A 72089-nucleotide genomic window follows, 5' to 3' on the forward strand; every position below is an offset into this window, starting at 1 on the left:
TTCTCTTAGTACCATAAAAATGACCACACTTAGCACTGTGAATTGATTGAACTCTACCCTGTAATTTGGTAAAAGGCTCAAAGGTCTCCAATGTCTTTCACTGCTCTTCTTATGAAAAGCAGTTGGCTCAAATAGCTTGTGTTAGAGAGTATTAAAGAAATGCAGTGGTTTAGCTAAAAGCTAGAGCATATATTTAAGGCAGCATATTTCTTTAGAATTATGATATCAAATAATGACTCACTTATACTGGAAGTTTAGGAATGTGAAATGGTTAGTCAGCCTCAACTGCTTGTGTGCCATTTAATTTTATTTCTCAATGAAAAATTATCATTGTTATCAATTGCAAAGTTATTCTCAGGCTCCAAAATAGGCAGAGAAAAAAATGTTTAGTGTCTGGGTCACATATGAATTAGCTAGGAAATTACAGAAGCAAAATAGATGAGTTGTTATCAGATTTGATATTTTCATCACTTGAAATGTGTCTAAACTCATTACTTTCTTACTGCACTTTTCACTGAAGGAATTGACATGTAAATTCTACACCACAGTGATCTGAATATTAGAGAGTTGCAATCTACCCTTCCCTATTGGCTAAAGGGGAAAAGAACCCTGCCAGGAAACAAGGAGGGGGTAATATTTTGTTTTGAGTTTTTTGTTTGTTTCTACACCTGGGTACCCAATTACTCTCAGATGTCGGGCAGTTTTCCCTAATTTCTTTAAAAATTTGATCTTTCTGGCCCTGTTATTTCATTGCAATCCCTCACCCCCCACCCACCTAACATACACTGATTCAATTCAACCCCTCCTCTAAGTCCCAGATCCTATTGTAAATTCTTTTTGATGCTATCTCAGCTAGTCCAGGCAGCATCATTAAAACTTCTACAAATAAAACTTTTTTCCAAACCACTAAGCCACTAAGCATTCTATGGAATTCATCAGGTTTTCCCCAGTGAATACAATAGTCTGTTTTCAGTATTTAGTCTCATCAGTATCTCTGCATAATTTAACACAGTTCACCAGACCTTTCTGCCCATGTCTGCTATGATTCTGGCCTCTCTTGGTGGCCCCTTAACCTGTCTTAATTGTTCTTCACAGGCCCCCTGCTGTCTTCTCTTCCTTTACACACACCATTTGTTCATTCATTCATTAAACATTTATGGGGGCACTTATCCAGTGCTAGGCTAAGTGCTGAAGCTATACAAATACAAAGATGAATAAGGTGAGTTCCCCTCCATTAAGATGTTTACAGCTTCATAGAGAAGAAGAGTAAGAAACCAGCAATTGTAGTTTGAGGATTTCTTTTGTAGACATGTGTAAAGTCCACTGTTCATGAGAGTATAAAGGAAGAACTTCTAAAATCCAGGTAGGAGAAGGAATTAAGGAAGGCTTCCTGGGGGAGATGACCCTTGAGCTGAGTCTTGATGAAGAGGTAAATCTTACTCAGGTGAAGGAGAGGATGAGTTTTTCAAGCAGAAGGAAGAACATGTTTAGAGAAAAAAGAAGCTTGTGGATTGGGAGACAATATGGTATAGTGGGGGAAGACTATAGTCCTTGGATTTGGATATGGGATTGCATCCTGCCATGTGACCATAGACAAATTGCTTAATCTCTGAGAGCCTAGTTCTGTCATCTACACAATGGGAATAATATCTACCTTGTGGTGTTTTGGGGAGTAGTTTAATAATAAATAACATATGGCAGCTGCATCATACCTGGATAATAGATACCTAGTAAACTGTAACTATGATCATTATGGTGATCGATGGTGTGATGGTTAATTTTATGTGTCAGCCTGGCTGCACCACAATGCCCAGATATTTGATCAATATTATTCTAAGTGTTTTCCGTGAAGGTATTTTTGGATGAGATTGACATTTAAATTGGTGGAGTAAAGAAGAATACCCTTTATAATGTGGGTGGGCCTCATCCAATCAGTTGAAGATTGTAAGAGAACAGAGTGACTTCTTCTGAGCAAGAAGGAATTCTGCCAGCAGATTACCTTTGCACTTGAACTATAGCTCTTCCTTGAGTATCTAACCTGCTGGCCTACCCCATCAAATTTTGGACTCATCAAGTCTCTACAATTGTGTGAACCAATTCCTTAAAGTAAATCTCTTCCCCACCTTTCTCTACACACACACACACACACACACACACACACACACACACACACACACAGTTGGTTCTGTTTCTCTGGGGAACCTTAATACAGATGGCTTACCTGAACCCATATCAAACCGCTTACTCAAAATCTCCACTTAGATATCTAACAGGCATTATTAGTCGAAAGTGTCCAAAGCTGAACTTCAGATTTATCCTCTCCACCAAACCCTAGTCATCCTGCAATCTTTCCCATTCCAGTAAATAGTAACTCCATTCTTTTTTTTAAACTCCATTCTTATAGTTGTTTGGGCCTTGAACCTTGATGTCATTCTAAACTCTTCATTGTCTCACACTCTACATCTGATTTATTGGCAAGTCCTGTTAGTTCTATATTCAAAACGCATCTGAATTCAACCACTTTTCACCACCTCCACCACTATCTCCATGGTTCAAACCACCTGGACTATTGGAATACCCCCTAAAATGGTCTTTGTGCACCTCCTTTCCAGGATCCAGAGACATCCTGCCATTCTCTGCTCAAAATCCTCTAGGATCCCTGAGATTAAAAAGACTGAAGTCCTTCCCTGACCCACAAGGCCATACACAGTCTGGTGTCCTTCCCTCTGGCTTCATGTTCCTCTTGCTCATTGTTCTCCTCCTTGTTGTTCCTTGAACTCACCACATTGCAGACGTCTGAGGGCCCTTCCATTTGCTATTCCCTCTGCCTGGAAAGCCTTCTCCCTTTTAGATTTCCACAAGGCTGTCCCCTTCTCTCCTTCAGCTTAAGGCAGTGAAGCCTCTGAAAATTCCTTTCTAGAATTGTAACTCCCTTCTGTCATACCCTCTCCACTCACGATTCCTTTCCTCCCTCTTTTCTTTATTTTTCTCACTACCTGACCTGCTAGGTTTCATTTATTACCGACTTTACCTCCCCCCCCCCCCGCCTCTCCCCACTAGAATTAGGCTGCATGAGAGCAGGGGTTTTAGTGTCTTTCATTCAAAGCTGCATCCTCAGTGGCTAGGACAAAACCTAGCACATAATAGGAGCTCAATATGTATCTGTTCAATGATCAAATGACCAAAACGATGATGATGAGGAAGAGGATAGGGAATACCTAAAATAGAGGATAGAAAGCTCATCAGTGTCCTGATGTATTATTTGTGATATGAAAGCATGTCCATTTCTCAGATCTCCCAGTCTCAGAAAATCCAATACCTCAATGTTGGGCTATACTCCCCTTCTATTTCTATCATGAATATTTACTTAAAAGTATTGATCACTGGGTCTTAATTTGAGATTTGGATTCAGTAGGTTTGGGATGGGCATGTAAATCTCCAGTTTAAAAAATGACATTGATGCAGATGGTCCTTGGACCATACCTTGGGGAACATTGACTAGGACTGACCCCCAAATTATATAAGCCACATCTGGCTTACAGATGTATTTTATTTGTTCCAGAAATTGTTGGCTTGTGAAGTGCTTAGGAAAAAGCACATTGCTTAACAGCACTTAAAAATTAAAATATTGCCTATATCATCCCTATTTCAAGATTTCTATTTTAAGTTGAAGACCTGGCAATATTGGACCTATGTTTGTAAATGGAAACAATAGGCTAAAGCTGGGTGGTAGCTGCATATTTCTTTTAAAAAAGAGTTGTGAACCCCAGGTTACCACAGATGCCACCCCTCCTCAAAATGCCTTAAACACCATGTTCTTCTGATTTAGTCACAAAGCCTCAGAAGACATTTGAGTCTGGGATCCTTCACCTAACCAAACCAAGCCCAGAATGGGAGTGGTCTTAGGTTGGCACAATTCTATATATATCCTGAAACTCAAAAAGGCTGTTAGCCACTGCCTGAAGCCAGGAACCCCAGAACAGGAAACACAAAATCCGTTTCTGTGAGGGGCATGAAGAAAATTGCCTTTTTATTATTTTTCTCACTATTCTGTTATAGGGGAAAAATAGTTTCTATATCATTTAGTACACTAGCCAGTAGTTTTATTGGTAAAGAGCAATTAGTTTTACATAAACATGTTAAAGATGTACATTGAGTTTTTCATTACTTATCCATAAAAAAGTGAGTGATCAGTTATTGGCTCCTCAGAAGGACCCTGCTCAGCTAACCAGAAGAAAGCCAGATACACTTCGAGAATCATGCTCCAGAAGGAATATTCTGATTGAATCAGGACCTGCTTTGAAGTACCAGAGTTCTCTCTCTCTCATGGTTAGGTTGTCAGGACAGGTTTGGTTGTGATCTGGGATGTGCCACTCAAATATAATCCAACCCAGTCCTAAGTAAACTTGTCCCAGTTTCCTTAAGAATGGATTAAAAGAAAACAGGTGACCACCCTTTAGAGAGCCCAATATAAACACACATAAACCCCCAGTCTGGGAGTCCTAGCCTCTAAAGGAGTAGCAGTCCTATGGCAGTAGGAGCCACACCTGTGACACTGAAGGACCATTATTGGTAGAACTGGTGGCTTAACAACCAGGCTGACAGGCACTTTGGTGAAATGTGACTTTAAGGTTGATAGTAAACAAAGGTAATGAGTTTTCAAGGGGCACATTGAGGCATTTGGGACCATGCTAAAGGAAGGAAGGATACCCCAGCTTCTAGCGACTATAATTGGTGGAGACTTAGTCAAAGATATTTCCCATTGTCATTGTTGTCTCTCCCCTTGACCACCTCCCCCCAGCTTCCAAGGCCTAGAAACATGTGGCTATATAGACAGTAGAGTCAGTCTTAAATATGGATTCAAGTGTCACTCTTTCCCTATTCAGGAATACTGAAGATATTTGTTTCTTCATTTTCACCGAAGTTTTAAAGTTATAAGTCTACACTAAACCCACTGTATTAAAATTGTTAGTCACTTTTTTCATCATCCAAGTATCTGTTGTAGGATTTCCCTAGGACTACTTAGTGCATTAGATGAGTGTCTAGGCTGATGTGATCCTTGGCCATAGTTGGCAGCCCCACCAGAGTCAACAAATTTTCAGAGGAGTGCCATTTTTACCTTATCATTGGTCACAAAAGGAATTCAACAAATGGGTGTAGATCAATGAGAGGAAAGACACTCAACTCCTGGAAAACAATCTGAAAATGAATGTTTCATTTTCTGTTTCCATACAGAAGAGCAGCATAACAGGCTTTGAAGGTTTGAAGGACTCAGGATAAGATTCAACTTATGACACTTCTAAGAAGTATAGCCTTTAGCACTTTATTTGCTCTCCTGAGTTTTGGTTTTGTCATCTGTAAAATAAGGATAATAATGCACACTCCATATGGTTTGGGCTGAAATAAAAAATAATAACATGTGTAAAGAATCTAGTCTATTGCTTGCTTCACCAATGCTCCATAGAAGATCACTAATTTGGTTGTTGTGGTTGTTCCTACACAAAGAGTGTCACAGGGAATCCGAGAACCATAGAATTGAAAGCAATGCAAAATTTTCTAATCCTACTCTTTTTAAGAGGCACAAAGCCTTTCAGATAAGGAGTTATCCAGCCTTTGCTTCACATTGTCATTTTCATTAATTAACATAAATAACAGTATCATCTAACATTGTTTGAGTACTGATTTTGTGTTGTGTTATTTAATGCTGCCTCTGAACATATGACATGAATACTATTATTATTATATCCATGCTGTATAATTGAGGACTTGGAGGTTTAGGAAAGTTGCATCACTTTCCCAAGGTCACACTGCTGGCCTTGATCCCTGATGCTCTCACTACCATTTATGCTGTCTCCCATGTTCAGACCCTCAAGGTCAGTCTTGCTGCCCATATAAGCCCTTCTCTTCTTGTCTTTCTAAATAAAAACCAGGCAAATGGAACACACGTAACTTCCAGGCATATAAAGGTCCTGCTGGTACTAGAGCCACAAAAAAAGTAAACGGACCTGATTCATCAGCCTTCTGCTACTGTGATCTCTTTTCATCCTACTTTTGTTCCACCAAATTCAGAAGCTAAAATGATTTTAAATGCTGTTGACTTTTTCTGTGATGATGTGCACTAGTGCACTCTCTCTGAAATCTCTTAGAGTTTCTGGTCTGATTCCACCTCATAAATTTATATGTTGAGGGACTACCTGACTATATTCAATTGGGTTATTCCAATGCAAGTCTAGTGGTAGTACCTATTATTATAAGTATAGCTGTGAAATGGTGACTAGGGAATTTGAGGGACAAGGTGAAACTGGCAGAGCCCTTGGGGGTGGAGTCTAGTGATAGAGATGCTAGGGTGCAGTTCAGTCTTCAAGGAGGTAGCGTGGTGTTCATTTGCACAGTCTGAGTATGGGCAGTGAACAGCAGGCAGCTCTTTGGTAGAGACCTTTTGTGTCTTTAGGTTCAGGGGTTCAGATCATCAACAAAGGTAGTGGTCTGGCTCTTTGTTGTAAAGAGTGTCTGGTTTATACCAGCAATATGTACTTTATCAATATTTGTGGGATCAATAAATAAGAGTAGCTGAAGAAAGGAGGGAAATGTGAAGACATTTACCAGCAGGAAATGGTCTTACCAGCAGTGGCAGCAAAAAGGAATAATTTTGGGGTGATAAACAGAGAATGAGGTGACTTTTCAGGTCAGGTGGTCAGTCATAAATGACAAATTTACTACAAAAATATGACACAAAACTCCACAGTGAGTTGTGGGTGGATAGATGGATGGATCCATCTATAAAAAAAATCTATCGTGTTTATAACTGTGGGGTGGGGATTACTGACAGTTTATTTCCTTTTTGTTTATCACTGTTTTCTTATTTCATTTTCTTATTCATGTTTGTTAGAGTTTACCTAAACATTTTGCTTGGGTCTATTGCATCTTACAACTAACTCTGACGAAGTCCTTGTCCTTTTTTTTTTTAATGGGGAACTGACTGAAATCTGTAGGTGAATGGACCTTAGTTAGACTTTTTCCTAAGTTACCTAAGTTTGCTTACCTCCATCTGCTTATCCACATCAGCCAGCAGTTGACAAATGTGCCATTTTTTTCATAAATTTTTCTGTAAGTTCTTCACAGCCCTTGTTTCAGGTGCTTTTCTAAGCTTTCCCAGATATCAGTTAGGAAAAGGAGCTTCACAGTATGTGATGGACAATGCCCTATTTTCTTATATGCAACCCCATGGATAATAAAATCCTATTAAATTTTGGTAGCTATAACAGATGCTTACAAAATATTATATGAAAAGCTGTTTCCCAGCCTAGTCACTGAAATTATTGGAGAATACTGTTGCCAATGAAATGTATCTAGCAAGAACCTTGACTTGGGTATTTTCTTCCTTCTTTGTCTTGCTTTCCGCTTTTAGCCTTAGAAACTGTGTCACCTGGGACTTGATGCCAATTTCTTGGTGCTCAGCAGGATAAAGAAGACTGGGGAGAATGTTGTTTGACATTCAAGAATGTTTAAAGTTTATTATTTCTGAGTGTGCTGTTGTGTACAAAGCAATTATGCTATACCATGCTGACTCCCTTTTTGCTTGCATTATATCTCATCTCTGACTTGTCTGGTATTTATCTACATTAAAGTTCTCTCTCTTTCTCTCACTCTCATTCTTGTGTCTTTCATAAAAAATTATCTGAAAAAAAGAAACAGAGGTGAAGAATAAGATGGAGAGGAACGTGTCTGGAGATTTTTCTGTAGGATTATTATACTTTGTAGAATAGATATAGAAGAAGGTTCCCTTATTTTGTGTTGAATGTAAAATTCAGGCTTGTGTGTAAACTTTGGAATGTAATTTCCATTTTTAAAGAATAAAGTACTGGTGTGGTAATCAGCCATAATTTATAATGGACTCTCCGTACTCTAGGTCAGAGGTGACCAAACACAAAAGAATGATGTAATAGGTTTGGCTGTTTGCTTCCTCTTGATGTTTTCTTTCTAAGATAAAAGATAGGGATCTTTCCTTTTCCAAGGTACTCCTGTCTTTTGGAAGGAATTGGTATCAGACATTTATACCTTAGCATGAACAGAAGTCTCTGTGAATCTCATTCACATTTGTGATTCTCATCTCTCATTTTGTATATAAAGATGGTACTCTGAGAAAGCATTTAGAAAAAGATAAGAGGTACAAGTCAAGTCTGATGAAAATTGGTTAACTCCTCCAAAACCTTATATCTTTTAAAGTAGCAGACATCAAAGGTACCAAGGGAGCAATGAGCAGGTTCTATTCAGGTGCAGATAAGAGAGCAGCAATGCTATGATATATTCTCACGTGTTTTTATATAAAATAAGAATTACATATTAAGAGAATGATACCTGTTTCTTTTCTTATTTTTATTATTTTAAAATATGTTTTAAACATTTTTTTAACAAGTGCAGGGGACAGGCAGAGGGAGAGAGAAAGAGAAAATCTTTAGCAGACTCCAAGCCCAGTGTGGAGCCTTACAAGGGGCTCAGTCAGGGCTTGATCTTATGACCATGAGATAATACCTTGAGACAAAATCAAGATTCAGACACTTAACCGACTAAGCCACTTAGGTGCCCCTTAAAACATTTTTTTTTATTTTATTAAGTTTTCTATTTTAATTTCAGTATAGTTAACAGCGTTATATTAGTTTCAGGTGTACAATACAGTGATTCTTTTTTTCTTTGCTCATTTTTTTTTGTTTCTTAAATTCAACTTATGAGTGAAATCATATGCTATTTGTCCTTCTCTGATTGCCTTATTTCACTTAGGATTATACTCTCTAGCTCCAAACACGTCATTGCTAATGGCAAGAAGATTTCATTCTTTTTTTTTTTTTTTTTTTTTTTTATGTTTAGATTGTATTTTATTTTATTTTTTTTTATTTATTTATTTTTTTTATTTTTTAATATATGAAATTTACTGTCAAATTGGTTTCCATACAACACCCAGTGCTCATCCCAAAAGGTGCCCTCCTCAATACCCATCACCCACCCTGCCCTCCCTCCCACCCTGCCCTCCCTCCCACCCCCCATCAACCCTCAGTTTGTTCTCAGTTTTTAACAGTCTCTAATGCTTTGGCTCTCTCCCACTCTAACCTCTTTTTTTTTTTTTTTCCTTCCCCTCCCCCATGGGTTTCTGTTATGTTTCTCAGGATCCACATAAGAGTGAAACCATATGGTATCTGTCTTTCTCTGTATGGCTTATTTCACTTAGCATCACACTCTCCATTTCCATCCATGTTGCTACAAAAGGCCATATTTCATTTTTTCTCATTGCCACGTAGTATTCCATTGTGTATATAAACCACAATTTCTTTATCCATTCATCAGTTGATGGACATTTAGGCTCTTTCCATAATTTGGCTATTGTTGAGAGTGCCGCTATAAACATTGGGGTACAGGTGCCCCTATGCATCAGTACTCCTGTATCCCTTGGATAAATTCCTAGCAGTGCTATTGCTGGGTCATAGGGTAGGTCTATTTTTAATTTTCTGAGGAACCTCCATACTGTTTTCCAGAGCGGCTGCACCAATTTGCATTCCCACCAACAGTGCAAGAGGGTTCCTGTTTCTCCACATCCTCTCCAGCATCTATAGTCTCCTGATTTCTTCATTTTGGCCACTCTGACTGGCGTGAGGTGGTATCTGAGTGTGGTTTTGATTTGTATTTCCCTGATAAGGAGCGACGTTGAACATCTTTTCATGTGCCTGTTGGCCATCCAGATGTCTTCTTTAGAGAAGTGTCTATTCATGTTTTCTGCCCATTTCTTCACTGGGTTATTTGTTTTTCTGGTGTGGAGTTTGATGAGCTCTTTATAGATTTTGGATACTAGCCCTTTGTCCGATGTGTCATTTGCAAATATCTTTTCCCATTCCGTTGGTTGCCTTTTAGTTTTGTTGGTTGTTTCCTTTGCTGTGCAGAAGCTTTTTATCTTCATAAGGTCCCAGTAATTCACTTTTGCTTTTAATTCCCTTGCCTTTGGGGATGTGCCGAGTAAGAGATTGCTACGGCTGAGGTCAGAGAGGTCTTTTCCTGCTTTCTCCTCTAAGTTTTTGATGGTTTCCTGTCTCACATTCAGGTCCTTTATCCATTTTGAGTTTATTTTTGTGAATGGTGTGAGAAAGTGGTCTAGTTTCAGCCTTCTGCATGTTGCTGTCCAGTTCTCCCAGCACCATTTGTTAAAGAGACTGTCTTTTTTCCATTGGATGTTCTTTCCTGCTTTGTCAAAGATGAGTTGGCCATACGTTTGTGGGTCTAGTTCTGGGGTTTCTATTCTATTCCATTGGTCTATGTGTCTGTTTTTATGCCAATACCATGCTGTCTTGATGATGACAGCTTTGTAGTAGAGGCTAAAGTCTGGGATTGTGATGCCTCCTGCTTTGGTCTTCTTCTTCAAAATTACTTTGGCTATTCGGGGCCTTTTGTGGTTCCATATGAATTTTAGGATTGCTTGTTCTAGTTTCGAGAAGAATGCTGGTGCAATTTTGATTGGGATTGCATTGAATGTGTAGATAGCTTTGGGTAGTATTGACATTTTGACAATATTTATTCTTCCAATCCATGAGCAGGGAATGTCTTTCCATTTCTTTATATCTTCTTCAATTACCTGCATAAGCTTTCTATAGTTTTCAGCATACAGATCTTTTACATCTTTGGTTAGATTTATTCCTAGGTATTTTATGCTTCTTGGTGCAATTGTGAATGGGATCAGTTTCTTCATTTGTCTTTCTGTTGCTTCATTGTTAGTGTATAAGAATGCAACTGATTTCTGCACGTTGATTTTGTATCCTGCAACGAAGATTTCATTCTTTACTTAGGTTGCTTCCATATCTTAACTATTGTAAATAATGCTGCTATAAACATATAGGGGTGTATGTATCCCCTTGAGTTAATGTTTTTGTATTTGGGTGTAAATACCCAGTAGTGCAATTACTGGATCATAAGCGAGTTCCACTTTTAACTTTTTGAGGAAACTTCATACTGTTTTCCACAGTGGCTGCACTAGTTTGCATTCCAACCAATAGTGCATGAAGGTTCATTTTTCTCCACATCCTTGTCAACACCTGTTGTTTCTTGTGTTTTTTATCTTAACCATTCTGATAGGTGTGAGGTGAGAGCTCATTGTAGTTTTGATTTGCATTTCTCTGATGATGAGTGATGTTGAGCATCTTTCAATGTGTCTGTTGGCCACCTGGATGTCTTCTTTGGATAAATATCTGTTCATTTCTTCTGCCTATTTTTTAATTGGATTATTTGGTGTGTGTGTGTGTGTGTGTGTGTGTGTGTGTGTGTTGAGTTGTACAAGTTCTTTATACATTTTAGATACTAACCCTTTATCAGATATGTCATTTGCAAATATTTACTTTTATTCTGTAGGTTTTCTTTTAGTTTTGTTAATTGTTTCCTTTGCTGTGCAGAATGTTTTTATTTTGATGTAGTCCCAATAATTTATCTTTGCTTTTATTTCACTTGCCTCAGGAGACATATCTAGAAAACTGTTCCCATGGCCAACATCAGAGACATCCTCTTCTAGAATTTTTGTGGTTTTTAGGTCTCACATTTAGGTCTTCAATCCATTCTGAGTTTATTTTTGTGTATGGTATAAGAAAGTGGTCCAATCTTCTTCTCTTGCATGTAGCTGATCAGTTTTCCCAACACTATTTGTTGAAGAGACTGTCTTTTTCCCACTGACTATTCTTTCCTGCTTTGTTGAAGATTAATTAACCATACAGTTGTGGGTTCATTTTTGGGTTTTCTATTCTGTTCCATTGATCTATGTGTCTATTTTTGTGCTATACCATACTGTTGTGATTACTACAGCTTTGTAATATAACTTGAAGACTGGAATTGGGATACTTTCAGGTTTGCTTTTATTTTTCAAAGTTGCTTTGGTGCTTTAGGATAGGATATATATTTATTAACTTATATTTCCTGATCACAAGCCAAGTGCAAGAACAAGAATTAAAGGAAATTAAAGGTAAACGTTATCTATAAACTAGAGTTTTTGTTTTTGTTGTTTTATTTTTACTACTTCAAAGTGATAAGCTAAATATTTTTTATATGAAGAAGGCTATTACTATAAATCTCTGTATCTGTGTATTTGTTTTGTCTAATAATAATAATAATAATAATAATAAATATTTCTCTTTTCCCCTTACCTGCTGAAGACTTTTTTAAAAAGAAGTTTATTTATTTATTTTGAGATAGAAAGAGAGAGTGCATGAGCAGGAGAGGGGCAGGGAGAAAGAGGGAAAGAGAGAATCCCAAACAGCAGGCTCTGTGTTGTCAGTGCAGAGCCTGACTCAGGGCTTAATTTTATAAACCATGAGATCATGATCTGATCTGAAATCAAGAGTCAGAACCTTAACCGACTGAGCTACCCAGGTGCCCCTCACCTACTGAAGACTTTTTGATATTTGTCCATTTCAACTTGCTGTCTCTCTCCCTCTCCCTTCCTCCCCCCACTTCTTTCTTCCTTTCTCTCTCCCTCTCCCTCACCCCCTCTTCTCCCTATCTCTCTCATCAGACCTCTAATGAAAATTCTTTTTGAAAGCTAAGTTTCTGGGTCTTTGTAATGCAGAAGGGAGCTATCAGAAATGGCCAGTTTAATTCTCAGGAGCAATAATTTCAAGAAAATTGATAAAGGATGAAGAAAGGAGAAGTGAGGAAAACTGGGTGGGTGCAAGGGAGAATAAGGAGGGTTTGAGAAAAAGACTTGGAAGCATGGAATTGGGAAAGAATTTCAAGAAATAAATTAGAGTTATATATTGGTGTTCTTTAAGAGAATGGAATAAAAATTTTTATTATTTTCAATTGCTGGTGTTTTCATTTGAATACAAAATAGTGATAAGAGAGAACCATGATAAATTTTCCTAAATATAATTCACAAATGAATGCATATATATTCTGTACTTCAGATTGTATGAAGTTATTGTAACCATCTAATCTGTGATTATTGATTTTAACAGGCACCATTATTTCACACACATACCTACCTTTAAGAAAGAGAAAAACACTTCCAATTATTATTTTAACAAGTCATCAATTATAAGATGCATTTGTTTCAGAGATGTTAGAAAAGTGAAAGAGAATGTCAATCAATACAAGAACATGCAAAATAAAATACACCAAAATATCAATAAATTCTTATCACTAGATTTTGGAATTGGAAGCTATTTTTTGTACTTTTATGTATTTTCAAAGTGTTTTACTCTGATCATGAGTTTCTTTTCAATCAGAACAAAAAATATGGTTCAGATGTAGTTTTGCCAGAAATTCATAGGGAATGAAGCGCTTCACTTCTGGAAACTTCTAATCTCACTGACAAAATCTTACAACTGTTACCACCATCAGATAATTCTATTCCGAGGTCCAACAAAAAAGTCTTTGAAATTATCACAGTTTGTCCTCTAGATTTCCCAGGATCTACTGAGTGTCCCTGCCAATAAAATATATAACTCTGCTTAGCATAAATTATTTGTGCATCTGTAAATGTAGACATATGCAAGTTGACTCATGTAATAGTGGGTTAATATCTAAATGGTGCACTGCACGATTTCATTTAAATGGTCAATAAAATGTTAAAGATGATAAATGTTCCTCAGTCCTCTCTGCCTCTTATGCTTTCTTTAGTTCATCTGGATTCAAGCTTTGAAGACTGCCATGTAACCTGAGGGTTTAACTCCAACTTCCAACCACACTAATATACTCTCTGGAATACTGAGGTCAGGGGGCTGAAGGGTACATGTACCACCTACTACCCTCCCTTAGTGAACAGTCCAATGTAGTAGAGAAACTCAATCAGGAAAAATCTTTTATGTTCCTTATGGCAGGATTTTGAGTTTGAATCAAGCTCTGTTTGTCTGGAATATAGATGAATTTAAATCAGAAGGGTAGCTTGGGAAGAAGGAGGATGGTGATTTCATTTCTGGAAAACTTTTCCCCAAAACATTATCTTCTAATGATTTTTTAAGATTCTCATCAAAAAGCTCTAGAAAAAGATATGTGACATATGCAATAAAATAAATTAATGGTCAGACAGTGAGACATGCAATCAGAGTGGTAGCTGTTTTACACATTTTTCTCCCAACCCAAAGTGCTCTCACTCCTGGCACCGTCAGAACCTCACTTTGCTTAGAGTCTGGGCATGTTTGGAGGGCCTGGAAGGCCGATCCCCAGGGCATCCAAAAGGAGAGACTCATCCAACTGGAAGAGGGAGTCAGGTTTCCAAGTTCAAGCCAAGAAAAATAGGTTGGAGTCAGAGGGCAGAGGTAATTTTGAGTATAGTGTAGTGTCTGACTCTCAATATGTCCTCTTGATTATGTCTTGCAAAGTCATGGATGGTTTCTGGAAACAGATTACTTCTGTAGAAGAAGTTTAAAGAAAAAAAATAACCCAATTCTAATGAAACCTAAGCAAAACCAGGAGAGTAAAAGGCTATACTATCTAGCAGTATGTGCAGTGGGGGATAAAAGGAATCTTCTTGAGGAGGCCTTTGGAACCTGGATACACAGGCTTATATCTGGACTGGAGATAAAAAGTCTGGGAGTTGAGCATGGGGCAGTTTCCACACAAGAAGCTCTGTCAGAGGAAGGAGAGTTTACCTCAATGGCAGGATCAGGAGCAGAAAGAGGACAGAACGTAAATGGTTGCCTCCAGCTTAGGCTAATAAACATATGATGCTTTCTGTAAGGAAGTTTGAAGAGGCAGTTGGAAGTGGTTGGGACAGGCTAGCATTGCATAAACACCAGTGGGACAGAACCAGAGAAGTAGTGTTTTGTTACTGTTTTAATGATGCCATTATAACTAACAGAATTTGGGTTGCACACTTAAACTTGGTGCAAAGTGACTATAGTATCTGTCCAGTGATCTTATCCCTGAGGTGGTGTTTTGTGTCAGAGATGAGACTCATTGGTGAGCATTGTTCCTCTTCGATAAGGCATAGAGGCTTTAGGACTTCAGAATTCTTAATTTGACAACCTCCACATAGTTAAGAGTATCCCAGATTTCCATGAGTTCTCTGGCTTTCAGAAAGATTCCTTACCTTAACAAGTATTCTAAGTTCCTATCTGCTGAGCCTTGGGAAATCTTTTTTTTTTTCTTTTTTCTAATGGAATCCATACTTTCCACTTATTTCCTGGCAGTTTCCAAGGAACATTTAAATACTCTAAAACCAGGCTCTGGTTTTTTGTCACCTGAGAAGAGAACTACAATGCAGGGGGAAAAAAGGATAGAGCAGGATATAGACCTCACTCTTTCTTGAGCCATTGTATATGCCCATTCACACCCTTCTTTACTTGACATTGGCCCAATACCAGGTTCCAGAGCTAAGCACAAACCCTGTCAGAAACAATGCTTTTGATCAGAAATTCCCAACGTTCTGGCTCAACAGCTCATAGCCCCAGGGAGAAGAATGCCATTTTCTTCTCCAGGTTAAGGCCTACCCCAGTTTCTTTTAGATGATTTGATAGAGAAGACATACACTTTCTGTATTGTTTTAAAAATTTTTCTTTTTTATTGGGGTGCCTGAGTGGCTCAGCCTGTTAAGCGTCCGACTTCGGCTCAGGTCATGATCTCACGGTTCTCAGAGTGCTGCTTGCACTCTGTCTCTCACATTGTCTCAAAATAAATAAACATTAAAAAATTTTTTTAAAAAAGTAAATTTTCTTTTTCATTTTAATGTTTTTAATGTTTACTTATTTATTTTTGAGAGAGAGAGGCAGAGCATGAGCAGGGGAGGGGCAGAAAGAAAGAGAGGGAAACACAATTTGAAACAGGCCCCATGCTCTGAGCTGTCAGGACGGAGCCCTACGTGGGCTCTAACTAGGGAAATGATGAGATCACGACCTGAGTCGAAGTCGGATGTTTAATTGACTGAGCTCCCCACCGGGCACCCTGACATAAATTTTCTTTAGGAGAATATCCCACTCTATTTATAGGATGTGATCTGGCCCTGAAGTCATGGGCTAAAACAAGTAAAATAATTGACAGCAAGAGTTATTATAGTCTTATTAAAGTATGCCACTTTTGGGGGTTTCAGAAGGCTAGTAGAAAGTGGGTGCTGGCAAGTCCCATACAGTCTGTTTTATGATCCAGCCACCAGCAGGAGGTAAAGATGTGCCAGATTTGCTGCCTCACCTTTCCTGCCATCAACCAGTCTCAGCTTCTAATTTCTTGTGGGTTGTCCTTAGAACACACACTTTCTCTCTCTCTTACATACACACATTCCCTCAAGAACAATACACTATTCTTTTTATGGATATGGATGTGTAGATAAAAACAAAAAAAAAGGTTTTAATCTGTGAAGGTGCAATTATATATCTAGTTTATATTACTTACTAATTGCTAGTCAGAAGCAGTGTTCTCCAAGAGAAATGGGTGGGTACTTGTGTTAAATCTAGATAACTAAAATCACCTGCCCAAAATGGCTATTCCCAAAGGCAAATTCTGATTTTTACTACAGAATAAATAATCTAAACTCAAAATAGCAGATTTTAACTTTGATGATTTAAATTTTTCATCCTCCACTGGCACTTTCCTTATAAAATAAATTAAAGAACACAATCAAATAAGACCTTGAGCGACTGCAGTTTCAAACAATTTTAAGGCATATTTGAATGGTTCTGGTTATGGATACTTTATTAAGATAAACATATAGATAAAAGTGGTGTTCTTCTGGCCTGCTTCATTTCCAGAATATTATGAGTTAGGATCTATGAGGAGGAAGAGAATAAGCACTTGGATATTATTTTGGAAAACTTTCTTACGAGCCAACTGAAATTTGTGAACTAATAAATATTTCTATGGCCACCATTTTTACATTAAAAAGAGCTTCCTTCTTGTCTTTTAAATGTTTATTTGGAAAAAAATATTTTACACCCTCTTGAGTCTTTTTAATATTCCAATTCTTAGGCTAACCTTTTGAATCACTGCTTTCTGGCTTATCTTTGGGATCATGTTTTTCTGTTTGATTGTCCATAGTTATAATATAATAAAAGGTTGTATAGTTAAATCTGTGAAAATGCTCCTAGGTGGAGTTCTTCAGTGCTTATCAGGACAGGAAGGGTACTTCTGAGGTTATGTTATGTGGAACCTTCATGACCTTGGAGATAAAAATCTCTGCATTCTATTTTTATTCATTCTCCTAAAGTTCACTATATCTCCACTTTTCCCCCTCCAAGGCTCTTTTGTTTCTTTGGTTTTTGCTTACCACCTAGACAGTGATATATCTCCTAGACATTATCTTCTAGACAATGCATAGCTGCCTGAGTGTATTTTATTAAATGAAAATATAATGTTTTGCCCAGTTCCCCTTTCTTGCAATAGTTTTCTCTCCTTTCTCCTTTATCTAGTAAAGACCTAAGGAGATAAGGGAGCCAGCCATATGGATGGATATCTGGTGAGAAAACTTCCCCAAAGAGGAAACAGCAAGCTCAAATCCTGGAAGAGGGGTATAGTGTGGCTGGGATGGATTAAGTAAGAACAAAAGAGTAGAAAAGATGAACTCAGAGATCAATTAGACCTTTGTAAGCCAAGAAGGTCTTTGGCTTTTCCTCTGAGTGAGGTGGAAAGCCACTAGAGGGTGAACACCCACAGTAACAGACATGTTGAGAGTACACTACAGCTGACAAAGATGGAAAGGTACAAGGGTGGAAGCCAATGGAAATAATCCAGGAAAGGGATAATGGTGGCTTGAACCAAATAGTACTAGTTAAAGAGATTTAAAGAATTGTTTGGATTATATATATATATGTGTGTGTGTGTGTGTGTGTGTGTGTGTGTATGTGTATATATAACATATATATAACATATATATGTAATATACATGTACATATGTAATATATGCATGTACACATGTAATATATATACATATACACATACCTATGTAATGTATACATGTACACATATAATATATATGTACATGTATATGTAATATATATGTAATATATATAATCCAAACAATTCTTTTATATATTACATATACATTGCATATATATACTATATATACATATATATACACACACACATATATATATATACACACATATACATATACATACATATATACACACATACTGGATAGAGCCCACAGGATTTGATAACCAATTAGATGTGTGGTGATGAAGAGAAGAAGAGATATAAAGGATGAATCCAAGATTTTGGGATGTGAAACTGGGCAAAACTCCTTTCTCTATATTCAGAGATAGAAATGGCTGAGGGTAAAACAAATTTGTGATAAGAGCAAGATGAGGAGCTCAGTTTCCATGGATTTATTCACATTGTGATCCCTAAGAGGTATCCAGGTATAGATGTCAAGCAAGCAGATGAATTTATGGGTCTGAAATCCAGGGGAGTATTCCAGATTGCATATACAAATAACAAAATCCTCATCATACAGATAGTATTAAAAGATGGCAGAATGAATAAAATTATCAAAAGAGTAAAAGTACAGATAAAAAAGGAGAGGAGGTCCAGGAATAGTAGCCTAATTTCTCCAAGAGTTTTATTTTGGATTATGTCTCATTATTGAAAATGTCTTACTGGCATAGCAATCTGTCCTTTCTTTAAGGAAAATGCCCAGAGAATAAACATTCCATCGATGATTTTTCTTTCTACTATAGACCATACACACGCATTGGCAGTGATTCAAGAACAGGTGTGTGTCTGCCTGTGAGTCTGTATGTTTGTACATATTTTTCTTCTGATTTTGAAATATGTTGAATGCACCAGAGTGATTGGAAAGGCAATCTATTGGAGGAGGAAACGATATCAAGATTTATTAGAAGAAATAAAATAAGTTAATTGATAAATCTAGAGGCAACAGTACACAGTTCCTGAGTCATTTTGGAGAAACTGATTACATAAGGAGAAGGGAGATGGATTCTGCTGAACTTGCTGCTGCAAGAGTGAGGTGAGTGAAAACCCTGTTGCAGCCTGACCAGATGGAGAAAACACTTGGCTGACTGTACAAGCACCACTCCTAGTTGCCTTGGTTACAGGCTACTCATAATATGCAAATGAAGTCAATTATAATTACCAGTGGAGCAACAGGTGACCTAACTAGCACTAACTTGGAGGAAGGTCATATGGCAGGGAAAGAATGAGGACAAGAAAAGGAACTCATTGTCAATGACAAAGGCAACATTGGGGCTACCTGTTCAGGAAACTCTCAGTGCAGCAGAACTTTTTATATCTTCCACTAGCTTTGGTCAGCCTCAATGTAGGTAACTTGCAGAATTACCACACTGGTCCTGTCTAATGCCATTGCTGACCAGAAGGACACCCTAGGAAGAACAAGATGGGTAGATAAACAAATAATTTGTATAAATCTTGTCCCAAAAGGGAAGAGGACATTCTGAAATGCACCCAAACATTTTAGCATTAATTTCTTTGTAAATCTCTGTGGGTGCATACCTCCAGATATTAGCTATACATTATTATAAATTAAAGTGAAATGGAAAATACAACATTTGATAGAATCTATGCATGTGGTTTTGATTGCTCAATCTGAAAAGTAAGAAATTAAGAAATGAGACTATTACTGCCATTAAAAGGGATTTGGTAGGTTGATCTGAAACAACTCAGAATTTATTTGAAAGCCTGTGCTTAAAATTAACTCTCTTCCTTTCTGGCAGGCCTCACTGGGTTAATAAGGCCCCAGGAAGAAGTCTATACACTTGCTGTGAGGGTCATGGCACAGTTTTCCAATTTGGAGTGATCAGAAGCCATAATAACAGTATTAAAGTTGAGGCTCTTTCTTGAAGCATTCAGAGCCAATTTGATTTTCATTGTGCTTTCTGGCACAAAGTTACTTTGGAAGTTATAATTTGGACATTCAATATTGGATTTATAGAAATCTTTTCTAAAATGCTTTGAGGGTTGGATTGAAGAAATAAAGGAAGAAAGAAACAAGGCATATATTTCTCTTTCTAATGTTGATCTTCTGCCACCTGGATAGAGCATTTGTGAGAGGGAAATGATGCATAGTGTAGATTTGGGACAGCAAAACTGAGAAGTTGATTATTTTGTATTCTGTATGGTTTCACCAGGGGAGGAAGAAGTTGAACTACTTAAGGAGTATCAGGAGAGACTGCCAGTTCTGAAACATTCATCTGCAAGTGACAATCACATTGGTCCCATCCTTTGAGCAAGGGCAGAAGCTCCAGACATAAGCACAAGCAGATGGTATTCCAACTTTTATTCTTGTCAAAATAATACTCTCAACACTTCAAAGCTTTCACAGCTTTTCAAATAATTGAACATCTTCAGGTCCTCACCCAAACATCAATTCTTCCTGTTAATGTTTATGCTGATAGGAAGAAGTACCTCACGACTAAATAAAGCCCACAGATAAATTACCAAAGTACATTAGGGGTGCTCTATTTAAGGGAATTCTTTAAATAGCTGGTGTCTCTTTGCCATGATACAACATATATTTTCTCCCTGTGTAATCTGAACAAGAATACTAATACCTGCTTTCCTAGAAATGGCATTAATAACAGCTTAAGAAAGAAATCCTTAGGTGTGGAAGCTAACTGCTCTGAGAAGACTCATTCTTACTCAAAGCAAACAAAAGTATTGGGAAATCAAAGGCAGAATCCTGTTTTCTTTAAATCAGATGGAAGGAAGCAGAGAGGATTTATTTAAAGCTTCATTTGGTTGCATATATACTTTGAAAGAAAGAATGTTGAAAGATGCCATTTCTTTGTCAGGTGACTTTTCAAATAGAGATGGTACACGATTGTTCAACCCACACATTCTTTTTCTGTAGCAAGCATTGATTGACGTCATTATTATTCTCTTTATAAAGGGTCTGTGTCGGGGCGCCTGGGTGGCTCAGTCGGTTAAGCGTCCGACTTCAGCTCAGGTCACGATCTCACCGTCTGTGAGTTCGAGCCCCGTGTCGGGCTCTGGGCTGATGGCTCAGAGCCTGGAGCCTCCTTCTGATTCTGTGTCTCCCTCTCTCTCTGCCCCTCCCCCGTTCATGCTCTGTCTCTCTCTGTCTCAAAAATAAACATTAAAAAAAATTTATTAAAGGGTCTGTGTCATCCCCTTTATAACATGGTTGACCCCAGCCTTTGCTTCTTGAATGTGAGGCATCAGCTTTCATGCTGATTGGTGTCTTCTACATTTTGTTGCCTGAGAGAACTTAGCACTGTTAGCTTTCAAGGAGATAAACATTTACAAACCTTTCCTGCTTAGAAATTACTGTAGTTAACTATTGAGAAATTATTGTGAATACTTTATTACTTAGATCTTATTGCTTAGCTCTATATGTAGATCTTGTTATGTAGTATATTAATAAACATATATTACTATATCATGAACTTGATTTTTTTAGATATTTAGAATGTGACTAAAATAGAGTTCCTTTGTGATTTTACATATTTCATTTTATGTTTTTAAGAACCTTATTCTGAGAAAGTGTTCATAAGTCTCACCACAGTGCCAAAAAAGCGAAGGAATAATGCTGATGTTAAGAACTCTGATAGTCTTTTTTTGTAGTTTTTGCTTATCTGAACGTTTTCCTCTTGCTTTTAGTTTTAGAGGATTTTTCCCTGGATATTACATTCTAGATTTCCTATTATTTTCTTTTAGTATATTGAATGTATCTATCCACTGTCTTTTGGCTGTATTATTGCTACTGAGAAGTCATTGCTAATTTGATTGTCACTACTTTGAAGATATTCTCCTTTTTTCTAGATGCTTTTAAGATACCATTTTTCATTTTCAGTGTAATGGCTTTCGATGTGCTTTTCTTCTTTTTAAAATTTGTTTGACGTTTTGAAGCTATGGCTTGATGTCTTTTAATAGTCCTGGAAAGGGGCGCCTGGGTGGCTCAGTTGGTTGAGCGACTGACTTCGGCTCAGGTCATGATCACATAGCTCATGAGTTTGAGCCCCGCATCGGGCTCTGTGCTGACAGCTTGGAGCCTGGAGACTGCTTTGGATTCTGTGTCTCCCTCTTTCTCTGTCCCTAACCTACTCACATTCTGTCTCTGTCTGTCTCAAAAAAAAATAAACATTAAAAAAATTTTTAATGGTTCTGGAAAAAATGTTTGAAAATTTTCAAATTCAAAAATTTCTTCAAATTTTGCCTGTGCATTATACTATTTCTTTCAGCGTAAATCTGTATGCTCTATGTCTTTCACACTTTCTCTGTATTTTATATCTTTTTGTCTACTGTGAGTTACTCCATTATTTTCTTCTGGTCTGTCTACCAGTTGTCTGATTATCTCTTCACATGTGACTAATCTGCTATCACATTGAATTCTTCATTTGAGTTATTGTATTTTATAGTTCTAGTGGTTCTGTTTGATTTGTTTTCAGATCTGTTATGTCCCTACGCCAGAGTCGTTGGGTTACAGCTTTCTCATCCTTCCACTTTCATTTTCCAAACCTGTTTCTTTCCCCTACATTATTGATCAGAGTCACATGTAGATTAAAAGGCACAATTAAATTTTATTTTGTTAGAAAAAATAGATAATTAAAAAATATATGTTTCAAAGAATTTAGGCATTACATTAAGTAGAACCTGGGTTAGATCAACTTCTTTCTGAGCCTCAATTACATCATCTGTAAAATGAGAGGATTGGGAAAAATAAGTGGTTCTCAGAAATTCTGGGTTTTATAGGCCAATAATATATCCAAAAATAATTTAGTATGCATTAAAGGGTAGTCAAATTGTTATGTTTCTAAATAAGAATATTAGTAAAACAGCCATCACCATTATTTCAGAAAAGAAAGGGCATATAACAGAAATAAATTTTAAAATAATGGCTAATCTGGGCCTCAGTTTGTTGAGCAACCGACTCTTGATTTTGGCTCGGGTCATGATTTTGAGCCCCTCATCTCTGCACTGACAGCTCAGAGCTGCTTGGGATTCTTTCTCTCCCTCTCTCTTTCTGCCCCTTCCCAGCTCACACAAGCGTGTATATGTTCTCCTCTTTCTCTCTCAAAATAAATAAACTTAAAAATAAAAGACATTTAAAAACACTAAAATAATGACCAATCCTCCCAAAAGAAAATCAGCTTGCACCTGCTATGTTGTCCTTAGTTTTCTTTTTTCTCTCTCTCTTTTTTTTTTCAGATTACTCCTGGAAAGAACAAGTCCTCAGACCCACGTTTTGGAACCAGAGGAATTAAGGATATGAAATTCCTTCCAGAATTTATATTCTCTGATTTCTAGTATAGAGTACTAATTATGTAGAATGGTTAGTAAACACAACAAGAGATCCAGAAGGGAGATAAGATGGCTTAACTTTGTTGAGAAAAGATGCAAAGTGAAGTCAGACCATCAACTGGAGCTGGTCTACTTCAGCATAAGAATAACCTGGGGAATTTAAAAACAAATCCTTCAAGTCTCAGGCCAGTGCCATTATGATTTGGCCTGGGGTGGAGCTCTGTTATGGATAGATTTTTACATGTGTTTCAAATGAACAGCCAGGGTTAAGAACCACTGTGCAAAGAAACTTCATGAGCTTTGAAATCATAAGGTTTGAAATTTAGGCCTAACCTCATTACTTACTATGCAAACTTAGCAAGTTTTTTAAGCTTTCTGGCCCTTAGTTTCCTCATCTGCAAAGTAGGGATTATAAAACCTATTTCACTGGATCAGATAAGATCAAATGAGATAATATAACCCCTTTGTGAACTATAAAATACTGTGCAATAAGTGATGTGATACTGTTCTTAACATTAATTGTCCCAGTGAAGGCAGAGAGGCCATGGGGGGGCCTCGTGTGTGGAATAGAAAAAAAAAGCCTGACTATAATGGGAAATAGTAAAAATAAAGATTGATTGAGCTTTGAGTATTTGGCAGAGAAGTTTTAACTTAAAATTTTTGTATTAACTTGCCAGAGTGCTGAAAATATTCCTGTGCAATAGCTATGATTGAGTAGGTTTTTTTTTTTTTTAATTTGGTGCTAGGTGCTTTACCTGTGTTCTTTAGAATCCTCAAAATAACCCTATAAAATAGATCTTATTATCATCATTTTAAAAATCAGGACGTACCCCAGGAAGCAAAATTAACCTATCCTCCCAGCATATATAGAGAACAGAACCAGGATCTGAACTCAGGTCTGTCTGGCTCTGACTCTGGTGTTCTTTGTGTATGTCAGGACACCAGAGTGGCAACCCAATTTTGGTTTGGTCAACAGTCACTTTAACACCTTATTTTGTAAGTGAAATTGTCAGCTCTTAGAAGAGGGAAATGTATTTTAAGCCAAATAACACAGGCTAGGTGGAAATGAGGCCTGCAGGCAGACACAGCCCGGGGTTTGGGGAGGTCAAAGTTCATAGGATGGAGATAATCTAGGAGGGTTCTCCTTCCCTCCCCCCATCAGGTAATCAATCTTCTCATTTTCCCCATTGGTTCTCATGAGTTTCACTAGCAAATAAAACAAAACAAAACGTAGTTTGGCAGCAGTTCAAAATGTTCCCCTTCCAGATTTTCTTGCAGTTTCCCAGGGGATTCACCAAGCTTGAAATACCTTCAGGACCCAATCAAATGAATGACCTGTCATAGAGTTTTAGAAACTATGGTCAGCAGTTGGGAAGATATTTTAGGACAAAACACTTTCTGAGATCCCCTGGAATGATACCCTCAAATGTAATGAAAAACTGCAGTCTATTTCTATTAATAGTGTTTGAGAGAAGGAAAAAAAAGAAAAATGAGAAACACTTCAGGATTGAATAGTCAAGATTCAATGAAAGCAACATTGTCAGCATCACAATTTAAGATTCAGTAGCCACAGGAGTTTGAATCCAGTGCCATGATCTAGACACAACTCTGATTTCTAAAATAAACTACTAATTATGACTCAGTGTTTGATGCTCTAGAGTAAAACTCTGCCACTCTCCACAGGCTGCTTTCTCCTACTCTGCTTCCAACTGCTTCTTGACTCTTTTTCTGTACTTTCCTCTACCTCTGCCTCTTCTCTCTGAGATTTCCTAACTTATTTGCTCTCTGCTTATTCTCACTGCAAATCCAAATGCTCCAAAAGATGATTAGACTGATGTGAACTGTTACCATCTGGTATGAAATGCCTCTGCTGGACAGAGGTCTCAAGGCAGATCCCCTCAAAGGCCACAGACCATAGATAACTTTCTCTGGCTCGCATGTCAAGCCAGGTTAACTGGAATGCATGGTACAAAGTGAGTGACTTTTGGGTGAAGAACCACTAAAAAGTGATTTTAAGAATGACAGGCACTTGGGGTGCCTGGGTGGCTCAGTTGGTTAAGCAATTAAGCGTCTGACTTCAGCTCAGGTCAGGATTTCATGGTTGGTGAGTTTGAGTCCCGCATCTGACTGTCTGCTGTCAGCACAGAGCCTGCTTCGGAGCCTGCTTCAGATCCTCTTCCCTCTCTCTCTCTGTTCTCTCTCTCTCAAAAATCAATAAGCATTAAAAAAATATTGATAGGCACTTGCTGTGAACTGTTAAATACACATTCCATGTAGACACAAACTTGCTCCACCTACTTCACATCTGATTCTGGTCAGATGTACTACTGAGCACAGCAGGGATCAGGGTGAGGCAAGAGAGGCCTGGATGCAGAATTTCAGGAGGCACTCATTCTCAAGGTTGTGCAAGGGCAGAGCTGGCACGTGAGGGTGAATACCCCCTTAAATTTTGTACCTGAGCACTTCATTTGCCTCACACTAGTTCTGGCCACACTGCTGAGAGGCAGTTTCCTTTGTTTTGACTCCCTTTTACATTCTACTACTTGAATTTTCATGGTGTGTCTACCAGTAACACTATTATTTCCAGTATAAAAATTTGTAAGAGTTCATATATCCTGTCCATAGGGTTGCATGTTCTATGGAGAGGAGGTAGCATTTAGTAAGTGTTCCTAAAGGAATCCTTAAAAAAAAAATTCAACTACTGGTTTCATTTTACCTTGGTAAAGGTTAAGGGTTAATTAATGATAATAGACAGTTTGAGAATTTCAACATCAATTTTGTTTCCTCTTCTGTTGAGAGGGAGGTAACAAACAAGCTGCATAGTTATTTTCGGAGCTGAGCTCCAGTGAACTGCACAAACTTGAACTCTGTTTCAGAGGTGAAGAATGAAGTATCTTGTGGGCGGAGGTCAACTCTTCTTCACAGAACAGAAAAACAAAGATAGTTTTTTCCCCCCACAATGGATTGCTTAAAATATTTGAATCATGTGGTCTGCTGGTAGAATTATTTTCCTAAAAGCTATAAGCTGTTGGAAGTAACTGATGTGTCCCTACAGAGATAAACCATTACATGATAGCTTAAGGGGCACATCTAAACCATAGTGGACTTGAAAGTAAACCAAATGGCAACTATAGGGCAAGCACTAAAGGTAAATGGCAATTTGCTTCCCTAGTCAATTAAATGTGGATCATAAAAGCTTTCTTTGGTAAAATAAAATAAGATCTGTAGTGAATGTACCAACCAGATCACCCTTTAGTTATTTGTTTCTCTAGCTGGCAAGGGTGTTAGGGGTTGGAGGTTCAGGACTATGTCCGTATTTTGTGAATTGCCCTCAGGCTGCTTAATGATACTTTGGCCAAGGTTACTTGCTCCTCCAAAGGAGCAGCCTACGTTCGGTAACTGGCTGATACAGAAATCAAAAGCCTGAACCTCTTGCCTCTATTACAATCATCTCTACAGGATCATCCCACCTGCAGAGCATCCTGTAAGCTCACTGAAGGTATGGCAATTGCATCACAGTTTGACTCTCCTTCTGCCCAGTGCTTCTTACCTTATGCCCACACAGGTGTTTTTCCTGAAAGCATTCCTCAAAAAATCTCTCACATGAAAATCTCAGAATTTCAGTGTCTGTTTCCTGGGAATCCTGATCTATGACAACTGGAATCAGAAGTCATCCTAAGAAAGAAGACTCTAAAATGAGATTTTGGAGCTGGAGAACACCCCAGGTGAAAAGCATTGAGAACTATTATTTTATACACCTCCCACTGATACATAGGAACTATATCTACTCTCCTTGAATTTGAATGAACTTGTGACTGCTTCACCAGATTATGGTGGAAGTGATCCTATGTCACTATAAGAATATGTCAAAGAAGTCCATGTGGTCTTTCTAGTCTTGTTTACTTTTTTTTTAAACAATAAATTTTTATTGTATTTTACTTTATTACCATTTTAATCATTTAAAAAGTTTGTTTTAACGTTTGTTTATTTTTGAGACAGAGAGACAGAGCATGAACAGGAGAGGGTCAGAGAGGGGGAGACACAGAATCCGAAGCAGGCTCCAGCCTCCAAGCTGTCAGCACAGAGCCTGATGTGGGGCTCGAACACAAAAGATGAGATTATGACCTGAGCCAAAGTGGGACGCTTAACCAACTGAGCCACCCAGGCGCACCTACCATTTTAATCATTTAAAGTGTACACTTCAGTGACTGCCTTGTTTATTCTTGAAACTGTGCCACCATGTCAAAAAGTCAACTACCTTGAGGTTGGCATGCTATGAGGAAGCCTGTCATATGGAGAGGTGCCATATGAACCCAGAGTTTGAGTTATTCTAGTTCAAGTGCTTAATATATGATAGAAAAAGCCTCCAGAGCAGGATATCTCAACCTCAGTACTATTCTCATTTGACGCCATGTAATTCTCCATTATGGGAGGACTATCATGTACACTGTAGAATGTTTAGCGATATCTCTGGCCTCTACCACCTAGATACCAGTAGTATTGACTCTCTTCCCCCCAGTTGTGACAAACATATCTCTAACATTTCTATGTTCCCTGGGGACAAAAATCACCCCCAGTTAGGAAGAACTCCTTCAAATAAACTCAGCTCTTGACCCTTTGAGTAATTCCAAGATATCTGAAGCTTCCCAGTTTATATACCAAACAGCATGAAGCAGAGAAAAACAATTCCTACCTACTGTGCCATGTCCAAATTCCTGCCCTATAGAATCTGTAAATATACTAAAATTATTGTTGTTTTACAGCAGTGATTTTGGGAGTGATTTTTTAATTCAGTATTAGATAACCAAAACAAGGGAATAGTAGTAATTATAATGACCATGGAATTGGATGACTTTAGCTTGACACAATCAATACATTAGAGAAGATAATGAACACTGAGAATGTTTAATTACCAATTAAAAAGTGAGTGTGAAAGCAAGAGGTTATCCTTTGAAGCATGTGAAGAAACTCTCATCTCCAGAAAGCTGAGGATCAGGTTAAGTACGAAAGTAGTAGAACTATAGAAGAGGCTGAGTTCTCAAATTTGGCAAGTTTTCAATGCCAGAGACAGGGGTATATTTGGAGAAGTAGGACCCTGAGACATGGCAAGGGGAAATTTGGGTTGATAATCCCAAAAGTCTTGAATCTCCAGATTCTTCTTAACTCTCTGGGCCTGAAAAAAGTGTCCCAAGCCTCTCTGTTTAGTTCAGCTCTCTCCATTTGCTTGAAGATGATGTATAATCCTTTGCCTTGACTTCACTTCCCTCTTTGGCCAACTGTGGAAGTTCTGGGACTGATAAGAGAGGAGATGGGCTGAAGTGGAAGGAGATGCAGGTCCCAGCCAACAAACACCAGTAGTCCCTGGGAGAACATCCCTGGAACTGGATCCTGAGGCTGCTGGATCAAGCAGGAAAGAACATAAAGGCAGATAAAGGAGTACTTTTATGTAATAGGATTTAACACCCTGGAAAGTACCTTAGGAGAGGGTGCTAATGCTAATTTTAAGGATGGCTCTTTGGAGGAAGACAACACTAGTTAAAAATGCCATATGTATCATGGCAAAAGGAGAAGGCATCAGTAAGTTAAGTGAATTACACCTGCTGGAGTAAGACATGACATGTAATTTAGGACAAGGCACCAGCCCACTATGTTCTGTGGGAGAGCCCAGAAAACTCTCTGTCAGAGACATCAGGAATATACCAATGAAAAGGGGATGGTGATCACAAAAAAGCTTAATTATGACCTTTCTCTGTAGGTCATGGCTGAAAGTATAAGACACTATGTAGAACTAGCCCCCTCTGATAGCAATGGAGTTGGTAGGAGACTGGTTTCTGGACACCGATTAGTACACCATTAGCTTCCATTCAGTGTCAGTGATAAAGAATTTCTGTAAGGTTTAAATTAGAATAAAATATGTCAAATTGTTTCATAAACTGTAAAATGCTATTCATAAATATCCAGAATTTTTATCTATTAAGTTATAAGACTGAGTCATGTTAACTCTGTATTTCAGTAAAACAGCACAGTGCCTGGAGCCTAGGAGAGGCTCAATAAAGATTTGTTCATTAGATGATTATGAAAATTGCCCATTAATATGCCAAAAAGTCTCAGATATGTTGATGCCATAAAAAGGTAAAATACTTCTATTTTATTACTAAGATTACCTGGCAACAGTCAATCCACATGCTGATCACTGTGAAGTTCACTCAATTTTATCAAAAATAAACATGCAATTTTTAATCTTTACCTTTGAAGACAGATTCTGTATTTGGAGACTATAGTTGGTGAGATTAGACTCACAGTAGAAATAATAAGAGAATAAGACAAGTGAGTATATTAAGTGTTCTGTAGTTCAGAAACAATGGGGGATCAATACAGGTTGAAATGGCCATGAAGGCTTCCAGGTGGACGTGGGATTTGGGTTGGATTTAAATAAGAAGAGGGGACACTGGGCAGAATGGGTGGAGGTGGGGTGGTGGTGAGGAAGAGGTTGAGGGTGAGAGGTCAACTAGAATGAAGGTCTAGAGGCAATGTTGAGACTAAAGCACTTATGGCCAGAGAGAAAACATATTCTACCAGAAATTCTGGTAGAGTATATGTTGAAGAGTAGTGGAGGATGTGCTAAGGTAAGAAATGAGGAGTCATTGAAAATTTTTAAGCACTGGAGGTAGTCTTGTGCTGTTTCTAACTCAGTCATTTAACCCTGTCCTTACACAATTTTTTTTCAGGCACCTCCAGTCACCAAGACAAATCATTCAGTGCATTTAAGATTTCTCTATATTTTTTCTTTATGTGTATGGTTTTAATGTTTATTTATTTTTGAGACAGAGAGAGACAGAGCATGAACGGGTGAGGGTCAGAGAGAGGGAGACACAGAATCGGAAACAGGCTCCAGGCTCCGAGCTGTCAGCACAGAGCCCGACGCGGGGCTCGAACTCACGGACCGCGAGATCATGACCTGAGCCCAAGTCGGCCGCCCAACCGACTGAGCCACCCAGGCGCCCCTTTATGTGTATGGTTTTTATGATAATGCTCAGTCTATATCATTTGGGGATAAAATTAATGTATTTTCTCTATATTTATTCGGTAACTTGTAGCTCATGTATAAAAATGTGAAGGACGTGGCTCTTAGCATCCATCTTTGACCTGCTTCACCAGATCCTTCTCACTGGCTGGGTACATTCCTATTTATAATGATCATTACTCTATAATTGCAGTGAGCTCTTTTTGATCTAGTTATTGTTCTTTCTTTCTAAGTATTTTTCACTAAACTTTTCTGGGGTAAAGCAGTAAAGGATTTATTGAAATTTAGAAGGGCCAATGTCTAAAACAATATTTAGAAATTGTTTCATCATCCAAATTGGTTCCTTATCATATGTTAAAAACATGTGCCCTATTAAATAAGTTCCTTGAGCTTACATATTCCATAGAATATATAATCTATGAATAAGAATATTTCTTTAAAATGTACTGAAACTTAATAGTTTTTGCTTAAAGGACAAAAATAAAGAGAAAAAAAGGAAGGAAAGAAAATAACAAGGAAGGAATAGAGGAAGAGAAAAGGGAGGGAGAGAGGGAAAGAGAGGCAAAAGAGTCATGTCTGACATGGGATCTGTCAAGTCCCTGATACTCTTCCTCATGTGTATCTGTGTGTTCGTCATTATGCAAGAAGTCTGCATTTAGAAACGTTATCCTTTAATGGCTAGTTTGCTCATGGAGTTTGGCTAAGAGAAAGCAGGCAGAAGATTTTTTTCTTTTCAGGGTAGAATGGATTTCTCTTTGCACATTAGTCCAGGCCTGAAGGGTAAATGACAGACACCAAAGTGTACACTTCTGTGCTCAAATATATCTCAAAAAACTTTAAAATACATCCCTTTATTGTTTGAATACTGATTAAACTGAGAAAAAGATGGAATATGATGTAAAGAAATGCCATTAGAAAACATAAATTGGCATATTCTCTATTCTCAACCATTTGAAATTATTGATCATCTAAAACTGGTAGTCTCTGTGATCTAAGCTTAGATTGCTTTTTTAAAGGATTTTCTTCAATGGATAGGTTACAGAGTCCTTTCCAGCTCCTTGGTCACTTGCATTTTTGTTGTTGTTGTTTACTTAAATCTCCTATTTTGGACCCTGTCTATCTGTGTCACATTAATGTGTCATCCTACTGGTCTTCGGGAGGGAAATGCATTTTCATGAGTGGCCCATTTCTTTAACCTCTGAGTAAAATTTGCTATTTTGTAGTTTGCCACCTCAAATAATATGGCAGTCCACAGAGGCAGAGAATAAAGAAACATAGCGATAAAGGCCTTTAGACATCTATAGTTCACATCTTTTATTTATATTGTTAACTGAGAGACTAATATCTGAGATTCATACAGAGATGGGAGAACTCAGAGTTCTTAACTCCTGGGTTAATTGATTTTTCCTGTGTTTATATTCTCTACTTCCTAAACGTTTCTCTCATCAGCTTGCTCTCAGTTGCTTCCCCATCACACACAGACATCATCGCTGGGATGATTCTGTTAAAACATTCATCTTGGCACATTCTAATGTGGACTTAGCAAATATCAGTGGGTCAGATAAATTTCCATTGGAACATTTTCTGAAAAGGGCTTCCCTGGCCACCATAATTTAAATATACAATATTTATAAACAATATACAACAATATGTGAGGGGTTATATGTGGCCCTTCTTTTTTATAATAGTCTAGTCACCAAAAACTCTTAATAGCTTTTTTATTCTAATGATCTCAGATAAAAATATTTTATGGCCCTCTATTAACTAGTCTTCAGAAGTTTAATATTTTTCAGGTTACCAAAACTAAAGTGCTCTTCATTTTTATTATCTTTATGTTAAATTTTTTTTATTTAAAAAAATATTTTTTTAACGTTTATTTATTTTTCAGACAGAGAGAGACACAGCATGAGCGGGGGAGAGGCAGAGAGAGAGGGAAACACAGAATCGGAAGCAGGCTCCAGGCTCTGAGCCATCAGCCCAGAGCCCGAAGCGGGGCTCAAACCCGCGGACCGCGAGATCGTGACCTGAGCTGAAGTCGGACGCTTAACCGACTGAGCCACCCAGGCGCCCCATTAAAGTTTTTTTAAAGTTTATTTATTTATTTTGAGAGAGAGAGAAAGAGAGAGCACACATGCATGTGCACAGGGGAGGGGCAGAAAGAGAGGGAGAGAGAGAATCCCAAGCAGGCTTTGAGCTATCAGTGCAGAGCCCTGTGGGGGGGCTTGAACCCATGAACTGTGAGATCATGACCTGAACCAAAATCAGATCGTTAACCAACCATGGTTAGATGCGTAATCAACTGGGTCACCCAGGTGCCCCAAGTGTTCTTTTATTTAAACACTTGCCTACCCCTCACCACCCTTCCTTACTAAGCATAAAGTTTGGATTATTGATTTTGGACTATCAATCTCCTTCTGTAAAACTTTCTCTTATCTCAACTTTGAGCATTCTTCAGGGTTAATTAAATATATGGATCTTTAGAATTTTGGTGTTAGTGACAGAAGCAAGATAGCTTTTCATTAATTCCACTGTTCTGGAATAGCTCTTCTATGGTTGCCTTTCTTGTATACCAGAGATCTTCTTTTTCATTTTGACTTTTAGTCTTATTAACCTTGAATCACATTTGGCCCAGGTTAATGACAACAATTCATTGAATTCCAAATTATACCTAGCAGCCAGATTGAAGGACCATTACCTAAAATAAACTGCCCTGAGGGTGTGGGCAGTAGAGGGGAAACATGACAAAAAGCCACAATTCTATACCAGGTACAGATCCAAAGAGACTCCTTGATTGAAATTCTGTCAGGTTTTGCTGCTTATACTAAAGACCATTTCATTAGGGGAGTAAAAAAGCTGAAGTACATATAAAGCCAAATTTTTAATGCTTTTCTGTTGTCTTAAAGTTTAACACCATGATGTTTTTCTGTAGATTTGGGGGTTTCTCTGAATTAAATTTTTATTAAACAGTTTCACAGGTGTTTCTATGATTATAAAAATAATATATTTTCCTTGTAAAATGCCCATAGTTTACTGAAAAGCAAACTGGTAATATTTTGATATATAGCCTTCAGACTTTTTCCATTCACATGCACACATATGCATATTATAAAAAAGTGAATCATACTGTAATGATGTTACTTTCACTCGATCATGTTTCTATATCAAAACTATCAACTTCGTGAATGGTCTCATTGAATTGTGTTTTATGGATATGGCCCAGCATCATTAACTTGTACTTCTATTTAAGTAGCTTCTAATTTGAAGCTGTTATAAACAACATTGTGTGACCATCCTGTTCATTCATCTTTGCCCATTTGTCTGATGCTTCCTTAGGATTAATTTCTGCGTGTTGAATTTCTAGATCAAAGGGAATATATTTTTTAAGATTTGGAATGTATACTGCCAAACTACCTTCCAGAAAATCTGTGCCAATTTGGATTTCTGGCAGCAGTAGAAGAGGTCCCTTTTCCTCACAGTGCACTCCACACTTAGAAATGAGAGTTAGTCTTCCTTCTACATTTGCTAACCTGAAAGGTGAAAAGGGAGTTTTGCTATTTCAGTTTGCTCAAATATTGGCAAGATTGAACATCTTTTCATGAATGTTTTGAGTTAGGTCTAACTAGAAAGCAAAGACAAACTTAAGTGCAAATTGTGTCTAAAGTTGATTTCACTGAACTAAGTATAAGGGTGAATGCATTGCTTGAGGGTTATTAAATGAACTGAAATTAGGTGAAATTTTTCATTGCTGAGCCTCTTAGTAATAGGTGATATTTATTGAGTGCTTGTTTTATGCCAGGAATTTTTCCACTTTTGTTGTGAATTTAGCCTTCACAACAGTGCTATAGTGTAGGCATGCTAATTTATTCATTTCATCTGTGAGGAGACTGACACACAAGGTTAGCAACTTGCCTAAGTTAGGTAAGTGGCAGAGCCAAAATTTGAACCCAGGTCCTGCCTCTAAAACTCATGCTCTTAAGCTCTATGTCACTCTGGTGTTTATATGCATATATACCCAAGATATCTTGGTGAAAGATTGTTAATAGTATTTTCCTCCACACTATATGTTATTAATACATTTTTTATTATTAAAAAAAAGTCAATAAAATAAATTTCTTCTTAGAATTTTTTCAGAAGATATTTTAAATTCTCTTACTTTAATTTTAAATCTGATGTATATATTTATATATAAAAAACTAAAAGTATATGTATATATATATATTATATCTACATGGCAAAAATCTGTGGTCTGCATTTGGGGCTGAATACCAAAAGCTTCAGAAATACAGATTTAAACTTTCATAAATATATATACTGTAGGCTAAATGTTGAAGCCTTTGCTGGAAAAAAAAGCTCTTTATTTTTTTTGCTGACTTCTATTCTGCCCACTAATGAACTAGTTTTCTCTTTTCATAAATACCTGAATTTTCAAACTGAACTGCTATTTCTTGAGATTTGGACTTCATACCCAGAGCTATAAGATTGGGTGTGAATATATAAGACAAATTTATGCTTAAAAATTATTTAAATGCATAAGCAAATGTGTGTGTGGTTGGTGATACATAAGTAATGAAAAGGCTGCTACCATGAATGACAGGAAAAGTCAGGATGAAAAATTACTTGATATTGGCTTATGGTAATGAGGATTGGAAAATGAAAAACATGGTTTTGATGTAGAAGACCAATCATCCAACAAATGCCAGAAGATGCTAATAATTTACTCTAAACCAGTACAAAATAAGAGCTCTAATTTCCAATGGGCAAAGACCTGCTTTCTTGATGGAGCCTTACTATTCATGTCACTCAGGCCTCACTGAATGTATTAAGTACACTTCCTACACTCATGGAAATCAATCTTTTCTTTGGATTTAGGAGGCTTTGATCTCAGTTTTTGACTGGCCTTGCTGGGGTTACAAATCACTGTAAGTACAAGGGGACTCTAGTTTATTTGTGCCAGTGATGCTTCATTTTCTGTTTGCTTTGCAGATCTGAGGAAGGCAGCGATACCAAACACTGGGATATGTCACTTAGAGTGTCTCCATTACACATCATAACACCCTTATTTACATATGAGGACATTCAGGTTGAGGAGATGAGGTCCTTGTATTCAAGGGGCAGAAAGATTGCTTGGGAGACTGGCAGGCACTTCCTCTGTGACACTCCTCTCCTCTCATCCAATTTCTGCTTTTTTTTTTTTTGAGAGAAAAAATTTATTTATTTATTTATTTATTTATTTTGATTTGTGGCTAAATACTCTTTATTTTTTACATTTTTAAAAAGTTTTTATTTAAATTCTAGTTAGTTAACATGTAGGATATTATTGGTTTCAGGAGTAGAGCCCAGCAATGCGTCACTTACATATAATACCCAGTGTTCATCACAAGTGCCCTCCTTAATACCCATCACCCATAAAACACATCACCCGCCCACCTCCCCTCCAGTTTGTTCTCTTAGTTTGTTCTCTATAGCTAAGAGTCTCTTGGGGTTTGCCTCCCTCTCTTTTTTTATCCCATTCCCTCATGTTCATCTGTTTTGTTTCTTAAATTCCACATATGAATGAAATCATATGGCATTTCTCTTTCAGTTAGCATAATAAACTCTAGCTCCATCCAAATTCCTGTAACTTCTTAGATACTTAATGTTAAAAATCTTGGCCGCAAGAATATGATAAAAATAACTACAGCAAAAAAAAAAAAGACAACTCTACTGATACTCTTAAAGATACCGTAGTTATCATACTGAGCTCACAGGAGGTGAATAAGGTGCAAGCACTATCATTTTAAAAATTCATGTTTTACCAGATGTACATCTCAGTTAATTATGAGCTTTATACAAATTGTCTTCCTAATTCCAATTACTTCTCTCTTCTTCACCCCACACAGCTACTTGAAATGTGAAAATTTATGTGGTTATTTCTTGCTGTCTCTCTTCATTACTCCAGAATTCCCCTTTCAGTGTTAATAATACAAAATAGTTTATTTGGTTCTTTTCTTTTATTATTGCAATGAGATGGGCATGTAGAAGTTGTGAGTGTTAGCCTCAACGTGGTCTCTTTTTCCCAGAGGACTAATAGCAACAATAACAAACAGCTATATATACAGTGCTACTCTGGGTCCTAAGTGCTTTATTTATAATTCAGAATTCCTCTTTATTGCAGTTAGTGAGCTCCAAATAATTCAATATGCCAGAAAAGCATTATTGAAGACTTATTATTAGCTGGCTAGGAATTCCATGGGACAATTCTAATCCACCCTTGTTCTGGCTGTGGATTGATGTCATCTGGAGCAATAATTCTCGTCCTGAAATCCTGAATGATACTTCTAGAGCAGCACGAGTGATTCCATGAATCCCCTAATTAGCTGACACCTATTTCTTCACCTCAGTCCTGGGATATATGGCCGGTAGAATTCTGGAGGCATGGACTGGGCAGAGATGGGAGTGAAGTAGGTTATGTGTGAATCTGCATTATCATGAAATAGTCATTTGTGGAACTGTTTTCTGTATTAACTTACTAAAATTTTAAGGCAAGTACTATTCTTATTATCCCCATTTTTCAGATAAGGAAACTGAGGCATTGGAGGCTGAAAAATTTACCCACATAGCTAGTAAGTGAAAGAGCTGGGATTCTAGGCAGGCAGTTTGACTCCACTCAACTGCCTCTTTTATCTTTGTCTACCCTATGATTCCAAAGGGAAGACTATGTAATTACCTAGTGAATTATAATCCAGGACCCATCCTCCAGTATTCTTCAAGCATTTTGCTAATGGCAAAGGGATTTATTATTGATGTAGGCAACAAAAGAAGATGATTACGTCTCTGAGAGAAAAAAGAGAAGAGGGAGAAATGGCCACCTCTCTGATACTAATAGCAGAATGAAGCTTTGGGAGGGCTAGCATTGGTGAGGACTGACTCAGGAAGTCTGTAAAAGTCAGTCTGCAGTTTGTGAAGAGTCATGATCCTGCCATTGGTTAGACCAGAGTCCCCAGAGTCAGATCCATCAATATTCCTGCAGCATGACAAACCCAGCAAAGTTCCAGAATGCTAACCAGTAATTATTACTATGCTAGGGTTATTCTTGTTTTCTTTATTTGCCTAAAAAATATAAATGAAATTATGTTGCCATTTCTTTTATTCTTTATGTCTTCTTACTGTTAGGTTCTTTCTTTCTGCTCTTTCCCTGCTGTTAGCGAGATGAAAAAGGCTGCATATTCCAAGGCTTTCTGTTGACCTTTGAGACTTAAGAATATCCCACAAGGGAAAGAAAGTATCTCTGAAATAAAGAGAATTCATGAAATATCTCAGACTTGTGGAGGAAACAAACGACTCTCGGTTCTCTTCAACCCACAGCACACAGCAGGTAGAAAAGCAGCAATTTGAGATTTCAGTGAGTCTGGGAGTCTCACAAGATAATGCTGAGGGTTGGCAAAGATACTAGTGAAGTATTAGTGCTGTAAGTTTAAAATGTTCATACTTCTTAGGGCTTGAAAAAATAAGTCAGCCATAAACTTATTAAATTCAGGCCCTCAACAGAATTTCTTTTTAATTTATCAATTTGGGGGGATTTCCCTTGTTTTGGTTAGGCAAAAAGACATCACCAATTGCATACACTCATAAAGGATTCTAGTGAAATAAAATGTTATGCTATAATGGAGAGGCAGCATAATGTAGTTCATCAGCTTGGAAGGAACACACATTTGTTTAAATTACAGACTGAACAATTAATAATCTTATTTTATTGGAAGAGTCATTTAATGACATCATTGTTCCTGAATTATCTAACTTATTTTCCTTCTACTCTTACCTGGCACACTTAGGTTTAAATCTAATGTTAAATATGTAGTTCTCATGATGGTCTATGAGGATCTACACATCTTGCCTTATTCCTGATTAATTTCCTTTTCCCTATACCCTGCCCTAGCCATGTTGGCCTCCTTGTTCTTTACATACACCAAGCACAGATCCCCCTTGGGGCTGTGGACTTGCTGTTTCTTCTGCTTGAAATTATTCACTCACTGGCTCCTTCACTGTATTCATTTCTCTTCTTAATGTTAACTCTTAAGAGTAGACTTCCCTACACTAGTTATCTTAAAAAGTACCCCTGTCATTCTCAATTCCCTTACTTTTATTTATTTTCTTTCTCAGCTTTTATCTATATCTAAAGCTGTATTGGTTTATATGGTTGTCATTCTCCTCCACTACAATATAAACTTCACATGGGCATATTTCTAGTCTCCTTTGTTCGCCACTCTATGCCAACTGTCTGGAACAGGACCTGGTACATAAAAGGCATGTAACTATTATTTATCAGACGTGTCTTGGTTTCCCTCTTTATAAAGTGAAGATAAGAAAAAACCTCCTTGCAGTGTTTTCGTAAAGATTATAAATAGTGTATTAAATGGAATCTCAAAGTTCTCTAGCACCTTGAAACAAAATCCGTGCCTCATCCTTTTCATTCAGACCACTCGTGTACTGTAGTGGACTTCCAGCTGATAATGAATGTCACACTTTGCCTGAGTTCTATTTTTGAAGCCTTTAAAGGACAGAAGTAACACTCCCACCCGAATCCCTCAAATTGTGACATCAGGGATTGATGCTCCCTCACCCCTCAGGATGGTTCTGAGGCTTGCATTTTGCACCCTTCCCAGAGTTTCTCCACAGGATCAAGCTCTAACGAATTACAGTGGTAACTAGCTTGATGGCGGATCCTTTATCAGCTGCTTTCTCTTTCCTTTACAATTACTCTGCTCCCCTACTGTGATTTCTAAATAAAATAAAATAATTTTACTGAGTCATTGTCTAAGGATGTGCTTCTGGGGGAACTCAAACTGAGATATTTAGAAAATGGTAGTTATTAATGTATAATAACTTCTAATATACCAGGTAGAAGTCAGACCTCTTAATATAAAAATCTGCATAAATGTGTGCCACTCTATAGAGCTTAATATTATTAAAAATAATAGTGTATTTATCTGATATTTAGCTCATTCTCAAATATTTTGCTTTGCAGTTCTTACACCTGTATTGTATACTTATTTTCTTATGCTCCTTTCATAATGATTAAGCATGTTTGATTATTTATATCCAAAATATCCATTTGATTGTTATGTGGTTCTCAAACCTGGACCCATTTCAAAATAATCCCTATCTTTGGGGGATCAGGTATTGATACTTTAAACAATGTCCCCAGTGGTCTCTTGTGCAACTAATATAGTCAACTCTGGTAAGTCTTCCATAATTTCCCCCTTTTTTCATAGTATCAATACTTTTCTTTTTTTCTTCAGAGTTTTCTGCAGTTTTATATGATCACGGAACTTTATTTTTATCTTAAAAGCCTCTTTTCTCTGTTTTGTTAGCATTTGTTTGTGGATTATCAGTTTTAAATTAAGTGATTTTTATTTTTTTATTTTATTTTATTTTTTTTAAATTTTTTTTTTCAACGTTTTTTATTTATTTTTGGGACAGAGAGAGACAGAGCATGAACGGGGGAGGGGCAGAGAGAGAAGGAGACACAGAATCGGAAACAGGCTCCAGGCTCCGAGCCATCAGCCCAGAGCCTGACGCGGGGCTCGAACTCACGGACCGCGAGATCGTGACCTGGCTGAAGCCGGACGCTTAACCGACTGCGCCACCCAGGCGCCCCTAAATTAAGTGATTTTTAAATATTACTTGAGTCATTTAAATCTTTAAGCACTAAGATTTTGTAACTCAATAAACTATTCATTTCAAAGTGTGTGAAATATATTTAATTTATCCATGTTAACCTTCATTTCAAAAATATTAAGCATTCATACAATGTGGTATTCACATAAAGATAGAAATATAGATCAATAAAAAAGAATAGAGAGTCTAGAAAGAAATCAATATGATATTTGACAGAGGAATTCTGGTTCAAGATGGTGACCTAAGAAGATCCTGAACTCACCTTCTCATACAGACACACTCAATCTGCAACTATATATGAAATAATTTCCTCTTAAAAAAGCCTAAAGCTTGGCTAAGTGATGACTACACATTAATAAACAAGAAAAAAAAACCACATTAAAGCAGGTAAGAGAGGCTGGGACACAATCTTGCAATAAACTTGACGATGGTGCCAGGCAACGCAAGGAAGAAAGGAGAGTCGTTTCAAAAAATGGGATGTAATATATATATTTCTGGCTCATAACTTGTACCAAACACAAAATGTAACAAAAATGAACCATAACCCTAAATTTAAGAACTCAAACTCTAACACTTCAAAGAGAAAACAGTGGAGAAATTTTTGTGACCTTAGGTTAGGCAAAAATTCATAGATATACATTAAAAGTCTAATCTCCTAGAAAAAATTAGTAAATTGTACTGTATCAAAATTCAAAACTTCTACTTTTCAAAACACACCACTAGAACAATGAAAAGATAACCACATACTTGGAGAGGATATTTGCAAAACATATAGAAGATAGAGGAATTATCCAGAATATAAAGAATATTTATAACTGAATAATAATAAGGCAAATAACCCAATAGAAGAATTGAGAAAAAAAAGTTCAGAAACCAGTTCTCATAAGTGGACACTGCTTACCTTCACGTATTATCAGTATCATCATTTCTAAATTAACCTTTGTGGTTTTCATGTGGCCACTGGATGCATTTATGTTCATTTGGTTAGCATGATCACATAAAAATCATATTGAGCTGAATATTAGGCAATGATACTTAAGCAGTTTGCAAGTAAAGGTATTTATTGAAAGGTAAGAAAATGTATAGATAAAGGTGAATCTTGTGGAGATTCTCATTTATCACTGCTTTTCTAAAGGGCCAATTGCAATTATGTTCTAAAGAACAGGTAATGTGTCTCCCACTCCAATCAAAATATAGTAAGTTGTTCATGGTTGGTCATGATAGAATGTAGTAAGTTATGCTCACTGCAACTAGAATGACTGGAAAAAGCTGGACAAGGAATAAAAAACATATTTTAAAAAATATCAGAGAGATGTGGAAATCTAAGGGACTACTTTGGGCTAAAATTCCAGAGATGGGGAGAATAATTTACAGATGAATAGACAATTAGCTACCAGTTTTTCCCTGGAACAGTTATCTATTTTAGGTGTAGGCTGATAAATGCAGCTTGATCCAGGCATAAAGCTGATACTGAAGAATGGTGAAACCAGTAAATATTTTAAAATTGGAGATTTCAGAAACCCCAACTACTTGGTCATTTTTTTTTTTCAAAAGACATTTGCTGAAATCTGAAGTTGCATGGGGGTTAGGAGCTAAGGGAAAAAACAAAACAAAGCAAAACCACAACCTTGATAGGCAAAATGAAATTTCTCAAAGATCAACCAGGGAAATCTTGAAATTAAAATAAGCTAGAAATGAAATCCTTGGGAAAGTAGTGACTGGATTGACACTAAAGGTCTATATCCTCTTTTTACCTGGAGACACCTCTGAGGGGAGGGAGAGGGAGGACTGAAACCCAGATTGGGCTCTGGCATAGGCTGCTGTTGGTGGACACTGGTGGAGATTTTGGCATTCATGCAAGAGTAGTGAATTGAAATGATTCAAACACCTGACTGGTTTCCCCCTCAAGCATTTGACACATTTGAAGCTATGTCAGGAGGCTAAAGAGCTAAACTGAAAAATTCTGAATAGGAGAACTACTGAAGTCTTACGGAGTCAAGAAGACAAAGACTTGGGCTCCTGGATGGCTCAGTCAGTTAAGTGTCTGACTCTTGGTTTTGGCTCAGGTCATGATCCCAGGGTTGTGGGATCGAGCCCCACACCAGGCTCTGCACTGACAGCATGGAGCTTGCTTGGGATCTCTTTCTCCCTCTCTCTCTGCCCCTTCCCTTATGCACCCTCTTTCTCTCTCATGATAAATAAATTAATTAAAAAAAGGAAATCTTATGAATAGTCTGGAACTATAGAATATAATAACAAAAATTAAGAACTGAATGGGTGAATTTAATAGCTGGTTAGAAAAAGAAGAACCCAGCATCAATGAATAAAATAGGGTCTAATGTACATGTAATTGGAGTCCCAGAACAATGAGAAGACAGTGTAATGGTAGCAGTTTTCTTAGGTGTTTTATCCAAGAATCCCCCTAACCCTATAAAAATCATCATGTCACAGATTTAAAAATCTTAGCAAATGTCTAAGGAGAGTTTTAAAAAGAAACCTAGACACATCATTATCAAACTCCTGAAAAAACAAAGGTAAAGGGAAATTTTTAAAACTTACCAGAACTTAAAAGACAAATTTACTTCAAGGGCCGATAAGCTGAATATCAGCCAATTTCAAACAGAAACAATGAAGAGCAGAAGAAAATGGGAAAAGGGTCTCTAAAGTGCTGAAAGAAATTTAACTGCGAATCTGGAATTACATACTTTGCAAAAATATCCTTCAAAATGGAAGTGAAGTAGACATGTTCAGATAAATATATATTGTTAATATGATTACATTAAAAAAAAGCAGGAGGGTTTCCAAAAGAAGGAAAATGAACACAGACAGAAACATGGAAATGCAAGAAGAACAGAAAAATACCAAAAAAGTAAATATTCAGGAAATAGAAATAAATATTGACTAAGTAAATTAATTATAATGTTGTTATAGTTCAAAGTAAAATTAGAGCTAAATGCGTGAGAACAATAATGAAACATTTGATAATGGGGGATTCAAGGAGTGAAAATGTTCCAAAGTTGAATTGAGAAAGTAATAATTACTTTAGCAGGTATAATAAATCAGGAATGGATGCTATAAGTTCTATGATGGAGGGAGGTGTGTGGGAGATGGGTTAGATGGGTGATGAGATTAAGGAGGGCTCTTGTGATGAGCACTGGGTATAGTATGTAAGTGATGAATCACTGAATTCTACTCCTGAAACCAATATATATGCACTGCATATTAGCTGTATATATTAACAATGTATATACACAGTGTATTAACTGTACATTAACAAACTAAAATTTAAATTAAAAAAAGTTAACCACACACACACAAAAAGAATGCATACTATAATCTCTAAGGTAGCCATTAAAAGAATAACGAAATAATGTTTTAGTACATATCTAATATTAAAAGGAGAAAACTGCAATAATAAAAAAAATGACTGATCCAAAAGGACAGAAGGAACAAAAGAAATATGAAACATGTGAGAAACAGAAACACATGGAAAAATTGTAGCTATAAAATCAGTTATATCAGCAATTACATGAAATGTAATTGTATTAATACTTCATGTGAATCATGAAGAATAATTGGATTAAAAACATAAAACCAAACTATATGCTTCTTATGAACAAAACAGTTAACTGAATAACATTACAGAAAAGTCAAAAGTGAAAGGATAGGCTTGAAGGTCTAGAGATCACAAAGAGTGTTACTTCCATTCTTATAATAAGAACAGAAAAAGCTGAACAATTTGCAAGTTCACAACTTCTTTGAACTCATCTGAGTGCTACAGTTGCAGGGTTGAAAACTAACCTGAAATATGGACCAAGATGGAACCTAAGAGCTTGCTTACCAGGGGAGATGCAGGCAGACACTAGTAAGAAGTACTCAGCTACAAGAGTTAATGAATTGGCAAAAGTGAGTGTGGGCCAGAGGGAGAATTGGAAGTCCTTGAAATCCATGGGAGAAGGGAATCTCTACAAATCACAGTCACTCACAGGAAGACTAGGGAGTGTCCTGAGAAGAATCCATGGTGTAGGCCAGGCAGAGAAGAGCATCTTCTGTGGAAAGGGCACAAAGCTCTACCTAGATGTTTCTCTATGGGACAAAGCCTTACTGTATACAGTTTTTGTTGCCTCTAGGGTAACTGTAAAAACTCCTCACAGTTGGGGGAGGGAAACAGAAAAAAATACCTTCTACCCCTGAGGGAGGAGCAAGAATACATTCTGAGCCCTGAAAAGCTGGGCTGGAAGATAGGCAAGAGAATTTTAAAGGGTGTACTCCCCAAATCCAGGGAAATAGTACCTATTCAAGACTGAAGTTTAAACAGAATGTCAGAGAATGCCACCTCTGCCCTGCTTCCTCCACAAAGCTAACAAGCATTGAGTAAAAGACAGTGGAGTATTGCAGACAGAACAGACCCTCTGTGTAGTACAGTGTAAAGGGAAGACCTAAAGCTGACGGTGGAGCAGATGAGAAACAACCACCGGTCAGCCAGCCTCCAATCTAAACTTTATATTATCACTAGAGGAATTTGAGCCCTGCATGCTCTCAGAGTAAGAAAGCAACAAAAAATCTCAAGCTCAAGATGATGCTTTGATTAATATGAACTCCCATACTAAAGGCCTAGCATAAGGAAACGTGTGCCCTTTTCTAAGCTCAAAACCTATTTACCCCTAATGTTCTACACAAATCACACACACACACACACACACACACACACACTCCCAAGAGGCAAAATAATCAACAGAATCAGATGTGGCTATTCTAGAGATGTTGGAATTATCTAACAGAGAATTTAAAATAAGTGTAGTTTCTATAGAAAAGGTTCAGTGGAAACATTGGACAATGTGTAATGTTATATGGATAATTTCATAAGACAAGGAAACTATTAGAAAAAAATCAAAATGGGAATGATAGAAGTGAAAAACACAATAATAGAGATGAAGATTGCCTTCTATGGACTCATCAGTAGACTTGGCGCAGCCAAGGAATGAATCAGTAAACTTGAAGATATGTTAATAAAAATAACCCAAACTGAAACAAAAGAGTAATAATTGTAAGAAGAACAAACAAACAAACAAACAAACCAGAGCATCCCCAAACTGTGGGATAATATCAAATTGTTTATATGAATTATTGGACTGTCAGAAGGAGAAAAGAGAAAAATGCACAGATGAAATATTCGAAGAAAAAATAATTGACGATTATTCAAAATTAATGACAGACACCAAACCACAGATTCAAGAAGTTCAGAGAACATCGAGAAAGATAAATATCAGTCACACAAACAAACAAGAGCACACACTTAAGCATATCATAACCAAACAGTTGAAAACAAAAGATTAGAAAATTTGAAGTTAAAAGAGACATTATATACAATTGTAAACCCGTAGGCAAAAAGAGAAAAAAAAAGGAAAACCATATTTCATATCTTGCACAAAAACCAAATCAAAATGTTTTATAGAAATAAATGTAACATAAAACTAAAACTTCTAGAAGAAAAGTTAGGTAAAAATATCTGTGACTTTGGGTTAGCCAAAGAATTTTGAGATATCAAAAACAAGATCCATTAAAGAAAATATTTATAAGTTGGATATTATCTAATTTGAAAACTTTTGGTCTGTGAAAGGCATGGTTAAATACAGGAGAAGGTAAGCTTGAGATTGGAAAAAAAAATTGAAAATCAGACTTCTGACAAAGGTTTTGTGTCCAGAAAATATAAATAATTCACAAAACTCCACAATAAGGCAACAAACAACTGATTTTTTTTTTCTTTTTTAGCTTTCTCGGTGATTTAAACTTATAGCCAAGTTTGGAAACCTCTGCTCTATGGCATCCTCTCTCACTTTTCTGAGAAACAACTCTTCTGTCTTAGACTATTTGGTTTTGAAACATGAATCTAAACCCCAGACTCACTCATTCCTATTCCTATGAATTTGTCTGGGGTGGCATTCTGGTGTGTATACTGGCAGCCTACAGGCAGTTGGGCTGATGTTTTACATTTGGTCCTCCTGTCACTTCTGTTTATTCTGTTCTTTCTTGGCACCTGTAAATTTAAATGTGACTTTAGATTTCAGGCAGGCACATCTTTTGAAAAGAAAAATATAGAATGTAAAATACCTGACATTTATTTTGAAAGATTATTAAATTAAAATGCAACTGAAATTGTTCATGTGACTTATAAATTGGTGAAGTCAATATACCTCTGAGTACCTCTCCAGGAGTAACTTGAGCATGGCCTCTTTCATTCAGGCAAATCCACTAATGGTGCATGAGTTGCAGTAAACTAATATTTGTAATATTTATTTTTATGATTTGCTCATGGAATTCTAAGGACAATTTTCCATTATAATGGTAACATTTGAATTTTAGTGGGTATGGAAATCATCTAGGGAAGGAATTTTAAAAATGTAGATTCTTGATCCCCCATCCCTACAGATAGATTGAATATAGTTAGCATTGAGGTGAATTCCAAAAACGTGTATTTAATTTTAATTTTTTTTTTGAGAGAGAGAAAACAAAATCAGTGAGCAAGGGAGGGACAGACAGAGAGGAAGAGAATCCCAAGCAGGCTCTACACCTGATGCAGGGCTTGATCTCACCACGTGAGATCATGATCTGAGACAAAATCAAGAGTCTGACATTTAACTAACTGAGCCACCCAGGCACCCCCAAACCTGTATTTTTAAATAAATAACTTTCCATGCTTCTAATGCAGCTGGGACCAAAGAACACTCCTTAAAAGTCCTAAGTAAGAAGGTAATCTCTGAGAATTTTTTATGTTTATGTGTGTCCTGTAACAGAGTTGGCACAGCCATTGAATTTCACCAAGGCAGACATTCTGAGGCAAAATAGGGCTTGGTAAAATAAAAGGGGAGAAAAATCTAGCTTTGAAAATAAGCTTCCCTTTTACTGCCTTTTTAAAGTAAATGACAACTTTTGTGAAATAACTCACTGGAGAGTTATTATGGGCCAAGTATGATAACAATCATTAATATTCTGGCCACAAAGGCAATTCATTTGGTAAATGTTAGGCTCTTTGAAGCATACAGTACCTTATGTAATTGCATTTTGCAACAAGGTTGTGACAGTGGACCCCTGGGTGGCCATGTGGATCTCTCCCTTGAAGTGCTGGATGGAAACTTTGCTGTGTGGTCCTGAAGTGGAGCTCTTTGAGTTTCCATACTTCCTCCCATCCCATTTTCTGAGTTATCAGAATCAAAAGGAAATATTTTTTTTCTGTCTTTTTCTCTTACGGTCCTGACTAAATGTGAAAATATTCTGGTTGTTTATAAGGGTGGTGTAAAAAAAAAAGCGGTTTAGTTCCTCATATGTATGTAACAATTATTCTGAAACCGGCAAGGGGAAATGTGAAGGCAATTTGATTATCACCACAGTACTGTATTTCTTTTTGCTTTCCCCCCTAGATTTTAGCCTTTTCTTTAGTGAGGAATCTTATATCTACCCCTCAAATACTTTCCCCATCAAATGCATTTTCTTTTTTTACTTCATTTGCCATTAGCTTTTGCTAAGTACAACTGGGAACGACATATGGTCTTGGATAATAGAAGAAAAATTAAATGTATTAAAAAGCTGTCTTATGCCTTTTCTAAGAGAGTGAGGCTCATTGTCATGCATGAGTATATTGGTTGATTTCTAATGGAAGTCACAGCGGTATGATTCTAGAAAATCCTATTGTCAGTTTGCAGAGCTCAAGCAAGCCTCACGGTTGCCACTGCTCAGGCATCCCATCCTTTGCATTTGTTAAATTGTATTTCTCTTTAGAGATAACACTTGTAACAAGCCAGGGGAAAGTAAGTCTTACTGCAGCTTAATTTGAGAAAATTGATTAAGATAAATTTAAGATTATGACTATCTTAGAGAAAAATGAAAAAGCTCATTATGAAAAGAATGGACTGCTTGCTGTTATTCTGATAGGGAGCAATTTAATGAGCAAATTTATGAACTGTTGAAGCCAAATTTTTGGCATTTGCATTTGGCTTGGTGGTTCCCAAACAAAAATATTAACCTACATTAGGAGGAAGTTAGCAGATATTGACATAGAAAAATTTGGAAAATACACAAGTTATAAAAGAAAGTTAATATTATTACTAACATTTTGATGCATGTGTTTTTGGCCTGTTTTCTATGTGTGTATGTATATATTTTTGGCATTGTATTTTATACACTGTTCTGTATACTGCTTTTTTTCCCACCAAGTGTTAGATTTGCCTATGCTATTAACATTTTTCACAGACGTAAATTGAATGTTTATATAATGTTACCTTTATGCACTATAATTTAATTAACCATTCTTTTATAATTGGACCTTTATATATAATACTGTAATAATCTTGATCCATAATAGAAGGCCTAAAATATTAGCCATATGTCCAACAAATAAATTAAATGGCAGATGGAGGATTCTGGATCTCCCTGTGTGTAGTAACTAGCTCACTTACTGAAAGAATTTAAAATGTTGAACAGGACTGTAGGCCTTAAGAACTGCTTATTTGGGGGATGTCTTTCTGTTACATTTGGGCAACCCCAAATGTTATCTGTTGTTTCAGAGTTGCTTCTATGTTTGAAATCAGTGGATTAAAGAGTCTCAGGTTTTTCTGTAGAAGGAGAGAAGGGAGGGCAGAAAGTTTATACCTCCAAATCTACAAAATTGTGGGATTTCATTGTAAAGTCTCTGGGCTGGGCATTGAGGAGATCTGGTCTCAGTAACTTCTCTGATTAGGTAGGAAAAGGCAGCAATGGCTTATGGTGAGAAACATGGAAGTCTGTGAAGTGATTCAGGTTTGACATAGAGATATTTTTGGGGAGAGATGATAAAGCCAACTTTTTACCAGATAAAACTTGAGATCTTCTCACCCTAAGGTTTTTAGCTGACTATGTTAAAGGTTAATTTGGAGTTGGGAAGAGGACTCACCTAGACTCCCAAACTGAAAGTTTGAGTAAAGTCTCATGAATAATCAAAATCATAAATAAATGAGTGAACAAATGAATGTCTCTGATTTTCTAGTTCTCTGACACAAACTGGGTGTCTACTATTTCTATTAAATTTTGACACTAACTCCTGGAGTTAGCATCAAACCCTATAGGTTAAGGGCTCAGTTTCACAAGTTTGCCTCCCACCTCAGATGGCAGTTGCAATGAAGTGCCCAGGCTATCCGCACTTCTGTCTGATTTGGCTACTAATTTGAGGAATCCCACAACCCCCTCTTTAGATTTGATAATTTGCTGGAGTGAAAATCCTATATTTAATATTACACTTTATTATAAAGGATAAAAATAAATAGCCAGATGAGCAGGTACATAAGGTAAGTTCCAAAAGGTGTCTGAACACAGGAGCTCCAGTCTCTGTGGAACTGGGATCTACCACCTTGATACCTCGATGTGTTCATCAACTTGGAAGTATTGCCAGGTGAACTGGGGAGATCCCAGGCCTTGGGGCCTTGCCCAGCCTGTCCCAAAATGTTACCGAAGGTTCTTGGTTTTATCAGAGATAGAACTCAAATATAGATACAGCACAGTAAATTAAATGACACAAGCAGGAAAGGTTATTAGAGCAAAAGTATAGTCTGAAGGTATGAGAGTGGGTGAGCTCAAGAGAGAGAGAGCTGTGAGCCCTGGGGTTGGCATTTCCATCTTTTACCGACAGTTGTTAACTAAGGAGTGGAATTTCATTACTTGGGGTGGAGATTTCTTGGAAGCAAGGTTTTCTGCCTTTTCTTCCTAATTAGGTCAGGGGTTTCTGTCATGGCACCTGCCATCTTGGGCCTGTCTGGCATGATCTGGCTTCTTATGGAATGCTACCATGACAGGACTGACTTTCCTGATAGCTGGCCATGACTTCCTCTATGTCTGCCTCCAGATATCCTATTAGAACCTAATTAACTGCCTACTCTAAAAGAAGCTCTCCAGACTCCATAATTTGGGGTATTTTATGGAGGTTTCATTATGCAGGAATGATTGATTAAATAAATGGTCATTGAGAATGGAACTCAATCTTCAGCCCCTCTCTCCTTTCAAAGGGATTTATTTATTTATTTATCTATTTATTTATTTTATTTAGAGACAGAGAGCCTGAGTGAGTGAGGGGCAGAGAGAGAGGGAGAGAGAAAATCCCAAGTAGGCTCTGAGCTGTCAGCACAGAACCCAACGCAGGCCTCAAACCCACAAACCATGAGATCATGACCTGAGCCAAAATCAAGAAAGAGTCCAATGCTTAATCAACTGAGCCACCCAGACATTTTAGGATTTTATTTTAATGGATAAAGCAGCTTAAGTCAGTTAAAATTTACCTGTGAAAAGTCCTTGAGACTTCTCTACACCTAAAGAGGGGATCTCTTCAGGCTTTGCCTGCTACCTTTTCTCCCAAACCCATTTTCTCTGCCCCAGGGGCATCAGTTCCTGCTTTGATGCATCTTAAGTAGGGCTCTTAATAGTTACATTTTATCCCAGTCCTCATTTACTGCACAGGAGAGCTCCTGGATCTGCTTCTGGCCCACACTCTGCAGCCACTGGCAAGCTTCCAGTGGCTTCCATCCCAGGATCCTATAACCCCATCCAGCTCCAGTGTCTGGGGTGGTTTGTCTAGGATAAGGAAACACACAAAATGTAACATACAGAAGTAGTTCCATTCAGAATTGCAAACTGGTACTTCGCAATAATGATGATGATGATAATAATAATAATAAAACAAAAAATATTAAAAGCCATCGATATTTATAGGGAGCTTACTAAGTGCCTGGTATTGACACTTACAAAGCCGGGAGTGGGGATGGGGAGAATATTTAACAACAGGGGATCAGTCAAGGAAATCCCCTTATTTTTGTTTTGCGTATGAAGAATGCCAGAGTAGCTAGTGAAGTACTCTAAGCACTTTATATGCATTATTTTAATAAATTCTTACAACAGCTCTGTAAATTGTTACCACCATTTCATAGATGGGGAAACTAAGTCACAAATAGGTTATTCAGATGCTAAGTGAAAGTAATAGGATTCAAACCCAGTGATTCTTACTCCAGTGCCAAGGCCACATGAGGCTACAATGATAGATTGAAAAAAGATAGGAATAAATTAAGAAAGGTTTCTTGGAGGAAGGCATATAATTTCTCTAAGCAAAGAAGACATGCCTGAGAACAAGATGGGAGAGGGCATTTCAAGTCAAGAATATACTATGTTCCCCTATTCCTAGAATCTACTGGGATTTCTCTCAGCTTAATGTCTTTACACATACTAGTTTGTACTTGGGATCCTTTCTCCCTTTTATTCACTTGACTAATTCCTGTTCGTTCTATAAAACGTAGTTAGATACCACCTTGTCTTGAAGTTTTTCTTGCATGCAATGTCTTTGACTTATTGTTTTCTACTCACTTTGTGCTGACTGCTGACATAGCTTATGGTAGATTGACGATAAAAAATACCACCAGCTTACACTTTTGTCTGCATCCATGCATCCATATAACTTTACAGCCCCATCAGGAGGTGATATCTATTTCCCCTGACTCCTTGAGCATGGTCTGGCCTTGTGACTTTCTATGGCCACTAGAAAGTAGTTTGCCCAGTTTTAGCCTTGACTTTTATGACTTCTAGTATCTTAGAGCTCTGCCTCTCCCATGAGAAGAGGCTGGGATGCCTTGCTGGAGGGTGAAGAAGCACATGGAGAGAACTGAGGTAACCCCCAAGAAATAGAGCCCTTGGCCAAACCACCAGCTGATTGTTGATGCATGAGGGAGCCCAGAAAAGAACTGTCAAGTCCAGTCCAGATTAGCAAGGCTGCCTAGCCAACCTTCAAACTCATGAGAAACATGAGTATTGTTTTAATCTGCTAAATTTGGAAATGATATATTGCATAGGAATTACTAGCAGATATAGAAATAGATGCCTATAATGAAATCTTGAAATATGTAGCATTGGCTTTCTGTCCAAGTGGTAAGTGGAGGCTAGAAAAATGATGGGCAAACTGTAAGCTCAGGCTGGAAAAATGGTGAGGAAATTTTTAGAGAGGCTGGGAAAATAGCAACCTATATTATATAGTAAAGAAATGACTTGCAAATTGTCTGTGGTATCTCCAAGAATGGAACATATCCTTAATGAATTTTTGGATTTGGCTGAGAAGGTCTCTAGGTACAACGTTGGAAGCATCAGTTAGTTGTTAGTTGCTGCCTGATAAAAATGAAATAAGATGAGCTTTAAAAAAAAAGGCTAATCAGTTGCAAAATGTGAAGTCTGGAAAATTAAAATGTTTCTCATCTCCAACCTCTCAAGCCAGTAAAAGATAAAATAAAAAGTATTTCAGAAAGATATGGCCTTAGGGTAAAGATGGACATGGAAACAAGGATGTAAAGAATCTAGGCAAACACGTTTTGATCAGCACATTTTGAAAAACGTTAAGTGGTTAGTAATGAGAAATTAATATGCAAGAAATCTAGAAAGCTATGAGATATTTTTAAAAATGTGAATATGTACTTATTTCTAAACCTGCCAACTTCTTTTCTCTCTTTTAACCCTGTAATTGTTGTCCTTCTTTCCTCTCTCATTTGTTCTATTTCTTTTTGCTTACTCCTTACCTATCTCTCAATGTTAGGAGCAACATAGCAATTTAAATATAATGATACTTGTAACATTTTCCAAACCATCCATTTTATGCAATGGACACTGCATGTTGAGTTTTAAACATACTTAGTATAACTGAATACGTGGTAATTGTATTGCTGAGTAAATTTGTAAATTTAAAATAGAAAAAATAACTTAATACCCTAAGTATTATTGTGGTGGGAAAATATCTTTTAAATTGGAAACTAAAGGCAAAGCAATTTATCAGGTACAAGATGTCAACTGAAAGTCCCTTACAATAGAACATACTGGGTTTTTTCCTTTTTCATTTTTTTGGCAAGCAAAAGAGTTCAACGAGTACTTTTTTTTCCCTTTTAACTACTTGTGGAATTGAGTGTAGTTTGTTCCCTAGCCTTTTGAGTTTCTGCACTCTACAAGTCACAGGGTGGGGATATTTGTGTTTGCCAAAATTGGAAAGACCAGAATAAAAGGAAATTGTATGTTGTAATATTCTGTTCTAATTGCCAGAGTAGGCTCAGCTCCTTCCTGATCAGATGAAGTCAAAGGGCTACCTCCTTCTGAGTCACTTTGAGAAAAATCTAATTGCAGTGTCCACGTGTTTTCAGTGAACATATGATAATGATAATGATAATGATGATGATGATGATAAATTAAGGATTTTCTGAATAATTCTTGGAACACAATTTCTTGCTGCATAAAATGGATTCAGAATAGTTGACCAGTGTGTGGGGGCTAACAAGGGAAAAAGCATCACAGGATGCATCAGCAAAAGAAGCAACAGTGAAATATGAAAGACGGAACAGTGAAATATGATAAGCAAGTCTCTTCTTTCACCTCAGTCATGACTGAAAATTCACCAAAACTAGCAGCCAGGCTTTTGTCTCTGTGGTCTGGAAGTTGTGAATATGTTGGAGGGGTATAGAAACAAGTAGGTAGAGTCAGAAATTGAGCCTATAAAGGATTTGAAGAAAAGATCAAAGAGCATCTAAGACTATTAAGACTGAATGTGTACAGCATCAAGAAGTTTGAACTTTAGGACTTCTGTTTCTGGCATGATGGAATGACTTGTATCAAACTAACTCTCTTGCAAAGACAAACTGTAAAAGCTGGATAAAACAATAGTTTGAAGGTGCTAGGGTGTAGCCAAGTCAGCCAAGACTCCATGAGAAATGAGGTATGCCGGGGACAGCCCATCTTTTCTTGGGAGATTGGCCAGTTTATAGACTGGAGAATAGAAGCCTAACAGATAGATGCACTCTGGAAGTTTTACATTCTCACTTGGGTGAAGAAACAGATGTTGGAGCTCGAGCCTGCCAAGATAACAAGGAATTGAAGACCCAAAGTCCTAGAAAGAAGGGGATTTTAAAGAAATGAGCCTGATATTATGTGTGAAATTTCATGAAGCATTTACCAACTCTTAGCTTTGTTTGCATGACATAAAGTAAACCAAATCTCTGAAGAAAATTGTGGAATTCAGAAGCTGAGCACAGATTTTTGACAGTCATCTAACATTGAGTAAATACAGGTTGGGGTTCAGAGCTCAACAAAACAGAGAAGCCCTGGGAAATACCCTGATGCCTTTAGCTGAGACTTTAGAAGGGAAACACACTAAGGTTAGGGCTAAGCCATAGAATTAAAGACAGTCCTGAAATAATGTTCCCATTATTTATTTTGTTTTGCAAACCATCTCAAAACTTAGAAGTTTAAGACAATAATATATTATCTTTCACAGTTCTAAAGGTTGGCAGATTTACTTGGTTGGCTTTTGATTGGTGTCCTTTATGTGCAACCCTATGGTGTTTGAGGCTTGATTAATTTGAAAGCTACTTCACTAAAGTCTCTGGAACCTGGGCTGGAAGTCTGGAATAGCTGGGGAGTGGTTGGACATTTATCCATATAAGAATTCTCTCCACATGACTAGTTTGAGCTTCCTCAGACATGGAAGTCTTGGAGTAGCTGGATTTCTTATATGGTGAATGGCTTCCCTAGAGTGGGCATTTTAAGATATAAGAAGTAGAACTAGTAGTCTTTTAAGACCTGGACCCCCAATGGGATAGAATCATTTCTGCCTTATTCTGTGTCACAGTCCCAGAGCCCACCCGACTGTAAGAGAAGAAGAGCTAAACCCCTCAGCTCAATGGGAGGTATGTCAATGAATTTGAAACCATCTTTTTTTATGCCACAAAGTGGCTGTAATAAAACTTTAAGCCTAGTCTTGATTGGATGAAGTTAATTTTCACATACTCTACCTGCCTGTCAGAAAAAAATTAAGTCCTCCAAAGAGAATGAGTACTTCATCCAGAGATCCTACAAGTTGTTCATGTACAATGTTTGGCATTCAATGAAAAATTCTTAGGAATGCCAAGAAATAAGACCAGATAAAAAAACAAAATAGACAGACAGTAGGAATAGTCAAGATGTTGGAGTTATAATACTAGGAATTTTTAAATAACTGTGATTAATATGATCAAAAGTATTTTTAAAAAGATGGAGAGTTTTGTCAGAAAACTAGTATCTGTAAAAAAGAATAGAGTCAAATGGAAATTCTAACCTTAAAAATACAGTATCAGATATTATGAATTCAGCAGATCAAGTATGGAATAATAATGAATCATTAAACAGAAATACAGAGTAATAGAAAATATTCAGATCTAAACACACAAAGAAAAAAAGGATTTAAAATATAGAATGAGTATAAGAAATGTATGATAGATGGTTAAAATGACTACCATATGTAACTGGAGTTCCAGGAAAAGAACTGATGAAAGGAAATAGAAACAATTCATTTGAGAGAATACCGGTCAGGAATTTGCCATAAGTTGGAAAACTTCAAGCATACAGAGTCAAGAAGTACTGAAAACCCCAAGAAGGATTAATATAAAGAAGACCAGTCTAGACATATTATATTCAAACTGATAAAGCAAAGTATAAAAAGAAAATTCTTTATAGTAACAACAAGACATCCTTCTTCAAAACAATAAGATTGAAATTTGACTTTTCAATACAAATATTGAATGCCAGAAACCAATAGAATGATTAATATCTTTTTTTTATTTATTTAAATCCAAGTTAGTTTACATATAGTGTAATAAGGACTTCAAGAATAGAATTAAATGATTCATCACTTACATATGACACCCAGTGCTCATCCCAAGTGCCCTCCTTAATGCCCATAACCCATTTAGCCCATCCCCCAACCCAACACCCCACCAGCAACCCTGTTTTGTTCTCTGTATTTAAGAGTCTCTTATGATTTGTCTCCCTCTCTGTTTTTATCTTATTTTTGCTTCCCTTTCTCCATATTCACTTTTTTTGTTTCTTATATTCCAAATATTAGTGAAATAATATAATAATTGTCTTTCTCTGACTGACTTATTTTGCTTAGCATAATACTCTCTAGTTCCATCCACGTTGTTAGCCAGTTTGATCAAAAAGAAAAAGGAAAGGACCAAAATAAATAAAATCAAGAATGAGAGGAGAGATCACAACCAACACAGCAGAAATGCAAACAATAATAAGAGATTATTAGCAATTATACGCCAATAAAATGGGCAATCTGGAAGAAATGAAGAAATTCCTAGAAACATAAACTACCAAAACTGAAAGAGGAAGAAATAGAAAATTTGAAAGACCCATAGCCAGTAAAGAAATTGAATTAGTAATAAAAAATCTCCTAACAAACAAGAGTCCAGGGCTGGATGGCTTTCCAGGGGAATTCTACTAAACATTTAAGAAAGAGTTAACACCTATTCTCTTGAAGTTGTTCCAAAAAATAGAAATGGAAGGAAAATTTCCAAATTATTTCTATGAAGCCAGGATTACCTTGATTCCAAAACCAAAGACCCCACTAAAAAGGAGAATTATAGACCAATTTTCCTGTAGAACAAGGATACAAAACTCCTCAACAAGATATTAGCCAACCGGCTCCAACAATATATTAAAAAAATTATTCACCATGACCAAGTGGGATTTATACCTGGGATGCAGGGCTGGTTCAATATCTGCAAAACAATCAATGTGATCAATCACATCAGTAAAAGAAAGGACAAGAACGACATGATTCTCTCAATAGATGCAGAGAAAGCATTTGACAAAATATAGCATCTCTTCTTGATAAAAACCTTAAGAAAGTAGGGAGAGAAGGATCATACCTCAAGATCATAAAAGCCATGTATGAAAGACCCAACACTAATATCATCCTCAATCGGAAAACTGAGAGCTTTCCCCCTAAGGCCAGGAATAAGACAGGGATGTCCGCTCTCACCACTGTTATTCAACATGGTATTGGAAGTCTTAGCCTCAGCAATCAGACAACACAAAGGAATTAAAAAGCATCCAAATGGACTATGAAGAAGTCAAACTTTCACTCTTCACAGATGACATCATACTCCATATGAAAAACCCAAAAGATTCCACCAAAAAACTGCTAGAACTGATCCATGAATTCACCAAAGTGGCAGGATATAAGATCAATGCATAGAAATCGGTTGCATTCCTATATATCAACAATGAAGCAACAGAAAGAGAAATCAAAGAATCGATCCCATTTACAATTGCACCAAAAACCATAAAACACTTTGGAATAAATCTAACCAAAGAGGTGAAAAATCTATATACTGAAAACTATAGAAAGCTTATGAAAGAAATTAAAGAAGACACACACACACACACACACACACACACACACACACATACACACACACACAACCAAAATGGAAAAAGATTCCATGCTCCTGGATAGGAAGAGCAAATATTGTTAAAATGTCAATACTACCCAAAAATTGCTTCTTTGGAAAGATTAATAAAATTGATAAGTCCTTGGCAAGACTGATCAAGAGAAAACCCAAGTAATCAAATTTAGAAATAAAAAGGGGTTATCAGTACTGACTCTACAGACATTTAAAGATATTATGGTAACTTTGTGCTGAAAAATTTCACAATTTGGATAAAATATACAAATTTCTTGAAAGAAAGAGAAAATCTAGACATTCCTTTAACTAAAAAAGGAAATTCCAGAGCTGGCAGATGGTTTCACAGGCAACATCAAGGCCCCCAAATTGGAGCAGAGCATCTGTACTTCATCCTGAAGTCACAGCAGGACAATTGGATGTACTGGGAAGACCAAGCCAATAACCATTAGAGGACCCAACAAGGTCTATTATATTGTTCATAGAAGCTTCCCATTATGTGGAGAAAAATCACAAGGAGTACAACGAAGCCTTCTGAAGTCAGGAAAGGCCTCAAATGGGTGTTTTTCACTGTGACCACCCAGAAAAGAACAGATTATAAACACGTTTGTTTTTAAAAAGAAACAAAATTACCAAACCCTGGGGAAAATGCTGGCCATTTACATCATGTAAGCTATATCGATATGAAATCAAAACAACCAATCAGTGCAGTGGATGCAATGCTAAAAGAAAACCAAGTTTGTTGTTTAATGAATTTTTTTATTTGGGTTTAACAAAGCTTTGAAGAATCTCTTGTCTTCAGAAAATTGGGGAATGTTCAGTCATTCAAAGGGGTTAGTTTCAAACGAATAGTTTTGAAGTCCCAGAAGTAAGACTAGAAGTAGGGCCAAAGACCTTGAATGCTCTTTGTGATTTTTCTCTTGATTAATTGGCCTTGGCCAGACTTTTGTTGTGTTTTTGTCTGGGGTTATTTTGGATGACATTCCACTTGTCACATATCAAGACTTTTTAGTGGGATGCTGCTTGGTTCTTACTAGTATCTCCATAAATGCCTTCTGTTTGACATCATTTTCTCTTTCTCCCAAAGATGAATTCAATAAGCCAACTGAAAATGTCAAGAATATTGTGTGTAGTTGACATTAGGAAATGCTTGGCTTCTTTTTGCCCAGCTGGCACTAAGCTCTGGACCAAAGCACTCTAACTGCCTGCAAACATTTTGTTGACCTGAGAAAAATAGGTTCATGGAACCCGTTTGCATTTTCTGATAGGGAAATTCTGTGCTAAAAGATTTTGTTTCATAATTTTGGTTTCTTGTTCACCAGTTGGGGTTCACAGGTTGGGCAGTGCATTAGCTTTCTAACCCTGCCATAACACAGTCCCACAAATTTAGTGACTTAAAACAACACAAATTTATTATCTTACAGGTCTGAGGATCAGAAGTCTAACAGGGGTCTCAGTAGGCTGAAATCAAGGTGTGGCAGGCTGCATTCCTTTCTGGAGGCTCTAGGGGAGAAACATTTTCCTTGTGTTTCCAATTTCTAGAGGCCACCCACATTCCTTGGCTAGTGGCCTCCTTCTTTGATCTTGAAAGCCAGCAATGTAGTTAGCATCCTGTGACCCTGTTTTTGTCCCACATCTTTTTCTCTGACCAAAGCTGGGAAGACTCCCCACTTTTAGCGATTCATGTGATTAAAATGGACCTATATGGATAATCCAGGATAATATTCTTCAGTGTCTGTGATCTTAATCACATATACAAAATCCCTTTTGTCATGCAAGATAACATATCCACAAATTCTAGGGATTAGGGTGTGGGAATCTTTGGGTGGGGACAGGGGTCATTACTCTGCCAACAAGGTAAGCAAGGATCATATCATGGATAGAAAGCCATATGTTTCTGTCATGCATTGGAAGGAAGTTCTGATTTTCTCTTTCTAGTTTGGATTGACTCCCTTGCCAGTGCTGTGCTATTTGGGGGCTGAAGATGGTTTTTAGTCTCTGTGGCTCATTGACAAAAAGAGTAATTGAAGACTGATTGCTATTCATTACCCTCACTTGTCCCCCTGACCCCAGGCAACTTTAACTCCTGTACAAGAGTAATTAAAAAGCTATTATTATCTCTTCATTGCTTATCTTAAGACACACACAAAGAGAAAAAGGACTTTGCCTTCCTACAGATTCTACCAAGAATTTGTTTCTGTCATCTATTGCTATCTGTTCCTTTATATTAAATTTTCAGGTAAGTGAAAATAAAACAGATGTTGCAGAAAAAAAAAAGATGTGACAGATTCTACGTATATTCCTTTCAATGGACTTAATTACATGAATTTATAAAAGTGAAATTATTCTGTATCTTAATGAAGAAATCTTTGAGAAAGTCCAGTATTTCTCAAGTTTTTGTCCTCTTCCCACACTGTTCCCATGCTTAATCAATCTTCCTCAGTAACAGGGCTCATTAAAAGAAGCTATTCCTGATGGAATATAACCCACAATTTGAGAATAGCTGATCTAATCAATCTCCATAATTTTATGAAGTAGGAAATGGCTACTTCAGATAGGTTAAGTATGACTTGACAAACATCACATAGCTACTTAGCTGAAAATTCAGGCTTTGACCCCAATATCACTTCTTTCTACAGTTTTAAGCTTCAGACTTTACATCAATTTAGTTTAAAATTTAATTTCATCTCAGGCTTTCTGATTTTCCCTTTGTTGAAAGCAATTTTTTGTTTTTGCATTTCAGTGTCTGTTTTGTTTTGTTTTGTTTACTTAGTCCTATATTTTAGAGGCTTTACTATCTTTACTAGGAAAGTAAAATTCAAGGAGCAAACATTGACATACAGTCTTATTCTATGCTCCACATAACCTTTTTTTGACAAGGAGAGATTAGCTTTGTTGAAGAATGTTTCTTTTTTTATCTTGTTCTTTTTTATCTTTCTTGTAAAGACTTACACTCCCCTCACTTCCTCTCAATTTCTAGTTCTCTTTCCTTTAAATATCCCACACTCTACACGCCTCCTTGTTTCCTCCTGGGTCTAAGACTAACAAAGGGTAGACACAAATAGCTGCAGCAGTGGATGTTGATTTAATTGCTTGGCCACGTTTTCACTTGGGTCCTCTCTGAGTCTTTCTTCCAGATGCTTACCTAATTTTCTTCCTCCTTGGTCTATTTTCTCCCTTCTAAAGAAAATGTACCCAGCTCCATCCACATCACAGTTTTCTGTCAATGTAAGCAAGAGTTAGTTTCCCCAAAAAGATGGCTATATTGAGCATTTATGTCACACCTTCCCCCTCAGCAACTGAAAACCTTCCATAGGAGTGATATTTACCATCTCTATTACATTGCTGATGAAAAACGGAGTCAGGGAGTAGGAGGATAATGATACTAGAGAGTGGGAAGAAGATATATTATCAGTTACACTTTATGGATGGAGAGCAACTCAAGTACAGATTAGGTCTATCCAACTATTTCCTTTTATCATTTGGGGCCTTGAGGGAAGTCATAGTGTTGGAGCATTGATCAGTAGATTGGCTTGCCAAGAAATCAATCCAATATTCTATGAAGATACCTAGAATAGAGAGATCTACATGGCCCATGGATGAGAGTGCCTTAATACTTAGGCAAGACAAACTCCTCAGAACATAGCATAGCACCATAAGTAAAGGCATTATGTATGGCTGTAATGTCCTGAATTTGGACCCTATTCTGTCCTTTTCTCTTTAATTTCCATTAACCTCCATTTTATCATCTGTGAAATGGAGAAAGGTAAATAAGCATTTCAGAGTTTTTTTCAAATTTAAGTGATGAAAAAGCTTGAACATGTTTAAAAGATGATGGTAATAATCCAGTGGAGAGCAAGAGACTTAAGACAGAAGAGAGAGGGGATAATTTATAAAGCAGGATTTCTCCCTTGGTAGCAGACTGGTGGGGGGATAAGCTTTAATTAGAAAAAAGGTCCTTTTCTATAGTAGTAGTAGGCAAGGTGGAAGAGTGTCTGCATAAGCACCTAGGTTTGTAAATGTGGTAGTGGGAAGTGAAAGGGTGTCTCCTCTGAGGATCTTTACCTTCTCTGTGAAGTAGGAGTTGATGCCACCTGCTTTGAATATTGGGGGATGTGAGGAAGTTAGATAATTGAAGACAGTGGAGAATGTATGGAATCCTCACTATGGAGAATAGGAAAGAGAACTGATAAACTGATAAAAATGCAGTAGTATTTCTTGTAGTGTTTCATGTCCTGTTGAAGATGCTGATCATGAACACATGACAACAGTCTGCCCTGCTGCATTTTCCGCCATGATACTCAGCAACCTTGGTTGATAGTTGGATTCACTGAAAAGAGCCAAGTAGATTCAATGAAAGAATAGGAAAGGAAGAGTAAGAAGCATCCAGATAAACGAGAAATTGTAAGGGTCGTCAAATGCATTCAAAGAGTTGGTTTAACAGAAATAACTGAATGAGCCACCTGAAAGAATAAGAGTTGTGAGCTATCTAATTTCTTGATTTTGAAGGTAGAACTTTTCTGGGTGATAACAAGGTTCAGAGAGTGGTAATGAAAACACACAAGCAACGTTGGGAGTGGTGGAGAAGGTGACTAGAGATGAAAGATATAAGAAACCCAGAAGCCAAGATGTTTGGTATTAATATAAATGTTTTTTAGGGTGTTGGTGTGAGGCTCTGGATATAGAGATAGGAGATAATAGTGACAAAGAAGGGTAGAGGATGGTAGAGCTAAAAGCCTAAGTCTTGATGGAGCAGGGGTTTTTATAAGAAGGTGCAGGAACAATAGCGTAGAAAACGGAAAGGAGGGTGCTGCCCCTGCCTCTGGACTTTGGGGTATGTGGTTGAGAAAATTCTCTATGGGAAAGCTGTGTAGAAAGTTGTATCTTTAGGAGAGAGACAATATTCTCCAAAATGGGAACAAAATACCTACATTAAGGAGTTAGGAATAAATGAGACAGTGTATGCTGAAATGCCTGCCTTATGAAATGATGGTTTTATATATTAAAAAACACACAGTTTACAATGCACGAGCTACCATACTAAGTGCATTTTGTGCATTATCTGATATAATCCCAGACAGTCTGATAGGCAAGTATTATTATTATCTGCATTTTATAAATAAGAAGCCAGGTTTTGGAGGGGTTAAATGCCTTGCGTGGGTCTCCTAACTCAGAAGTGGCAGACATGAAGCAGAGCCCACACTTTTAAACACTGTTACATACTGACAATTCTTGTTTTTGCTTTTTAATTATTTTGACTTTTATTTATTTTTTGAGAGAGAAAGAAACAGTGTGAACAGGGGAAGGGCAGAGAAAGAGGGACACACAGAATCCAAAGCAGGCTCCAGGCTCTGAGCTGTCAGCACTGAACCCATGTGGGGCTTGAATTCATGAACAACGAGATCATGACCTGAGTTGAAGTCGGATGCTTAATCTAGTGAGCCACCCAGGTGCCCAGTGACTATTTTTGTTTAAAAAAAACTGTATCCAATTGTCCATGTGAATGAACTCAAGAACTCAAGAACTTAAAATCACTTAAGGTAATCCTTAATTAGGCAAAAATTTTTGGATAAATATGAAAATTCTCAAATGTATATATAGTGTTTATGTTATTTTCAGCATAAAAATCCCACTACTGTCATATCCTACTTATAGGACCAGGAAGAGGGATTAAGGCCAGTTAATATTTTTGGTCCTGGTGCCTCAGGGTAAATCTGCAAGGCTACTCTGGACTGTTTGATCTTGATTGTTGACTATGAAATAAAAGGGTGAGTCAAGGAAGAGATGAAAATGAATTTTGAGTAAATGTAGCTAATAGTAAGAGTAGGTAGAGACAAAAGGAAATATATTGACAGGTGTGGAATGACGAGAGGGCTGAACTTCTGTTAGAACCAGGAGCTCTCATTGCCTATACTCTTTAATATGGATCAGAGAAGGTATGGTGGATGGGATGGGAGCTGTTTGTCCTTCACGGGTATTTCAAGGGGAGGACTGTCACTTGCATTAAGCAGTGTTTCTAGGCTATCAGAGAATTCTGAGCATAATTTGGAGTCCAGAGAGTGTAAGAACTCTGAGTGGTAGTAATGGTAAAGTATAAGAACTGTCATCTGCCTTGGACATTCATGTGTACCTCCTGGTCTTTACATAACTCATACTGAAATTCTGGATAAACATTCTCTTTTCCTTCTCCAAAGAACAAAGGTCTCCAGTACCTCAATGCAGTGCTCTATAATTGTGCCATCAGGTCAGTGCCATTGCCCTTGGCCATGGGCACTGTGTTGAGATGGAAAGGGTACACAGGAATTCAGATTTAATTAAGGACATTCCAGATCATGTCTGGAGGATGGTGAGCATCATTCTCCATGTTTGTGGTTGAGACTGGAAGAGAGACTGTCATTAGAATGGAATAATTGAATGAATATTGACATTTTCCTTGGTATTTTTCCTCTCAAAGGGAAAGCTTTTCTTTGTTTGTTTTGTCCCAACCCTGAATGGACCAAAATAGTACCTCAATGGATCCTTAACCCATTCAGAACCCTGTGCTATTTTCATTATCAGGTTTTTCCTAAGGGTATGAAGTAAAGGTGTTACTTTTCCAACTTAATGGAACAAAATGATCAGCCTGAACATGTTCATTAGCTGGTGGTACTATCTTGAGTAAGGAAGATTTTAAAAAGTATATTCTGAGCCTAAGAGTTCCAGAGAAATTTTATGAGATACCCAGTGAGAACTTCCAGACAGCCACGTCTTTTTGTTTGTTTGTTTCAGAAGCCCAGCCCCTGAAGCACTCAGTTCTGAGAATTGTTAGGGAAAGATAAAACTCTTCTGGCAGGTACTGAGTTTTTGGGTTTGTTATGAATCTGCATTGGTCCCAGGAATGTTAAGAAGCATGTTTCCTTGCAAACCACACTTTAATAAAAAGCTGACTACAGTTAAATCCAGTCCCAATGGGGTAGCTAAAAAAATAAAAATGTGTATATATTGGAAGAACTAGTGCTTCTATAGCCAATTCTGCCAGGTACACAGAGGAGGCATTTCTGGAAGGTTTTACACCAATCCTGTCTATTCTGATTAGGAAGGCAGTTCCTACCTCTTTCAGTTATGGTTTGTCAGTTTTTCCATTAAAGATCATGGCTTCTTGGAACACAAACCTCTGGTGTGTTTCTAATCCCTCAGAGTCTTGCTAACGGCAGGCAATCCATTGGCACGCAATACACATCCTGCACCATATCTTTGCCTAACTTTTTGGTGTGAAATTCCAAGTTTTGTAAGTCTAGTTTTTCCCACATGATCCCAAACAGCTGTCTTTAGATCCAGAAAATACTTAGACAGGAAGTAGAAAATAAAGTCTTTTGCTTTTCTTACAAAGGGTAAGAGATTCCTGGTGTATAATATGGAACAAGTATAATTTATTCCATTTCATTTTGGAAAAATTACACATAGTTGAACAGATGTAATTGTTACCATCCAGAATTATGATTAAGAATAAGAACAAAAAAGAGTCTGATTTTGTCAGGAAGGCTACGTTAGTGTTTGAGCCCTTCCACTAACAGTATAGCCCTGAGTGATCATATACATATCATGAGAAATGGCTTTGTCTTTGGAAAAATGAAGTGGTCAGATGTGTTAGAATCTAAGCCCTTCCTAGCTTTCACAATCCAGAAGATTCCAGAGAAAATGAAAATGTCTTGTCATAGGATTCACAGTACTACCCCATATGACCAGTAGATGTCAGACTCGCATTATAGTCTGAAACAGATATGGAATGCGATCCTGGTAGTCCCAATGGTGATGAAGCTTATCAAGGTAGATACAGTATAATAACCATTAAATAAAATGTTCTTCTTAACCAGAAAGTTCATGGACCCCTAGGCAAAGATTGTCTGTTTCTATTAAACCTGATGAGGTCGCCACACTTGCACAATGACATCCTTTCAAACCGTGCTTTGAAAAGCAATAGACTCATTGGAACAAACCATTTATTTCTTCTCTCACTCACTCTCATTTATTAATTCATTCAACAACTATTTATTGAGTTCACTGTGTTACAGGTCCTGGGATAAGTGCGAATGATACAGAAAGAAACATAAAAGATACAGTTTCAGTATTCGGCAGCTTAACCTGCAGAGTGATACACATGTTATTGAACAAGTCATTGTCATTGTGATGAAAGTTTACAGAGAACTACATAGCAAACTATGTAATAACCATGCTGTGGGGAGAGGAGTATCAACAAAAACTTCCCCAGTGAAGTACTGGATATTTCAGAATGTGTTAGGTTTGGTTTAACAAGAAATTAGTTCAGGAAAGAAGTGATCCAGGCAGAAGAACAGCATGTGCAAAGATTCATAGGTAAGAGAAGGTGAAGAGCAATCCAGGAGCTAAAGGAAGACAGAATGAATGTGGTCCAGGCCAGGCAGAGCATGGTATCAGATGAGGAGACTAGATTTCAGGGGGCCTTCCACATCATGAAAAGGAGAAAACTGGTTTCACAGAATTCTTGATTTCCCCATAATACTGTTGGCAAGGGCAATTTTATCAGTTTAGTGAGCTGGCATCTTGGTGGGTTTTATCTAACAGTAGAAAAGAGAACAGGCTCATTATGAATGTGAAGTAGAGGAGAGGAACTTGGAGATTTGAAAATCAAAATTGAATCGGATCAGTTTAGATGAAAAGAATTCATTGAATTTCTTTTTTTAATATGAAATTTATTGTCAAAATGGTTTCCATACAGCACCCAGTGCTCATCCCAACAGATGCCCTCCTCAATGCCCGTCACCCACCCTCCCATCCCTCCCACCCCCCCCCATCAACCTTCAGTTTATTCTCAGTTTTTAAGAGTCTCTTATGGTTTGACTCCCTAACTTTTTTTTTCCTTCCCCTCCCCCATGGTCTTCTGTTAAGTTTCTCAGGATCCACATAAGAGTGAAAACATACGGTATCTGGTGTTCTCTGTATGACTTATTTCACTTAGCATAACAGTCTCCAGTTCTATCCACATTGCTACAAAAGGCCATATTTCATTCTTTCTCATTGCCACGTAGTATTCCATTGTGTATATAAATCCATTCATCAGTTGATGGACATTTAGGCTCTTTCCATCATTTGGCTATTGTTGAAAGTGCTGCTATAAACATTGGGGTACAAGTGCCCCTATGCATCAGCACTCCTGTATCCCTTGGGTAAATTCCTAGCAGTGCTATTGCTGGGTCATAGGTTAGAACCATTTTTAATTTTTTGAGGAAACTCCACACTGTTTTCCAGAGTGGCTGCACCAGTTTGCATTCCCACCAACAGTGCAAGAGGGTTCCCATTTCTCCACATCCTCGCCAGCATCTATAGTCTCCTGATTTGTTCATTTTAGCCACTCTGACTGATGTGAGGTGGTATCTGAGTGTGGTTTTGATTTGTATCTCCCTGATGAGGAGTGATATTGTGCATCTTTTCATGTGCCTGTTGGCCATCTGCATGTCTTCTTTAGAAAAGTGTCTATTCGTGTTTTCTGCCCATTTCTTCACTGGATTATTTGTTTTTCGGGTGTGGAGTTTGGTGAGTTCTTTATAGATTTTGGATCCTAGGCCTTTGTCTGATATGTCATTTGCAAATATCTTTTCCCATTCCATTGGTTGCCTTTTAGTTTTGTTGATTGTTTCCTTTGCAGTGCAGAAACTTTTTATCTTCATGAGGTCCCAATAGTTCATTTTTGCTTTTAATTCCATTGTCTTTGGAGATGTGTCAAATAAGAAATTGCTGTGGCTGAGGACAGAGAGGGTTTTTCCTGCTTTCTCCTCTAGGGTTTTGATGGTTTCCAAGAATTCTTTGAATTTCTGACATCAATTAATACCCTTTTTGGCCAGCACCCGATATGGCAGCAATTAGCCTGTCAAAGGGACACAACAACCACTATCATGTCTGTGTACCATTGGCTTTATTCCCCTTAACACTAATTGTAGGTACTAGTATGTCAGACAAAGGGATTGCCACCTTCACTGCAAGACTTTACAAACACCTTTGCAATCACAGAGCCTGTCTGAAGAGGCCTGTGTCACCCCTTATTGGCCAGCTAGCCCATAACTCATTATGACTCTGTATCAATTAACCAATTGTTTTTCTGTGAAAATCTCAGCTCTTCAATAACATTGCCACTTAGCAAATGACTCTGTGAATTAGTTCCTGGAGTGTTTCTACACAGTAGAGGGAACAAGTAACATGCTATTATGGATTTTCTGACTATAAAACCAAGATACGTATTAGATTTTAAAGAATTACAGGCTGAAGACAGGCTATCACTTAATTTTAAAAGCAAAGTTAGGTTTGTGATCTGCTGTGAATTTTGGAGTTCTAGTGAAGAAAGTAAACAAAATTGTATCTGTGAATTTAAATGACTAGTTCATACACTGCCCCCACCCCCGCTTCTGTCTTAAATGCCCATAATAGTGAGTTTTGTGTATCTAGACATTTACTTTAAAGCATGCAAAATCCAAAGTCAATGACTCTTTTTCTCACTGCCTTCATGTGGAGCTAAGCACATTTACATAATGCAAATCTGTGTGTGAGAAATCAGAATGCTTTGGGGCTAGTGGAAATTTCTCATTAAGTTTGTAGGGACATTCTTAGACCACTCAGTGAAAAAATCAAGAACTATGGTATTTTCAGGACCTGGATGCAGTTTGGCAGAATACAGTGACCAGTCATTAATTTTACACATCTTGCTTCATTTAACCATATGTTTAACTGTAGGTTACTATAAATATAATGAGTATCTATTTGGGGATTTAAGCCCAGAGTCTTAGTTTTATTAGCATTCATAAATATTTGTGTTCCAGATGTAATCATATTATTATAGTTTTGTATATACTCACACATAAAATTCATGAGGCTACTTATTATATCAACTCAGCCATGCCCCCACACCTAGCCAGAAAATATATTAGAGATGACAAAAATAAGGACTTGTCAGTAGTTCAGCCATATTGCTTCAAATAGAACCCATTTTTACTAGAACCTTCTTGCTTAGGGTCATCCTGACTCACTGGTGGATCAAAATGCCTTCCCCTCCCCAAAACACTCTTCTTTCCTTCCTGGCCTGAAATCCTCACCTTTAGAGATAATCATGGGTAATACCATCTGTTAAGAGACTGTTTTTCCACTGGAAGAGACATGTGGATGACCTTTGCATGCATTACACATAACCATGGGCTACCTCAAGTTATGTACAATTCTTAGTGCATTAGTTAAACTCCACTTTCCTTCTTCTTCCACTCACAAAATGTAATTGTATGCACTCTAATTTATATAAAAAGTGAATTGTTAGCAAACCAATACCTAAAGTAGTAGTAGTAGAAAAAAATAATCTTGGTATATCCCATATTATTGAGTCCAGGTCATGGTCTTCAAACAGTCCAAGGTAAGAATCCAGAAAAGAGCCTAAAGGTGTCACTGATTATCTGAACAATAATGAACTTACAGCAGTTATTGTCAGTGGAAGGGAAGGGAAAGAAGGGAAGGGAAAGAAGCAGCACTGGGCAACTTCTTACAAAGTAGAAATGAAGATCGAAGCACTTTCCTAACAGAACTGTGGGGACATGCCATCAGAACATGAAGTTTTCTCTGCATATGCTCAGGCTCCCCTGGCTGGACAAAATGGGGGCACATATATTGATGAAATTACTTTGAAAGTTCAGATACTGGAGAGACCAAAGAGAGCCATTTCCTGTGTGTTGTTCTATGAAAGCTGACAAAATGTTAGAATTAGGAGAGATTTATTTTAAGTCTTCCTCAGTTTCCATGTAATTGAACCAAATCCCAAGAGACTGAAGGTCATATGATAGTTGTGATAGAGAGCTGGGCTGTGGTTTGAACTTGCTTTCCCTAGTTACTAGTGAGTCCCAATTTCCTCCACACTGCATAGTAAAGCAAGCAGGAGAAGCAAGAGGAATAAATTAATGGCAGTTTAGTTGCATGCCCAGGAATTCCTTAGTTTGCTGAAATAAATGCTTTCAGGAAAGTCAATTCCTCTAAGAAAAAACAGTAAAGTGCAACCCTCAGATCACCCTTGACTAAATGATGTAATGGACATTAAGTCTTTGGTGGGACCTGTTGGATACAGTCTACAGTCTACAGTCCTTTCTCTCAAATAGGCCATAGGCTAGGATCTGTGGGGTTATTTTTTGTCCATTTGCTTTATATACACACACAATCCTGGACCCCATGTCTCTGTTGAAATTTCCTGATTTCCTTCTTCTTTTGGCCAAAATGAATAGTTGCTTCCATATGAAACATACATCTTCTAAATTTTGTCCTTCTTGGCTGGATGTCTTTTGGTTTCTAGCTATGTAATCTTGTTTAGCCTATACAAGTCATCATGTTGAGGGAGACTAAAAGGCACTCCCAGTGCCATCCTTCCTTAGCTAGCCACCATGTCCTGCCTATCTGTCCAACAGCACAATGGAAAGAGGAATTGGAAGATAGAACTTAAATCTTAGCTCTATGACCTTGAGCAAGACAGAATGTTGTTCAGCTTCAGTGTCCTCATCTGTACAATGCAGATCAAAATCCCTCCTGTCTATGCATTACTGAGTGGTGAGGTCCAAATGTGGAGAGGTATGTGGAGGTGCTTGATAAACTGAAAGCACTTTGTAAATTCAATGCACTGTTTGTAGCCCATAGGAGTAACACCACAGTAGGAATCTGAAACCAGGTATGGAGAACTCCTAAGTATTCTTAAGATCCACGCCCTTGTCACTCCTTGCTCAAATTGCTTATAGAACCAGCTGCGCCTCTAAATTTTCTAAGAATCATCATCTTCATGGAAACACACAATTTTACACTGTCCTTAATACTTCATAGAGATAACCTCTTCCCACTGCTGCTACTAACCTGGGAACAGAGGTAGTTCAGGAGAGAAACAACTTTTTCTCATTATCAGGCAATCATTTAAGTGTTCCTTACAGTATTTTTTCCAGAAGATGTTTGGTACCTCAAAACTTTCCGGTGGCTCTCTTGACTATCTTGCTAATTCCTTGATATAAACTTCGTCTGGTGTCCTCACTTTTCACCTGACATGTGCCCTGTGCAATGGGAAAAATGTTTTTATGTTTTTTCTCATTGCCTTTTAAACCAAGAGTACCAAAATCTGGTGCCTGTATTTTCTGAATAAATTTCCTCTGAAACAAATCTTTGTAGTAAATTTCTCTTGAATCTGGTATATCCTTTTCTTTTCATACATTTACCCTATAAATTCACATCTTCATTTTCTCACCCCTCTGCCATCCTGACAGATAGTATAATTTGCACAGTGAATTAAAGCTGCTCTGTCTTTGCCTTCATGGGATGCCATCTGAACATAAGCCATACACCTGCCCTTTCTCACCTGTGACATTTATGGCAAGAGCACCACCAACTCTCTCCTTGCAGACCCTGTTTATGCTTGACAATCTTAGAAAACAACTAAGATCAAGTGTTAAGCATTTGGCAGATAGTTTGAACTACCAACTCAATCTGTTCAGAACCATTGGGAAATAGGCATTTTCAAGCATATGAAAAATATTAAAAGTTTTAGATAAATGGGAGCAGTATGTATGTACAGTAAATATTAGAAGACACCTGATGAAGTTCAGGTAGTAGCCCAGGAAGTTGCTGGAGGCATCCTGTATCTCAAGCTATGTTTCACCAGAGTTCTTCTGAGACTATGATTTTTAAATTTTTTTGTCCTGAAAAATGATGAATTGAATAGTTAAACACATTCTACAATAAGAAATGTGTAGAGGAATAGACATTTCTACATATGACAAACTAGAGAGAATGTGCAGTGGTAGTTAATTCAGTTTCCATTCCTCTTATTGAGGAAATGATGGCTCAGGAGAATAGTTTCTGTCGTTGGGCCATCAGCTGCCTCCACAGCCAGTGAGCCAGTGAGGTCAGACAAGCTGTGGTGGCAGAGATTACACCAGCTTTTTGCATTTGGCCTGGAATCCCAAGGGGCATTCAATCTCCTCTCCTGAGGTGTCTTTGTGGGCCTTCCCTTAACAAATGCCTACTTGTTCTTCCTTAAAGCTCACAGGGTGTCAGAAGCCAAGACTGAGCCCTCGTTTGCATTCCTGGTGCCCACTGGCATGACCTCAGGAATCCTGCAGCTGCAGCATGAATGGGGCCATTTGATGGGTTAGCTGAGGGCTTAAGTGGGGTTGGATGGCACAGAATCCTCCCATTTAACAGCATTGTCAAATATTCAACCAGAGTCAAACTAATGCTCTTTGGAAAAAATCACTTGCTTGTCTGAAATTCCCACCTTGTGACTCTTTGCAAAGAGAGAGCATCAGAGATCTCGATTCTACTCCCACTGCACCAGCACGAGGCTTCGTACACAGTGCTCAGGAAAATATTGGTTAAACTGAATGGTGGAAGCTAAAGTGGCAAAAAAGTCTTCTAGATTGGTTCTCCTCTACCTATTTTAGCTTCTCTGGCCAGGGACCCATAAGTTAGACTGACAACAGACATCTTAGGAAGAGAAAGCAAACAGAAGCATCATGCATGCCGATGAAATACTTGGGGATTAGTACATCAAAGGGGCGGTTAGAACTTGGGCTTCTGTAACATCTTAACAAAGGGATATGACATCTCTAGAGAAGAGGAAAGATAGGACTTTGAGTTTCCAGGGGTGGCAAATTGTGAGAAGGCAAATATATGGGGAGACTAATGGTGGATAAGGGCTACTTTTAGTAAGATTTGTTGTGTAGATACTTTTGGTGCTGTCTTTGGGCTGATAAGGGTCTAGAGTTGTCTCTGTTGATTAATTTCTGTTCTTCTTGGTAGAGAGAGGAGGGGTGCTTTTGTAAATTTATGTCCTGTTTTAGACAAGTAGGGAGAGGGCAGAGAGCTTTTCTTGTATCTGCTGCTTCTCAATTGCTCAAAATAATCCTTATGCCAACGTAGCATATATTGGGGCAACA

The sequence above is a fragment of the Panthera tigris genome, chromosome D2 (genome assembly GCF_018350195.1).
Source record: "Panthera tigris isolate Pti1 chromosome D2, P.tigris_Pti1_mat1.1, whole genome shotgun sequence".
In the NCBI taxonomy this organism is placed as follows: domain Eukaryota; kingdom Metazoa; phylum Chordata; class Mammalia; order Carnivora; family Felidae; genus Panthera; species Panthera tigris.